Source organism: Hordeum vulgare, chromosome 3H, assembly GCF_904849725.1.
Source record: "Hordeum vulgare subsp. vulgare chromosome 3H, MorexV3_pseudomolecules_assembly, whole genome shotgun sequence".
NCBI classification, from domain to species: domain Eukaryota; kingdom Viridiplantae; phylum Streptophyta; class Magnoliopsida; order Poales; family Poaceae; genus Hordeum; species Hordeum vulgare.
The window spans coordinates 128,032,762-128,104,850 of record NC_058520.1 but is presented as its reverse complement, the minus strand read 5'-3'; the positions used below and the strand labels follow the sequence as shown (position 1 = coordinate 128,104,850).

At 46.2% G+C, this 72,089-nt stretch overlaps 3 protein-coding genes and 1 pseudogene across 3 annotated transcripts; 1 reads left to right on the top strand and 3 right to left on the bottom strand.

Annotated features, from left to right (window-relative positions):
- Positions 1 to 13,394: 13,394 nt before the first annotated feature.
- LOC123441564 lies at positions 13,395 to 14,456 on the bottom strand (annotated as a pseudogene).
- A 15,629-nt stretch (positions 14,457 to 30,085) lies between these two features.
- On the top strand, positions 30,086 to 32,896 carry LOC123443227 (3-methyl-2-oxobutanoate hydroxymethyltransferase 1, mitochondrial). Its single transcript, XM_045119544.1, has 5 exons — positions 30,086 to 30,560; positions 31,472 to 31,678; positions 31,779 to 31,925; positions 32,310 to 32,363; positions 32,458 to 32,896. Exons 1-5 carry the CDS (start codon positions 30,171 to 30,173, stop codon positions 32,707 to 32,709), a joined length of 1,050 nt encoding a protein of 349 aa, XP_044975479.1. The 5' UTR covers positions 30,086 to 30,170; the 3' UTR covers positions 32,710 to 32,896.
- A 268-nt stretch (positions 32,897 to 33,164) lies between these two features.
- On the bottom strand, positions 33,165 to 43,449 carry LOC123443226. Its single transcript, XM_045119543.1, has 9 exons — positions 43,171 to 43,449; positions 38,316 to 38,407; positions 37,544 to 37,623; positions 36,196 to 36,237; positions 36,000 to 36,127; positions 35,314 to 35,494; positions 35,050 to 35,228; positions 34,313 to 34,561; positions 33,165 to 34,048 (listed from the first exon to the last, which is right to left on the bottom strand). The coding sequence occupies exons 1-9, from the start codon at positions 43,341 to 43,343 to the stop codon at positions 33,805 to 33,807; spliced, it is 1,368 nt and encodes a 455-aa protein (XP_044975478.1). The 5' UTR covers positions 43,344 to 43,449; the 3' UTR covers positions 33,165 to 33,804.
- Positions 43,450 to 44,058: 609 nt separating this feature from the next.
- On the bottom strand, positions 44,059 to 51,797 carry LOC123443225 (GTPase Der). The gene is made up of 9 exons (XM_045119542.1): positions 51,632 to 51,797; positions 51,340 to 51,559; positions 50,280 to 50,504; positions 49,927 to 50,183; positions 49,254 to 49,477; positions 48,975 to 49,100; positions 47,772 to 47,951; positions 46,698 to 46,835; positions 44,059 to 44,997 (listed from the first exon to the last, which is right to left on the bottom strand). The coding sequence occupies exons 1-9, from the start codon at positions 51,750 to 51,752 to the stop codon at positions 44,683 to 44,685; spliced, it is 1,806 nt and encodes a 601-aa protein (XP_044975477.1). The 5' UTR covers positions 51,753 to 51,797; the 3' UTR covers positions 44,059 to 44,682.
- Between the last annotated feature and the right edge of the window lie 20,292 nt (positions 51,798 to 72,089).

The following is a 72,089-nucleotide window of genomic DNA, read 5'->3' as shown; positions in this document are numbered from 1 at the left end:
ACTTAAGACAATCCCGCTTGTGTGGCCGTTTGCAGTTTGGGGATTAGACACAGTCGGTCCATTCAAGACAGGCCAAGGAGGCTACACACATCTGTTGGTGGCAGTCGACAAGTTTACAAAGTGGATAGAAGCCAAGCCCATCAAGAAACTCGACGCCTCCACAGCCGTGAAGTTTGTCAGAGACATCATCTCCAGATTCGGAGTGCCTCACATCATAATCACGGACAATGGGACAAACTTCGACTCAGACAGATTCAAAGGTTTCTGCGCGAGTCAAGGTATCCGAGTGGATTTTGCTTCCGTAGCACATCCGCAATCCAATGGACAAGCTGAGCGTGCAAATGGACTTATCCTTCAAGGTTTGAAGCCTCGACTCTTGCGAGAGATAGGAAATGCTGCTGGTGCGTGGGTAACCGAGTTACCTTCAGTACTTTGGGGTCTCCGCACCACTCCGAACAGATCAACGGGGCGATCACTGTTCTTCCTCGTCTATGGAGCAGAAGCGGTCCTTCCGAGTGACCTGCTTCACAATGCCCCGCGAGTCGAATTCTTCTTCGAAGCCGAAGCAGAACAAGCAAGGCAAGATGGAGTCGATCTTCTAGAGGAGGAGCGCGAAATGGCACTTACTCGCTCAACAATTTATCAGCAAGATCTGCGACGTTTTCATGCACGACATGTCAGAAGCCGCACGTTCCAGGCTGGCGATTTGGTGCTCCGAGTGGATCAGCAGAGACCACACAAGTTGGCTCCGGCCTGGGAAGGTCCTTTCATCATTTCAAAGGTGCTGAACAACGGAGCATACAGACTCTACAACATTCAGAAGGAGACCGACGAACCCCGCGCGTGGAACGGAGACCTCCTCAAGCGTTTTTATACATGATCGCCGACTGAAGCAGTGTAACGAACAAGTTTTGGAGAAATAATATACAGCAGATTCAATTTCTTTTGCAGATTCAGAGTTCTTCCGTGGTTGCAGACTATGGTCACACAAAAAAAACTTAGCTGCGATCCTGCATCGCCTAAGTATTACCTTCCTCCGAGTGTGCACTTTGCGTCACACTCGGGGACTTAGCTGCGATCCTGCATCGCCTAAGTATTAACTTCCTCCGAGTGTGCACTTTTACGTCGCACTCGGGGAACTTAGCTGCCATCCCGAATCGCCTAAGTATTAACTTCTCCGAGTGTGCACTTTACGTCACACTCGGGGACTTAGCTGCAATCCCGAATCGCCTAAGTAACACCTTCCTCCGAGTGTGCACTTTGCGTCACACTCGGAGACTTAGCTGCGATCACGCATCGCCTAAGTATTAACTTCTCCGAGTGTGCACTTCACGTCCCACTCGGAGACTTAGCCGCGATCCCGAATCGCCTAAGTAACACCTTCCTCCGAGTGTGCACTTTGCGTCACACTCGGAGACTTAGCTGCGATCACGCATCGCCTAAGTATTAACTTCTCCGAGTGTGCACTTCACGTCGCACTCGGGGACTTAGCTGCGATCCCGAATCGCCTAAGTATTAACTTCTCCGAGTGTGCACTTCACGTCGCACTCGGGGACTTAGCCGCGATCACACATCGCCTAAGTATTACCTTCCTCCGAGTGTGTACTTTGCGTCACACTCGGGGACTTAGCTGCGACCCTGCATCGCCTAAGTATTAACTTCCTCTGAGTGTGCACTTTGCATCGCACTCGGGGACTTAGCTGCGATCCCGAATCGCCTAAGTATTAACTTCTCCGAGTGTGCACTTCACGTCGCACTCGGGGACTTAGCCGCGATCACGCATCGCCTAAGTATTACCTTCCTCCGAGTGTGTACTTTGCGTCACACTCGGGGACTTAGCTGCGATCCTGCATCGCCTAAGTATTAACTTCCTCCGAGTGTGCACTTTGCGTCCCACTCGGAGACTTAGCTGCGATCCCGAATCGCCTAAGTATTAACTTCTCCGGGTGTGCACTTCACGTCGCACTCGGGGACTTAGCCGCGATCACGCATCGCCTAAGTATTACCTTCCTCCGAGTGTGCACTTTGCGTCACACTCGGGGACTTAGCTGCGACCCTGCATCGCCTAAGTATTAACTTCCTCCGAGTGTGCATTTTGCGTCACACTCGGAGACTTAGCTGCGATCGCGCATCGCCTAAGTATTAACTTTCTCCGAGTGTGCACTTTGCGACACACTCAGGGACTTAGCTGCGACCCTGCATCGCCTAAGTATTACCTTCCTCCGAGTGTGCACTTTGCGTCACACTCGGGGACTTAGCTGCGATCACGCATCGCCTAAGTATTACCTTCCTCCGAGTGTGCACTTTGCGTCACACTCGGGGACTTAGCTGCGACCCTGCATCGCCTAAGTATTAACTACCTCCGAGTGTGCACTTTGCGTCACACTCGGGGACTTAGCTGCGATCACGCATCACCTAAGTCCTAATATATTACGAGTACACATTTAGTGTTCAACTCCAAACAGCATTCAAGCAAAAGAATAAGTCTACACACGATAACAGACTCGGTGCGGATCAAGCTTACCCGCACCAATCTAAAAGTATGACGGCCAACAGAAGTGGCCAGAATATCTTACAGGCAAACACTCGGCATACCGAGCATAACATCTGATTACGCGTCAGCTGGGCCGGAGTCAGGACTAGAGGACTCCACAAAAGTGTCCAAGTCAATTCCATCAGCAATGCGAGTGGCAGTCTCGAGGAACGTCTCCATGAAGTCTTCGAATTGAAGTTTCTTCGTGTTGGCGACCTTCAACGCTTTCAGCTTATCTTCCCGCACCTCCTTGCAATGGACTCGGACCAACGACAGCACAACGTCAGCACCGCACTGCGCTGCCGATTTCTTCCAAGATTGCACTTGGTTCGGCACCTCCTCCAGTCGGCTCGTTAGGGTCTCCATCTCCTCCCGCGACTCCTCTTCCGGCCAAAGTTCCTTGTTAATTCGGCCGACGACTTCTCTCAGTCGGCCGATGAAAGGACCTACTTTGCTAGCGCGGATTTGTGCTCGAAGCAGATCCTGATTGGCGTCCTCACCGAGTGGAACTTTGTCCTTAACAGCCCGTTCCACAGCCGATGTTTCAGCTTCAGGGTCTCCGCAAAAGTCTGCCAACAACAAGCAAGCAGACAATGAAAACCGAAAGTCGGGCACACGATAAAGCCACTCGACAAAGCATAAGACTTACGAGCCAGACAAGTCATCGTTTTCTTAGCCCAGTCGGTGACATACTTCTCTTGAGCTATGCACCTTCTGTTCAGGGCGCCCATCTGATTATGCAGATCGGTCCTATGTTTCCTCATCATCTGCGACTCCGCCGTCAATACCCTGTTTGCCTCCCGAGCTTCTTCCAAGGACTTTTCTCGCGCTTCCAGAGCATCTTTCATACCAGCCATGGCAAGCATTGCAGCTTCCAGTTCACCAGCATATTGATTCCTCTCCGCTCTGAGGGTTTCATAAGAAGTTCCCATATCACAAGTTCCCTACAAAACAAAACAAAGGGTTACCAGCAACTTTCTCAATACACACTACATTCTTTAGACCCCTGCCGACGCAAGCAGTTGACAGCGGTCTCGGGGACTACACCCAGTGGGTTCACTAAGAGTGACCCCACTGGCATGCACCTCAAGCAGGTCTGCCCTATTGAGGTGCACGTTTTCCCTACGCCTCCGAGGCTAAAGCTACTCCACCTGTGCGCAGTTTACTCTAGGGCACTCTTACCGCAAGAGTGCTCCGATTGCAGTAAGTACTTGCACTCAGAAATCTTGTCTACGGACACGACAACAATAAAGACCAAATGTATAAAGACAACTGTCGGTGCAAGCACTCGACAGAAGTCTCGGGGACTACACCCACTGGGTTCACTCGGAGTGAACCCATTGCAAACAACCGACTTCGACAACACCTAGTGGGTTACAGAAGAAAAGTAAGTACTTACTAGGGTACTTACTCGGATGTCATCGCGCAGCTCCAAGCTCCGCTGATATAAAGCTGCAGCGGAGTCATAAACCCTCTTGGCCTCTCCGGCCATCAGCTCCGCTCGAACCATGGTCTCCTTGACCGCTCCCACCTGCTCCGTCGGGACACACCGAATGTTGAATTCGGTGTTTGACGAACCGGGAATCGGGGGGAGATCCTGGTTCATCCCAGGGTTCACCCCAGTAGGTTCTTCACCCGTCAGCACTGGTTCAGTCGGCAGAGGCTCTTCCTTTGGTAGAGCGTCGGCGGCAGGGGCGGCGGCAGGAGGAGCAGCCTCGAGGACAGGCTCTTCGACGGGCTCCGCGGTCGGGTCAGCTCTCCCCCCTGACAAGCCGAATAACACGGTGCTTCAGAAGAAGAAAGAGATGGCGCAGTCTGCAGGAATAAAATACCCGACTCTCCCACAACGTACCTGGCTGCGATGAAACGACATTGTCCGCGTCCATGGGGTCGTCCCCTTGGCGAGCCGGCGAGGTCGCAGAAGTGGCAACCCTGTCGAGTGAAGACCATTCCACTTGTAAAACAAGAGTTCACTCGGTCAACAGAAAGGACCGAAAACTAGATTCGCTTACGTGGAGGTAACGGGGATGGCCATCCTCATCCGCGGCAGGGCCTTCCGAGGTTTGGACCCGCTCGATTTGGGCGCCTTGGAGGACTGGCCCGCAGGTTCAGTGGCTGCGTCCCTGGCTCTTTTGGTACCTCGAACACTCGGTGCAGCCGGGGAAGCAGGCGGGGCACTCGGCGACGCAGGGGGAACTGAAGAGACAGCGGACTCTTGCCGGCGCTTATTCCGATGCTCTGGCCACGGAGGCAGCGAGTCTGGCTCTTCATCTTTTTCCTCTTCCTCGCTGTTTTCCTCCTCAGACTCTTCGCTGTCGAAGATGTATTCGTCGCTCTCCACGCTTCCCTCCTGGCTGCCTTCTTCATCTTCCTCCTCCAGTTTCCCGCTCGAGACGAGGGAGAACCAGTTGGTCCACGCCTGCAGTCGGAAACGTCAAGCATCACGCGGAGATATAAATGAATTGCTGAAATTAAAGCAGTTAAACGCACTCGGATAATGCTACTCACCTGATTCGGTGGAGGATTGTCCGCACCATAAGGCGCCACTCGGCGGGCTCCCTTGGGATTCTCACAGGGACCCGTGATTTGGAGCACCTTAGAGGTCACCTTCTCCTCGAGAATGCCCTCCACGTTGGTCCGAGTGGAGTCTTCAGGTCCTGCATAGTGCCACATGGCATGGTGGCGGGCTTGCAGAGGCTGGATTCGCCGACCGATGAAGACTTCCAGCAAGTCCATCCCAGTGACCCCCCTCCTGACAACATCCGCGAGTGCCTCAACCAAAGGCTGGATGTCTTTCTTCTCCGCTTTCGAGAGAGCGAGTTGCTTGGGAGGAGCAGGGCGGTCTAGACTGAATGGAGGCAGCCCAGTCGACACGTTCGGACAGGCTATGTCCTGGCAGTAAAACCACGTCGACTGCCAGTTCCTAACCGACTCACTCAACTGCAGAGCAGGGTAAATACTCCGATTCTTCTTCTAAAACCCTAAACCCCCACACAGCTGGAGGAGATGCGTCTTGTCATCCGATTGACTAAGACGTTTTATGGTTTGGGAGCGGACGGAAAAAATGTGTTTGAATAAACCCCAATGGGGAGGACAACCAATAAAGCATTCGCACAAGACAATGAATGCTGAAAGGTGGGCAATGGCATCCGGAGGGAAGTGATGGAGTTGTGCACCAAAATGATTCATAATACCCTTGAAGAAAGGGTGGGGGCAGAGAGAAACCTCGGTGAACGTGGCTGAGGAGCAAGACGCGCTCCCCCTCCCGTGGCGCCGGCTCAACCTCGTCGTCCGCCGGCAACCTCCAAGATTTATGCACAAGCTGGTCGTGCTCTACCAGCTCCAGCAGGTCCCCCTCCGTCACTTTGGAGGGGAGGAAGTCTCCCTGGATCCATCCCGCTGGCAATGGCCGCTGCCGCCGCTGAGCAGCCGCCGCCTTGCCCTTCTTCTTCCTTGCCTCCATCTTGCTCGTCTGGCCCTTGGTCATGGCGGCGATGGCGAGCTTCCGAAAAGGATGGGAAGAGAAAGGTGTATGAGCGCAAGAGGTGGCGAGGAAGAAGGAGCAAGCAAGAGCAGAGGATTCGGCGAGCGTAACCAAAGGGTCTCGTCGGCCGGAGTTAAATAGAACACCGACTGGGTCGCTCGCGAGCGGGCCCGAAATCTTATCCGCCCAACCAGCCGCGGCGGTATCGGCAGAAGAGTTGAAGGCGCGAGGATCGAGGAGTCAGGCGCTACTCGAGCGCGCTGACGTCGCCCCCGCTAAGCGCGCGGAACCCGAAATTTGAGATCCCGGAAAATCCGCCGCTGTCAGTTGACCGATTGTGTCAAAAGATGCTGCGAAGGCACTCGGTTCCCGACAGTCCGTTCTGCAGACACATTCACTCGGATCATCTGCCAAGAGAGATAGAATGGATAGAGGCAAGCAACGCCTAAGCCGAACCTAGTTTGGTCGGATCTGAGCATCGAGCATTGCTTTGACGTTTCAACCCCAATCCATTCGGGGACTAATGATGGGGTCATAGTCCTAGGGTAGGGTCATAGGCCTGTCCTACAGGTCCTACCCAAGGACTACCCCACGCAAGGGACATGACCTTATGTATGCCCGACTGTATTAAGGTGCCCCCATCATCCAGTCGGTAACGGGCTCAGGATCATCCAGTCGGAGACTAAGACTCGGAGGACACCGGACCTACCGACTGGATACACTCGGTGCGTCGTAACCTCTCTGAGGGAAACTGCCATGCGTTTCCGGGTGCATTAACTAGCATTTATAGCATACGTTACCTGTAACGCATGCATTCAATCGCCACTAATCCACCCTTGAATCAGAACCGTTGTGGAGGGCAGCGCACTCTATATAAGCCGCCCTTCCCCACTGGTAAAAGGGTTAAAAAAACATTGTACTTCATATTACACTCGGTAACCAGCTCCAAGAGCACTGAGACGTAGGGCTATTACCTCCACCGTAGAGGGGCCTGAACTCATACAATCTCGCCGTAGCTAGGACTCTGTCCATCTCATTCGTACCCTACACATCTACTGTCAGGCTTATACCCACGACAGAGAGAGCGCTGCTCACGCCGCCTCCTCATGCACGTGACTGCTCCGTGTTCAAATGACACCATTGCCATTCGTTCGTTCGTCTACCACCCACATTAATGAGTTCGACGAGGCCGCCTACAAAGAGTTCGACGAGGCAACAGATGAGGTGTGGGGCAAGACAGGCGACGATGAGGACATCGCCGGCTCCGCAGAGGCCGCACCTCGCCGACACAACTATGAAGCCCACACGTCCGCACGTTCCGCTGACAGCGAGGAAGAGTAGTGCACAGTAGCTCGCCGCTGCTCAGGTCCCAATAAGGCCCTTGCTTCTCTCCTCTGTTGAAGCCAAGCTTGGTGGGCTGAACATTTTCATCTGATTAGCCGCTTGACGGTGATGTGGAGGCGTACAAATTCACTTCCCGTCCCATCGAAGACGGAGGTTTCGGAGGTGGGGCTGAAAAGGCAAAGTTTCAGTTCTTGAGGCTCATGACCGCACATTGGTAATCAACACAGGCGATCATTTAATTTAGATTTAGAACAGAAGTATGTTTGAAATTATACCTTGAAAGGTGGATGAGCCCCGTTTTTAGTCGAAGTATGTCTAAAATGTAATGAATTTCATCATGTTTATATGAATTCCGCGGTGTTTGCATGAATCTCTTTCGGTTTATATCAAAATCCGCCTGGTTTGCACGGATTTCGTCCGACTGGCACTAGTAGGAGAAAGCCTACTAGTAGTGCTGGTTTTACCCCTACCAGTAGCGCTGGTGGCAGCGCTACTGCTAATACGCCATAGCTAAGTTTATAACAGTAGTGCTTTTCCAGCCGGCGCTACTGGTAAGTACAGTTAGTAGTAGCGCTTTTCCAGCCAGCGCTACTATTATTAATTTCAAAAACAAAAACAAAATTATCGATCCCATGCGTGTTGTCCATGGCTGCAATGATTCGATCCCGCGATGGCAGTGGTTGCTGGCAGCGATAGACCAGATTTAACGACGACTGCTGGATAGGGCCCGGATCCAGGGCAGAACAACGCGGCGGTGTGGGGCTACTCTTCTCGACCAAGGTAAAGAGCTCCTAGTCATCCATGGCGACAACCTGCATGAGCATGGACATGGGAGGGTGAGTCAAACTGGAGGGAAAGATAGATAAGGAGAAACGAGCTAGGTAGAGAGGAAGGATATGGAGGGAGCATCGGGGCTGGTCGCCGGTGGTAAGGTGCTCCAGCGTGGTGGCATGGAGACGCGAGGAAGACCGGCGAGCTCCTGGACGCTGACGACGCGAGGCGGCGTCTCGACACCATGGAAGAGGAGGCGCGAATGGGCAGGAGCGCCGTGAGAGAGCCTATGAAGAGAGGGGAGAGTGACAGGAGAGGAGGAATTTGGGGGAGGAGATGACGATTTTATACCCCGTGCAATGAAGACCATTTAGGAGTTGCGTTTCTTTTATACCCCACGCTACTAGTAAGTACCAGTAGCAAGTGGTGAAAATCCACGCTACTACTATCGATTTAGCAGTAGCGCTTGTTTTATAACTCACGCTACTAGTATGACTTGTCCTGGGGACACAATGAACACCATTTAATAGTAGCGTGGGTTTATACCATGCGCTACTACTGTCAACTTAGCAGTATCGAGTGATAAAAAACCAGCGCTACCTAGTAAGTACGAGTAGTGTGTGGTAAAAATCAGCACTACTAGTAAGCGTCTATTTGTAAGGTTTTTTCCTACTAGCGTGGCTCAAAAAGTTATTGAAATGTATGCACGCAGCATTTAATAACAGCCTCCGACATCAGTATACATGATTGACTTCATGATGCCAAAGAAAATTTATGGATCAATGTTGGAGATGCCCTAACAAGAAGTCCGAAGGTTCCACAAAATAAACAGTTCGCTTTTCATTGCTACGAATCGTAATTTGCAGGTAGCACGATGAACATAGCCAGTACGCATGGCATATACAGCTAAATAAATCAAGCAAACTAAACAGCAGGATACTACTCCGTATATATTAGTACTTCCTACCTAGCTACATCCAAAACGCCACAGGAGAAAAACATGTGAGATGCTAAGACACTGGACAAGCCCTCAAGGATGCGCCGTCCAAGGGAGAGGAGGAGTCCTACTCCAATCCTAGTCCAACTAGGATTGGAAAGTGGAGTCCTTCTCTTCCTTCTCACCTCTCTTTTTTTTCTTTCTCTTTGGTTTTTCTTTCCTTCGTGCATAGGCCTTCTTGGGCTGGTCCGCCACCCCTAGGGCTTTTGGGCTTCCCCCGTGTGTTGCCCCCCTCCCGGTGAACATCCGGAACCCATTCGTCACTCCCGGTACAATCCCGATAATGTCCGAAAACCTTCCGGTAACCAAATGAAGTCATCCTATATATCAATCTTCGTCTCCTGACCATTCCAAAAACCCTCGCGACGTCCGTGATCTCATCCGGGACTCCGAACAACATTCGGTAACCACATATATAACTCAACTATACTAAAACATCGCCGAACCTTAAGTGTGCAGACCCTGCGGGTTCGAGAACTATGTAGACATGCCCCGAGGTACTCGTCGGTGAATATCCAATAGCGGGACCTGGATGCCCATATTGGATCCTACATATTCTCCAAAGATCTTATCGGTTGAACCTCAGTGTCAAGGATTCATATAATCCCGTATGTCATTCCCTTTGTCCTTCGGTATGTTACTTGCCCGAGATTCGATCGTCGGTATCCGCATACCTATTTCAATCTTGTTACCGGCAAGTCTCTTTACTCGTTTCGTAATACAAGATCACGTGACTTACACTTAGTCACATTGCTTGCAAGGCTTGTGTGTGATGTTGTATTACCGAGTGGGCCCCGAGATACCTCTCCGTCACACGGAGTGACAAATCTCAGTCTTGATCCATACTAACTCAACGGACACCTTTGGAGATACCTGTAGAGCACATTTATAGTCACCCAGTTACGTTGTGACGTTTGATGCACACAAGGTATTCCTCCGGTGCGAGTGAGTTATATGATCTCATGGTCATAGGAACAAACACTTGACACACAGAAAACAATAGCAATAAAATGACACAATCAATATGCTACGTTCATAGTTTGGGTCTAGTCCATCACATGATTCTTCTAATGATGTGATCCAGTTATCAAGTGACAACACTTGCACATAGTCAGAAAACCTTGACTATCATTGATCAACTGGCTAGCCAACTAGAGGCTTGCTAGGGACATTATTGTGTCTATGTATCCACACATGTATTTATGTTTTCATTCAATACAATTATAGCATGGATAATAAACGATTATCTTTAAACAGGAAATATAATAATAGCTATTTATTATTGCCTCTAGGGCATATTTTCAACAAGGTGCTCCAGCGTGGTGGCATGGAGACGTGGGGGAAGACCGGCGAGCACCTGGACGCTGACGACGCGAGGCGACGTCTCGACACCATGGAAGAGGAGGCGCGAATGGGAAGGAGCCCCGTGAGAGAGCCTATGGAGGGAGGGGAGAGTGACATGAGAGGAGGAATTTGGGGGAGGAGATGACGATTTTATACCCGTGCAATGAAGACCATTTAGGAGTAACGCTTTTTTTATACCCCACGCTACTAGTAAGTAACAGTAGCAAGTGATGAAAACCCACACTACTACTATCGATTTAGCAGTAACGCTTGTTTTATAACTCACGCTACTAGTATGGCTTGTCCTGGGGACATAGTGAACACCACTTAGTAGTAGCGTGGGTTTATACCATGCGCTACTACTATCAACTTAGCAGTATCGAGTGATAAAAAAACCAGCGCTACCTAGTAAGTACGAGTAGTGTGTGGTAAAAATCAGCACTACTAGTAAGCGTCTATTTGTAAGGTTTTTTCCTACTAGCGTGGCTCAAAAAGTTATTGAAATGTATGCACGCAGCATTTAATAACAGCCTCCGACATTAGTATACATGATTGAATTCGTGATGCCAAAGAAAATTTATGGATCAATGTTGGAGATGCCCTAACAAGAAGTCCGAAGGTTCCACAAAATAAACGGTTCGCTTTTCATTGCTACGAATCGTAATTTGCAGGTAGCACGATGAACATAGCCAGTACGCATGGCATATACAGCTAAATAAATCAAGCAAACTAAACAGCAGGATACTACTCCGTATATATTAGTACTTCCTACCTAGCTACATCCAAAACGCCACAGGAGAAAAACATGTGAGATGCTTAGACACTGGACAAGCCCTCAAGGATGCGCCGTCCAAGGGAGAGGAGGAGTCCTACTCCAATCCTAGTCCAACTAGGATTGGAAAGTGGAGTCCTTCTCTTCCTTCTCACCTCTCTTTTTTTTCTTTCTCTTTGGTTTTTCTTTCCTTCGTGCATAGGCCCTCTTGGGCTGGTCCGCCACCCCTAGGGCTTTTGGGCTTCCCCCGTGTGTTGCCCCCCTCCCGGTGAACATCCGGAACCCATTCGTCACTCCCGGTACAATCCCGATAATGTCCGAAAACCTTCCGGTAACCAAATGAAGTCATCCTATATATCAATCTTCGTCTCCTGACCATTCCAAAAACCCTCGCGACGTCCGTGATCTCATCCGGGACTCCGAACAACATTCGGTAACCACATATATAACTCAACTATACTAAAACATCGCCGAACCTTAAGTGTGCAGACCCTGCGGGTTCGAGAACTATGTAGACATGCCCCGAGGTACTCGTCGGTGAATATCCAATAGCGGGACCTGGATGCCCATATTGGATCCTACATATTCTCCAAAGATCTTATCGGTTGAACCTCAGTGTCAAGGATTCATATAATCCCGTATGTCATTCCCTTTGTCCTTCGGTATGTTACTTGCCCGAGATTCGATCGTCGGTATCCGCATACCTATTTCAATCTTGTTACCGGCAAGTCTCTTTACTCGTTTCGTAATACAAGATCACGTGACTTACACTTAGTCACATTGCTTGCAAGGCTTGTGTGTGATGTTGTATTACCGAGTGGGCCCCGAGATACCTCTCCGTCACACGGAGTGACAAATCTCAGTCTTGATCCATACTAACTCAACGGACACCTTGGGAGATACCTGTAGAGCACATTTATAGTCACCCAGTTACGTTGTGACGTTTGATGCACACAAGGTATTCCTCCGGTGCGAGTGAGTTATATGATCTCATGGTCATAGGAACAAACACTTGACACACAGAAAACAATAGCAATAAAATGACACAATCAATATGCTACGTTCATAGTTTGGGTCTAGTCCATCACATGATTCTTCTAATGATGTGATCCAGTTATCAAGTGACAACACTTGCACATAGTCAGAAAACCTTGACTATCATTGATCAACTGGCTAGCCAACTAGAGGCTTGCTAGGGACATTATTGTGTCTATGTATCCACACATGTATTTATGTTTTCATTCAATACAATTATAGCATGGATAATAAACGATTATCTTTAAACAGGAAATATAATAATAGCTATTTATTATTGCCTCTAGGGCATATTTTCAACAAGGTGCTGCACCGTGGTGGCATGGAGACGTGGGGGAAGACCGGCGAGCACCTGGACGCTGACGACGCGAGGCGACGTCTCGACACCATGGAAGAGGAGGCGCGAATGGGAAGGAGCCCCGTGAGAGAGCCTATGGAGGGAGGGGAGAGTGACATGAGAGGAGGAATTTGGGGGAGGAGATGACGATTTTATACCCGTGCAATGAAGACCATTTAGGAGTAACGCTTTTTTTATACCCCACGCTACTAGTAAGTAACAGTAGCAAGTGATGAAAACCCACACTACTACTATCGATTTAGCAGTAACGCTTGTTTTATAACTCACGCTACTAGTATGGCTTGTCCTGGGGACATAGTGAACACCACTTAGTAGTAGCGTGGGTTTATACCATGCGCTACTACTATCAACTTAGCAGTATCGAGTGATAAAAAAACCAGCGCTACTAGTAAGTACCAGTAGTGTGTGGTAAAAATCAACGCTACTAGTAAGCGTCTATTTGTAAGGTTTTTTCCTACTAGCGTGGCTCAAAAAGTTATTGAAATGTATGCATGCAGTATTTAATAATGGCCTCCGACATTAGTATACATGATTGAATTCGTGATGCCAAAGAAAATTTATGGATCAATGTTGGAGATGCCCTAACAAGAAGTCCGAAGGTTCCATAAAATAAACAGTTCGCTTTTCATTGCTACGAATCGTAATTTGCAGGTAGCACGATGAACATAGCGAGTACGCATGGCATATACAGCTAAATAAATCAAGCAAACTAAACAGCAGGATACTACTCCGTATATATTAGTACTTCCTACCTAGCTACATCCAAAACGCCACAGGAGAAAAACATGTGAGATGCTTAGACACTGGACATGAGCTAATGCTCCGGTCGATGATCCGCAGCCTCCCGTGACGATCGTAGCGGAGGCGGAAGGTGGTGATGTGGAGGACACAGCCGCCAGCGACACCAAACGCATCCTGAAACTTGACTCCATCGCCTGCCACGCAGTCTATCAGGCAGAACCTGGCGTTGCCCATGTACGTGAGAGTAGCCCCTTGCACTTTCGCCAGCTGATGCCATGGGATCCACATCCTCTGCTCGTCGGCCATCTTCCAGTCCGGCTGCTGCGCGGTGGCGCCGCTGCGGGAGGCGACCTGGCAGGAGCAGATGTAGCCGTCCTCGTGCAGCCCGACCCACGAGTCTAGCTCGGCGTCGAAGTAGCCTCGGCCTCTGAAAGGCAGCATCCACCCCCATGGCGCCTCCACTCGCAGCTCCTGGTGTCGACGGAGTAGGTGCCGCTGGTCGCCTTACTCCACGACGACACGAATATGGTGCGTCCGTCCGGGTGCAGCGCGTAGGAGAAGATCTCCTCCTCCTTGGTGAAGGGCGTCGGCATGCTTTTCCAGGACCAGTCGGTGGGCAGGTCGTCCTCGTCGTCTTTGGTCGGCGGCTTCGTCATCGCATCGAAGGACACAGGCTGCTCCATGAAATGGTAGGCGAACGCGAACAGCGCGTCGCCGTCGCCGGAGGTCAGGAAGGTGTTGGAGCCGCCGAGCAGTGCGTCCGGAACGGGACCGCCAACGGTGTCGGTGTCGTAGAAGAGGGTTCCGGCGTGTATGTTGCTCGTGGCTATGATGTTGCTGCCCAGGGCTGAGAACCTCATGGCACGGCCACGCTCAGGTGACACTAGCCGGAGGACCGGGGGGGGGGGGGGGGGGGGGGGCACTGAGGTCAGGACCGTCGGCATCGATCTTGCGGATGGTGAAGCCCTTATGCCAGTCGTCTAGAACCAGATAGAGGCTCTTCTCCTTGTTGCCGCTGCGGTCGTAGCAGTAGTTGGGCTCAGCCTCCTTGCCCTGCCTTCTTCTTCGCTTGGACATCCCTCCCCCGACTGACTGAATCATCAATGAATTACCACAAGAACGAGTACTAGATAATCTGAGCAATTCAGCTAGCAAACGCGTACACAACAGCCGTACGTGGCTTGCCGCCGGCTGGAACACAACGTACGCACGCGAGATACTCGAATCGATAGGGCGTATAGCTAAATAACCACTGTTTGATTGATCAATCTACTAGAAGCAACGCAGACGCGCGAAAGCAATTAATACCCACGCCTCGTGCCCGGTGATCTTTTTATTGATCTCACAACATAACCGACTCGGGACGGAACTACTGATCCTACTTGGTGATGGATCCCTGCACAAACCGGAAAAAGTCCATTTTAAACTCTGAATTTGTATAGGTTTGGCAAAATAAACCTCCAACTCGAAATCTCTGTCGATTGCACCCTAAACTATGCAATCTCGGTCTAAAAAGAACCCTGGGTTCGTTTGGCAAACCAGGATTGTTCATTTGACCGGGATTGAGCTGCGCTGCAAGGGGAACGCGCGAAAATGACTAGGCCAGCCCAGTCAAGCCCATCTTGCTCTCGGACTTCACAATATTTACGAAAATAAGAAAAGTGAGATTTTTTTTTAAATGTCACGTACTATTTTTATAATATTTAAATATATTTTGAAATGCCATGTACTATTTTTATAATATTTAAGTATATTTCAAAATGCCACGTACTATTTTTATAATATTTAAGTATATTTTAAAATGCCACATACTATTTTTATAATATCTAAATATATTAAAAATGCCACATACTATTTTTACAGTATTTAAATATATTTTGAAATGCCATGTACTATTTTATAATATTTAAATATATTTTGAGATGTAATGTACTATTTTTGTAATATTGAAATATATTTTAAAATGCCACGTACTATTTTTACAGTATTTAAATATATTTTGAAATGCCATGTACTATTTTTATAATATTTAAATATATTTTAAAATGCCATGTATTGATGCCATCTTTTAACCGGCCACCCATGTTCATTGGCCTGCGAGGAATAAGGAATGTGTGCTGAGAGATGAATAAGAGCAGGCATGGCTCATGAGTCATGACTGACAGAGGCCCCGTTACATGCATCACGCTAGAATGTTGGTAACAGTAGTGGAAATGTGCTCGGTCTCCCACGTACCAGTGCACCAGCAGTAACCCGTTGCTTCTGCCCATTTTCGTGCACATGGTCATGGCAGAAGAAACGATAATGTATTCTTGGCATTCATATGTGGTGATCGATCGACGGGGTCATTTTCTGTCGTGAAAACATGCATGTCGCCTATGGCGCATGGTAGGAGAGTTTGCCTTGCACATACGCACGGCGGGGCGACATCTGTTGCACATGTTCGAAGCTTCACTGTGTCGTGCGCAAGCTCAATCACCCGCCGTCCGTTGGATTAATTATACAGACTCTCTCCCTATACCTAAATAATTATAGTTCAAAAAATAAAAGTTGACATTTCTCACATGAGTATTTTTGTGTCTCAGGGTTCAATTTAGACCGGGATTATAAAGTTCAGGATGCAAACGACAAGGATTTGAACTTGAGGGTTTGATTCATCGAACCTCTATGAATTCAGGGTTTAAAATGGACTTTTTCGGCACAAACCGGTCATGAGACGTGCTTATTCCTAAGGCCATGATAAGCATCACATGTGTGACAGGAACACACAAACGTTTTTTATATGGTAAGTTCAGTAACATGAGGATGACAAGTTTAGTAAGATGAGAATGGCAATAGGTGGCAAGTTTCATGCTTTTCTTTTGGGATGACAATTTTAATTCGAAAAAGTTAGGCAAAATTGATTTGTGTCATACATGTGGTATTTACAAAAAAACGCTTAAAAACATCTAACTGGTTTTCTGACAAATCAGCCGCTTTGGACGAGCGCCACGCATCCTTCGGGACCCATGCACCACGACGCTTAAAAACATTCAATTGATTTTTTGACAAATCAGCCGCTTCCGACGAGCACCACGGGTCCTTCGGGACCCATGCGCCACATCTATCTTATCCCCACCGCAGTACTAGGTCGAGTGAGATCCTCAATCCTTTGTCTCCTACCCGTCTGTTCTTTTGTAGCTTATTTGAATTTGTGGGAATAAGTTGCCTCCTATTCAGGTTATTCTAGAAGTTTAAATTAAATTTTTATTTTAGAAACATATTAATTAAAGGTTAACTAGTAGGCTTCTAAACTAAAATTTAAGTTTAAATTTTTAGAATAAGGATAGGGGCAGCTTATTTTCACAACCCAAAATTAGTTACAAAAGAACTGCCCCAAATACCAGACGGCATCGAGATTCTCAATACCTTGTCATGGTCTTGCTCTCCATCGACACAGAGCACTCGTTTTCCTCGCATACCAGACCGAGCGAGATCCCCGATTCCAGCGGGGACTGCTTCCTACGACGCGGAGCGGGCACTACGGGTGTTGCTGAGCTTGTCGGTGCTGCGGGAGGGGAGAGTGTCTAGCGCACTGCTAGTGTTGTAGAGCTCATGGGTGCAAGGGAGGAGAGCCTGGAGCTGCAGGAAGCTTCTGTGTCTCCGGTGTCGCGGAGGTGCTGCTGCTGGTGGCGCGACAAGTCGAGGACTACGCTGCTGCCATGAAGAGGTAGTTGCTACCAGCAACGCTGCCATGAAGTAGTCGTTGTAGCCGACGACGCGACAAGTCGACTGAGGAAATGAGGCCGGAAGTGTATGCGTTCAGCAAGAACGCTGCGTGTTAAGCAAGAGATTACATGAAGGTTAGGAGTTGGATTGATCCTCAAGTTATACTAACAAACGGGATCTATCTAAACCTCCTAATAGAATTACAACAGAGGATAAACACCAACACGCACACAACTAATCTAATACGGTTTATACAATACCGTATATACATAGTTTAACACTCCCCCTCAATCACAACTATCCAAGTTGAGATTGCGTCGAAAAGCTTTCAACTGTCTCATAGGAAGCGGTTTAGCGAAACCATCTGCAACTTGATCTCCCGTGGGTATAAACCTGATATTTAACAATTTGCCGGCTACCCATTCTCGTAGGAAGTGATTATCAATCTCAATATGCTAGGTCCTAGCATGAAAAATAGGATTAGCTGATAAATATGTTGCACCAAGATTGTCACCCCAAAGAGAGGCTCACTTTGGATGATGTACACCCAACTCTCTCAGAAGGGTTTGAACCCAAATAATCTCGGCAGTAGCATTTGCAAGAGTTTTATACTCAGCTTTTGTGTTTGAGTGGGACACATTAGCTTGCTTACAAGCACTCCAGGAGATAAGATTACTCCCAAGAAAAACTGCAAAGCCCCATGTTGATCTTCTGTCATGAGGAAAGCCTGCCCAGTCTGCATCTCAAAAAAGCACTTGCTAGCATTGAGTGTGACTTGTCAAGTTTTAACCCATGATTATTAGTCCCTTGAAGATATCTAACTATTCTCTTAACTCATGTCCAGTGCACACTAGTGTGGGCATGCAAAAATTGACATACTTTATTGACTGAGAAACAAATATCTGATCTAGTCAATGTTGAGTATTGTAAAGCCCCTAATATACTCTTGTACCTCGTAGAGTCCTCTGCTCCAAAAAGCTCCCCATCATAAAGAGACCTTTTTAGAAGTAGGTAGAGGAGTAGGAGTTGGCTTACACACCTTCATGCCCACACGTTGAAGCACATCGTCCACATATTGTGCTTGGGACAAAACAATACCACTCTTCATACGATTTACCTCGATCCCGAGGAAAAATGAAGATCACCTAAGTCCTTGAGGGCGAAGTCCATACACAAGTGTGTGACCAGAGCATCAAATCTCGTGGAGGAAGAGCTTGTAACAATGATGTCATCAACATAAATAAGCATAAAGATGGTTATCCCATGTCGGTGATAAAAAGAACAAAGAGGTGGCTGCCTTTGAGGGAACAAACACTACAAGAAATATGCTAACTTGCGACCTGAAATATTTGTCACCGAATGGTCGTTGATTTCCATTTGCGACCTTTTTACGACCAAAAACAGACGGTCAAAAGCTGAGCGTCTCTAAAGAAAATTAACGACCTTTCTTCTGGATTGGTCGTAGAATTTTACGACCAAAAAAAGGTCGTAGGTTCTACGACCAATAATTTTGGTCGTTAGAAGTCCCTGTTGGGTAACGTAGCATAAATTCAAAAAAATTCCTACGCATGTTCAGATCTTCCTATGGAGAGACCAGCAACGAGAGAGGGGTAAGAGCATCTTCGTACCTTTGAAGATCGCTAAGCGGAAGCGTTGCTAGAACGCGGTTGATGGAGTCGTACTCGCAGCGATTCCGATCTAGTGCCGAACAACGGCACCTCCGCGTTCAACACACGTGCAGCCCGGTGACGTCTCCCGCACCTTGATCCAGCAAGGAGGAGGGAGAGGTTGGGGAAGAAGACCAGCAACACGACGGCGTGGTGTTGGTGGAGAGACGAGGTCTCCCGGCAGGGCTTCGCCAAGCGCCGGCAGAGAGGAGGAGGAAGAAGTGCAGGGCTGCGCCGAGAGAGGGATAAAACCGTGTCTCAAACAGCCCCGAACCTCATCTATATATAGGGGGAGAGGGAGGGGGCGCAGCCCTTAGGGTTCCCACCCCTAAGGGGTGTGGCAGCCCTTAGATGGGAGAGGGGTGGCGGCCAGGGCAAGGGGGAGGGGTGGCGCACCCCTCTGGTGGGCCTAAGGCCCACCTAAATTAGGGTTCCCCCCTCTCCCCTTTTTCCTGGTGCTCATGGGCTGGGTGGGGGGCGCACCAGCCCACTTAGGGGCTGGTTCCCTTCCCCACTTAGCCCATCTTACCTCTTGGGGTCGCAGCCCCCCTTCGGTGGTCCCCCGGGACCACCTCCGGTGGTCCCGGTGGTCCCGGTACGTTACCGGTGATGCCCGAAACACTTCCGGTGTCCGAAACCATCCGTCCTATATATCAATCTTTACCTCCGGACCATTCCGGAGCTCCTCGTGACGTCCGGGATCTCATCCGGGACTCCGAACAACTTTCGGTAATCTCGTATAACAATTCCCTATAACCCTAGCGTCATCGAACCTTAAGTGTGTAGACCCTACGGGTTCGGGAGACAGGCAGACATGACCGAGACAGCTCTCTGGCCAATAACCATCAGCGGGGTCTGGATACCCATGGTGGCTCCCACTAGCTCCACGATGATCTCATCGGATGAACCACGATGTCAAGGATTCAATCAATCCCGTATACGATTCCCTTTGTCTGTCGGTATAGAACTTGCCCGAGATTCGATCGTCGGTATACCTATACCTTGTTCAATCTCGTTATCGGTAAGTCTCTTTACTCGTTCCGTAGCACGTCATCGTGTGACTAACTCCTAAGTCACATTGAGCTCATGATGATGTTCTACCGAGTGGGCCCAGAGATACCTCTCCGTCACACGGAGTGACAAATCCCGATCTCGATTCGTGCCAACCCAACAGACACTTTCGGAGGTACCCGTAGTGCACCTTTATAGTCACCCAGTTACGTTGTGACGTTTGATACACCCAAAGCACTCCTACGGTATCCGGGAGTTGCACAATCTCACGGTCGAAGGAAAAGATACTTGACATTAGAAAAGCATTAGCATACGAACAATACGATCTAGTGCTAGGCTTAGGATTGGGTCTTGTCCACCACATCATTCTCCCAATGATGTGATCCCGTTATCAATGACATCCAATGTCCATGATCAGGAAACCATGATCATCTATTGACTAACGAGCTAGCTAACTAGAGGCTTGCTAGGGACACATTGTGATCTATTCATTCACACATGTATTACTGTTTCCTGTTAATACAATTATAGCATGAACGATAGACGATTATCATGAACAAGGAAATATGATAATAACCATTTTATTATTGCCTCTAGGGCATATTTCCAACAGTCTCCCACTTGCACTAGAGACAATAATCTAGTTACATTGTGATGTATCGAACACCCATAGCATTATGGTGCTGATCATGTTTTGCTCGTGGAAGAGGTTTAGTCAACGGGTCTGCAATATTCAGATCCGTGTGTACTTTACAAATATCTATCACTCCAGTTTGGACATGGTCCTGGATGGAGTTGTAGCGGCGCTTGATGTGCTTCGTCTTCCGGTGAAACCTGGGCTCCTTGGCTATGGCAATGGCTCCGGTGTTATCACAGAAGAGTGTCATAGGACCCGACGCGCTTGGAACCACTCCAAGGTCGGTGATGAGCTCCTTCATCCAAATTCCTTCATGAGCCGCTTCTGAAGCAGCTATGTACTCCGCTTCACATGTAGATGCTGCCACGACTTCTTGCTTGCTGCTGCACCAGCTCACTGCCCCATCATTCAACACATATACGTATCCGGTTTGTGTTAGAGTCATCCGGATCTGTGTCGAAGCTAGCGTCGACGTAACCCTTTACGACGAGCTCTTCGTCACCTCCATAAACGAGAAACATTTCCTTAATCCTTTTCAGGTACTTAAGGATATTCTTGACCGCTGTCTAGTGTTCTGCACCGGGATTACTTTGGTACCTCCCTACCAAGCTTATCGCAAGGTTTATATCAGGTCTGGTACACAGCATGGCATACATTAGAGAGCCCACGGCTGAAGCGTAGGGGACAGAACTCATCTTCTCTCTATCTGCTGCCGTGGTAGGCGACTGAGTCTTACTCAATCTCATACCTTGCAAAACTGGTAAGAACCCTTTCTTTGAGTTTTCCATATTGAACTTCTTCAGTATCTTGTCAAGGTATGTACTTTGCGAAAGACCTATGAGGCGTCTCGATCTATCTCTATAGATCTTGATGCCTAATATGTATGCAGCTTCTCCAAGGTCCTTCATTGAAAAACTCTTGTTCAAATAGGCCTTTATGCTCTCCAACATCTCTATATCATTCCCCATCAACAATATGTCATCCACATATAGTACGAGGAAAGCTACAGAGCTCCCACTCACTTTCTTGTACAGACAGGCTTCTCCGTAAACCTGTATGAACCCAAACGCCTTAATCACCTCATTAAAGCGAATGTTCCAACTCCGAGATGCTTGCACCAGCCCATAGATGGAGCGCTAGAGCTTGCATACTTTGTTAGCACCTTTAGGATCGACAAAACCTTCTGGTTGCATCATATACAACTCTTCCTTAAGATTCCCGTTAAGGAACGCTGTTTTGACGTCCATTTGCCAAATTTCATAATCATAAAAGGCGGCAATTGCTAACATGATTCAGGCTGATTTCAGCTTCGCTACGGGAGAGAAAGTCTCTTGTAGTCAACTCCTTGAATTTGTCGAAAACCCTTTGCGACAAGTCGAGCTTTGTAAACGGTTACATTACCGTTTGCATCAGTCTTCTTCTTGAAGATCCATTTATTTTCTATGGCTCGCCGGTCATCGGGCAAGTCCACCAAAGTCCATACTTTGTTCTCATACATGGATCCTATCTCGGATTTCATGGCCTCAAGCCATTTCTTGGAATCCGGGCCCGCCATCGCTTCTTCATAGTTCGAAGGTTCACCGTTGTCTAACAACATGATTTCCATCACTGGGTTACCGTACCACTCTGGTGCGGAGCGTACCCTTGTGGACCTTCGTGGTTCAGTAGTAACTTGATCCGAAGCTTCATGATCATCATCATTAACTTCCTCTTCAGTCGGTGTAGGCACCACAGGAACAACTTCTTGCGCTGCGCTACTTTCCTGTTCGAGAGGGGGTGTAATTACCTCATCAAGTTCTACCTTCCTCCCACTTACTTCTTTCGAGAGAAACTCTTTCTCTAGAAAGGATCCGTTCTTGGCAACAAAGGTTTTACCTTCGGATCTAAGATAGAAGGTATACCCAATAGTTTCCTTAGGGTATCCTATGAATACGCATTTCTCCGCTTTGGGTTCGAGCTTTTCTGGTTGAAGTTTCTTCACATAAGCATCGCAGCCCCAAACTTTAAGAAACGACAACTTAGGTTTCTTGCCAAACCATAGTTCATACGGTGTCGTCTCAACGGATTTAGACGGTGCCCTATTTAAAGTGAATGCTGCAGTTTCTAATGCGTATCCCCAAAATGATAGTGGTAAGTCGGTGAGAGACATCATAGATCGTACCATATCTAATAAAGTGCGATTACGACGTTCAGACACTCCGTTGCGCTGTGGTGTGCCAGGCGGCGTTAGTTGTGAAACGATTCCACACTTCCTTAGGTGTGTGCCAAATTCGTGACTCAAATATTCTCCTCCACGATCAGATCGTAGACATTTAATTTTTCTGTCACGTTGATTCTCAACCTCACTCTGAAATTCCTTGAACTTTTCAAACGTCTCAGATTTGTGCTTCATCAAGTAGATATACCCATACCTACTCAAATCATCGGTGAGAGTGAGAACATAACGATAACCACCGCGAGCCTCAACATTCATTGGACCACACACATCAGTATGTATTATTTCCAATAAGTCGGTGGCTCTTTCCATTATTCCTGAGAATGGAGTCTTAGTCATCTTTCCCATGAGGCACGGTTCGCATGTGTCAAATGATTCAAAGTCAAGAGACTCTAGTAGTCCATCAGTATGGAGCTTCTTCATGCGCTTAACGCCGATATGACCAAGGCGGCAGTGCCACAAGTATGTGGGACTATCGTTATCAACTTTGCATCTTTTGGTACTCACACTATGAATATGTGTAACATCACGATCGAGATTCATCAAGAATAAACCATTCACCAGCGGAGCATGACCATAAAACATATCACTCATATAAATAGAACAACCATTATTCTCTGACTTAAATGAGTAGCCGTCTCGCATTAAGCAAGACCCTGATACAATGTTCATGCTTAAAGCTGGTACTAAATAACAATTATTAAGGTTTAAAACTAATCCCGACGGTAGATGTAGAGGTAGCGTGCCGACGGCGATCACATCGACCTTTGAACCATTCCCGACGCGCATCGTCACCTCGTCCTTGGCCAGTCTCCGCTTATTCCGCAGTTCCTGCTTTGAGTTGCAAATGTGAGCAACAACACCGGTATCAAATACCCAGGAGCTACTACGAGCGCTGGTAAGGTACACATCAATAACATGTATATCACATATACCTTTAACGTTGCCGGCCTTCTTGTCTGCTAAGTATTTGGGGCAGTTCCGCTTCCAGTGACCTTTTCCCTTGCAGTAGAAGCACTCAGTCTCAGGCTTGGGTCCGTTCTTTTTCTTCTTCCCGGCATCTGGCTTACCGGGCGCGGCAACAGCTTTGTCGTCTTTCTTGAAATTCTTCTTACCCCTGCCTTTCTTGAAACTAGTGGTCTTGTTGACCATCAACACTTGATGCTCCTTCTTGATTTCTACTTCTGCAGACTTGAGCATCGAGTACAACTCGGGAATGGTTTTCTCCATCCCTTGCATGTTGTAGTTAAGCACAAAGCCTTTGTAGCTTGGTGGGAGAGACTGGAGGATTCTGTCAATGATAGCATCATCCGGAAGTTCGACTCCAAGTGAAGTCAGACGACCGTGTAACCCAGACATTTTGAGTATGTGCTCACTGACAGAACTGTTCTCCTCCATCTTACAGCTGAAGAACTTGTCGGAGACTTCATATCTCTCGACACGGGCATGAGCTTGAAAAACTAGCTTCAGCTCTTGGAACATCTCATATGCCCCGTGTTGCTCAAAACGTCTTTGGAGCCCCGTTTCTAAACTGTATAACATGCCACACCTGACCAGAGAGTAGTCATCACTCCGTGCTTGCCAGACGTTTAGAACGTCCTGGGCTGCTGCGGGAGCGGGAGGGTCACCTAGCGACGCATTAAGGACATAAGCCTTTTTAGCTGCTTCAAGGATGAGCTTCAGGTTGCGAACCCAGTCCGCATAGTTGCTACCATCATCTTTCAGCTTGTTTTTCTCTAGGAATGCGTTGAAGTTGAGGTTGACGTTGGACATCTACAATATTTATAAAGACAACTTTTAGACTAAGTTCATGACAATTAAGTTCATTTAATCAAATTAAGTATGAACTCCCACTTAAATCGACATCCCTCTAGTCATCTAAGTGATACATGATCCATGTTGACTAACCCGTGTCCGATCATCACGTGAGACGGACTAGTCACCATGGTGAGCAACTTCATGCTGATCGTATTCAACCATACGACTCATGTTCGACCTTTCGGTCTCTTGTATTCGAGGTCATGTCTGTACATGCTAAGCTCGTCGAGTCAACCTAAGTGTTTCGCGTGTGTAAATCTGGCTTACACCCGTTGTATGCGAACGTTAGAATCTATCACACCCGATCATCACGTGGTGCTTCGAGACAACGAACCTTCGCAACGGTGCACACTTAGGGGAATACGTTCTCGAAATTTTAAGAGGGATCATCTTATTATGCTACCGTCGTTTTAAGCAATAAGATGTAAAACATGATAAACATCACAATGCAATCATATAGTGACATGATATGGCCATTATCATCTTTGCTCATTCGATCTCCATCTTCAGGCATCGCATGATCATCATCGTCACCGGCGTGACACCATGATCTCCATCATCATGATCTCCATCATCGTGTCTCCGTGAAGTCGTCACGCCAACTACTACTATCACTACTACTATGGCTAACCGTTAGCAATGAAGTAAAAGTAGCAAGCACAAGGCGTTGCATCTCATACAATAAATTAAGACAACTCCTATGGCTCCTGCCGGTTGTCATACTCATCGACATGCAAGTCGTGAAACCTATTACAATAACATGATCATCTCATACATCATACATGCAACATCACAACTTTGGCCATATCACATCACATGTCAAACCCTGCAAAAACAAGTTAGACGTCCTCTAATTGTTGTTGCAAGTTTTACGTGGCTGATTTGGGTTTCTAGCAAGAACGCCTTCTTACCTACGTGACAGCCACAACGATGATATGCCAAAGCTATTTACCCTTCATAAGGACCCTTTTCATCAAATCCAATCCGACTAGAGTAGGAGAGACAGACACCCGCTAGCCACCTTTATGCACGATGTGCATGTCTGTCGGTGGAACCAGTCTCACGTAAGCGTACGTGTAAGGTCGGTCCGGGCCGCTTCATCCCACAATACCGCCGGAAAAGAATAAGACTAGTAACGGCAAGCAAATTGACAAACCACCGCCCACAAATTTTGTGTTCTACTCGTGCATAGAATCTACGCATAGGAAACCTGGCTCTGATACCACTGTTGGGTAACGTAGCATAAATTCAAAAAATTTCCTACGCATGTTCAGATCTTCCTATGGAGAGACCAGCAACGAGAGAGGGGTAAGAGCATCTTCGTACCTTTGAAGATCGCTAAGCGGAAGCGTTGCTAGAACGCGGTTGATGGAGTCGTACTCGCAGCGATTCCGATCTAGTGCCGAACAACGGCACCTCCGCGTTCAACACACGTGCAGCCCGGTGACGTCTCCCGCACCTTGATCCAGCAAGGAGGAGGGAGAGGTTGGGGAAGAAGACCAGCAACACGACGGCGTGGTGTTGGTGGAGAGACGAGGTCTCCCGGCAGGGCTTCGCCAAGCGCCGGCAGAGAGGAGGAGGAAGAAGTGCAGGGCTGCGCCGAGAGAGGGATAAAACCGTGTCTCAAACAGCCCCGAACCTCATCTATATATAGGGGGAGAGGGAGGGGGCGCAGCCCTTAGGGTTCCCACCCCTAAGGGGTGTGGCAGCCCTTAGATGGGAGAGGGGTGGCGGCCAGGGCAAGGGGGAGGGGTGGCGCACCCCTCTGGTGGGCCTAAGGCCCACCTAAATTAGGGTTCCCCCCTCTCCCCTTTTTCCTGGTGCTCATGGGCTGGGTGGGGGGCGCACCAGCCCACTTAGGGGCTGGTTCCCTTCCCCACTTAGCCCATCTTACCTCTTGGGGTCGCAGCCCCCCTTCGGTGGTCCCCCGGGACCACCTCCGGTGGTCCCGGTGGTCCCGGTACGTTACCGGTGATGCCCGAAACACTTCCGGTGTCCGAAACCATCCGTCCTATATATCAATCTTTACCTCCGGACCATTCCGGAGCTCCTCGTGACGTCCGGGATCTCATCCGGGACTCCGAACAACTTTCGGTAATCTCGTATAACAATTCCCTATAACCCTAGCATCATCGAACCTTAAGTGTGTAGACCCTACGGGTTCGGGAGACAGGCAGACATGACCGAGACAGCTCTCTGGCCAATAACCATCAGCGGGGTCTGGATACCCATGGTGGCTCCCACTAGCTCCATGATGATCTCATCGGATGAACCACGATGTCAAGGATTCAATCAATCCCGTATACGATTCCCTTTGTCTGTCGGTATAGAACTTGCCCGAGATTCGATCGTCGGTATACCTATACCTTGTTCAATCTCGTTATCGGTAAGTCTCTTTACTCGTTCCGTAGCACGTCATCGTGTGACTAACTCCTAAGTCACATTGAGCTCATGATGATGTTCTACCGAGTGGGCCCGGAGATACCTCTCCGTCACACGGAGTGACAAATCCCGATCTCGATTCGTGCCAACCCAACAGACACTTTCGGAGGTACCCGTAGTGCACCTTTATAGTCACCCAGTTACGTTGTGACGTTTGATACACCCAAAGCACTCCTACGGTATCCGGGAGTTGCACAATCTCACGGTCGAAGGAAAAGATACTTGACATTAGAAAAGCATTAGCATACGAACAATACGATCTAGTGCTAGGCTTAGGATTGGGTCTTGTCCACCACATCATTCTCCCAATGATGTGATCCCGTTATCAATGACATCCAATGTCCATGATCAGGAAACCATGATCATCTATTGACTAACGAGCTAGCTAACTAGAGGCTTGCTAGGGACACATTGTGATCTATTCATTCACACATGTATTACTGTTTCCTGTTAATACAATTATAGCATGAACGATAGACGATTATCATGAACAAGGAAATATGATAATAACCATTTTATTATTGCCTCTAGGGCATATTTCCAACAGTCCCCACGCCACGTCAGATCCACCGTGCAAGCTGACGTGGCAAAATTATGACCAAATAAAAAGGTCGTAAATTAGAATCAGCCTCGTCCATTTCGGCCGTTTACATGAGCCAAGCCCAATAATTCAGCCAATTTAATGTTTTTTATCTTTATTTTGCTTAGTTGCATGGGCCAAACCCAATAATTCGACCTTTTGGTTTTCTAAGCTTTTTTACGGTCCATTTCTTTTTTGGGTCTCATCTATTTTTCTTTTGGGCCTCAGCCTTTTTTAGTCAATTTCCTTGATTTTCAGCCTTTCTATGAATATTATTTGGTAAATGGCCTTTTGGATACCAAATACTATTAGGTTCCACTTGTCAAGTTCTAATTAACGACAACGAAACAATTATTTCAATGAGAGCAACAAACAGATGAAAATTATCAAAACACATACCAAGTTTGGCTAATAGCATAATCTTTACATCGTTCATTTCACCAAGATAAAAAAATATAACTATTGCTACAAATATACTTCTGACTTCTTCACTTTCGGGCTAGAGCTCTTGTAAATGTTCGTAGAGGTTGAACGAAGCAACATCACCTTGTTGAGCAGCAGATCATCGGCAGAGCATCCCCAGTCGTCGCCATGACTTGAGCAGCAACATCTCAGGTTGATAATCAGATCCTGCAGCAAGCAGCAGCAGCAGATCCAACATTCCTGCAATAGCAACAACAAATCATATCAGCAACAATACAACGTATCATATCAGCAACATTAACTACTCCAAATCAACAACAACTATAGCATATCAGATCAACAACAACTACAACAGATGAGATCAACAACTACTACTACAGCAAGATCAACAACAACTACTACATCAGATTAGATCAGCACATTTGTTTGAATGGATTAACTTGGAGATCAGTACAACACATCAGTAACTTGGAGTGCTCCAAAATGGATTTTGATTTGAATTGTACTCCAGCTGAAGAAAATGATGTGCCTAGAGGAAGTCATGATGACCCAGATGTTGATTCAACATGGAACAAGATCCCATTCAAATAGAGATCATGAGCATGTTCATTGTGATATTGTACTCCAGTTACAATCTTATGAGCATGCATTCAAATAGAGATCATGCAATCAAATGGAGTAGTTACAGTCATAACTAAGAAGATCATGAGCATGTGCATGAGTAAAATGAGCATGGGCATGTGTTAACAGGATCATAAGCATGTGTATGCATAAAATGAGAGGATAATAAGATATGTTTAGTTACAGTCTTACAATTGATGCTTTGTAACTACAGATAACTGAAAAATCAGTACAGTAGGTGTACAGAATTCGTAGACTCCATTTGGAACTACAATACTCCTTTCATTTGTTTGAAATTTTCAATCGATGTGAGAGTAGCATGATAAAATTTCAGGACTTAATTACTTACTCTACTACTAACAGCAAGCAACAAGTCGACGATGACGAGGTTGTAATGACGTAGGCGCCGCTACCAGCGCCATTACTGTTGGCGATGACTGACGCGGCCGTCGTAATGTTGCGAGGAGGGATGGCTGCAAGATCGTAGGTGTTGTGATGCAACACTCATCAACTTTTCCAATGATGCATCGCAACATGTCAGATCTGGAAGCCGGCCTTGCTGTAAGGGTTCTCGGCGATGGCTAGGCGGTAGTTACAACTGCTACAAGCGGAGACCGGGCGTCGCGGTAGCCGGGTTTCCGTATTGCAGGAGCAGTGCAGCACGGGCTACAACATTGGTGGGAGGTGTGCCATCACGGATCCATGGGACAGGACCTACGGTTATGATGGGCCGCATCCAATAATGATGGAGACGGTTTATGTTTTAGCCGGATGATTCGTAGCAATCGTCTGTATTTATCATTTGAGAAAAAAATTGTTGGCAGTCTTTATATATACGAAAACTAAATTGCCAAGTCTAGGATTTATCACGATTTGGGTCCCACGACTAAATTCACGGGGAAAGAAACAAGGGAATCGTTTCCCACCCGCGCGCGTGTCGAACGGACGTGCCGGTCGCCCCCTCGCGCGCACGGGCCCATGCAACATTTTTCCCACCCGCGCGCTTTTTTGATTAGTGGATGCAACATTTTTCGTCTAAATTTGTTGCAACCAGCGTCATTTTTGTTGTAAACATTTTTTTACTACATTTTGTCCCAATAAAAAAGCTGCATATGCGTTTGGTTGCAACTCCAATTCGTCGAATTTTTCGTTTACAATCGATGTTTTTTACTTTTGCTACAACCGTTTTAATTTTTGCTACAACCGGCATCATGTTTTGCTGTAACCGTTCACTAAAAAAGTTGCATACACGTCACGTAAATATTTGTTACAACCGGCGTTTGACTTTTGCTACCACGTAGATATTTTTTTTGCTACAAATTTTATTTTGCTACGATCACGTAGATATTTTTTTTGCTACAAATTTTATTTTTTGTTGTAACCGTTGAAAAAATTGCTGCATAGCATCGAAATTTTGCTGCATAGAAAAAAAATATTGCATGCGAATCCAAGGATACGGATGACACGGGGTTGATGGATCCTCCCGCTCACGCGCGGCCAAACCTGGCCGGCGCGCCGATCAGTCACCAAGAAACAATGATTCCCGTAAGTCTGACATTTTTGCACGCACTCACAACCTACCAACCCCCCAAAACCCTCACTATCCAAAGACGCCCGTCGCTCTCGTGTCGCACCAACCAACCACACTCGAACGCCGCCGCTTCGCACGATGGCGACGCGGCACGCCTTCCGGCGCCTGGCGCGGCGGATGCTGAGCAACGTGCCGGAGTCGACCGTCTATGGGGGCCCGCGGCCGCAGGAGGCGGCGGCGGCGCGGCGCGTGACGGTGACGACCCTCCGCGGGAAGCACCGCCGGGGGGAGCCCATCACCGTCGTGACCGCCTACGACTACCCCTCCGCCGTCCACGTCGACTCCGCGGGGATCGACGTCTGCCTCGTCGGCGACTCCGCCGCCATGGTCGTCCACGGCCACGACACCACCCTCCCCATCTCCCTCGACGTCATGCTCGAGCACTGCCGCGCCGTGGCGCGAGGTGCGTCTCGGCCGCTCCTCGTCGGCGACCTCTCCTTCGGTTGCTACGAGTCCTCTTCCACGCAGGTAGTAACTCCTCACGGGCGTCCCTCCCATTCTCGTCCTCTCCGATTCGACCGGTGGGGACTGAAATTAAATTGCAGTAATGCCACCCGTTAGCAATTGCTTCTTTGCCACTGCTGGCGTGGTAGGTGTGCCATGCTTTACAATCCCCCTATTTAGCTCTCCAGTTGCCTGTTGCTATCATCAGTAAGGAATTGCTTATGCTTGTTCGTGTAACAACAGTATTTTTTGCATGTCCTGTAGAGTAGCTTTAGCTGTCCCCTGCTCTAAGGAGATTGCCATTTTTGTTGGTTGATTCCTTTCTGGTTTGTCACAAAGCCTTACCCTTGAGTTCAGAAAACTGATCGTGCAACCTTTGTGTGCTAACAAAGTTCAATTGATCGTTGATATTGTTGCCGCAAAGATTTATTTGTAATTGTGGTCTTTCTAAGCTAAAAAAAGAATCAGACTCGATTTTATTTCTTAGTTGTAAATGCAGCTACATTACTACTCCCTCCGTCCCAAAATAAGTGTCTCAAGCTTAATACAATTTTGTACTAGAGTTAGTATAAAGTTGAGACACTTATTTTAGGACAGAGGGAGTACATCTCAAAATATAAAAAAAGATAACCGAACACATGAGCATGCTGAATACAATACTCCCTCCGTTCCTAAATATAAGACCTTCTATAGATTTCATTACAGACTAGATACGGAGCAAAATGAGTGAATTTACATCCTAAAATATGACTACATACATCCGTATGTAGTTCATAGTGAAATTTCTAAAAGGTCTTATATTTAGGAACGGAGGGAGTAGACATGAACTTATGGTGATACAGTATCTAGATGTCTCAAATGGTATCTACAACTTCAGTGTATTAGAGCTAGGCATTTTCGGCTTAAGCTTTCGTGTAATATACCTTTTCTTACAGGCTGTTGACTCTGCGGTGAGGGTGTTAAAAGAAGGTGGAATGGATGCAATCAAGTTGGAAGGAGGAGCTCCATCTAGGATCAGTGCAGCTAAGGCTATTGTGGAGGCTGGAATTGCTGTCATGGGTCATGTTGGGCTTACGCCGCAGGCTATTAGTGTGCTTGGCGGGTTTCGACCGCAGGGGAAGACAGTTGATAGTGCTATAAAGGTGCCTAATTTGTTTTTGCTGGCAATTTGGCTGTTAGCATGTATCATGACCTGTGTCTTCACATACATTTTGCTCCATGTTATTCTGCTTGGGTGTGTAGGTTGTAGAGACAGCACTTGCGTTGCAAGAGGCTGGCTGCTTTGCAGTTGTGTTGGAGTGTGTGCCAGCTCCGGTGGCAGCAGCTGCAACATCAGCATTGAAAATCCCAACCATCGGCATTGGTGCTGGGCCATTCTGTAGTGGTCAGGTACAATTATTCATCATGCTCTATTGATACATTGATTTTATTCTTGTTTTTCAAGAATCATAATTCTGTCAGTTGTATTTATTCTATTTATGTAAGCATTTCCTCAGGCATGCACAATCTAGGCTTGAATTTTCCGTTGCGAAAAAACAGCAATATATGCTTGACCTTAGCAGAGTAAGCACTTTTTCCTGACAACTTAAGTCAATTGTGCCGAAAGAAACCTAGTCAAATATGCCACTTGAATGCTATGCATCCTCTTGCTCTTACAAATTTTGTGTTCACCAGGCCATTTTTTTTCTTTGTGTTTCCATGGTATTTCAAAACTGGAAACTTGGCTTGTTTGTTCATTCATGAAACCCTGATGTCAACACATTTGTCATGCAGGTCTTGGTGTACCATGACTTGTTAGGGATGATGCAGCATCCACACCATGCCAAGGTTAACAAAACCGTCCATTTCAGCGTTGCCCAGAAATTTTACCATGCCATGTGATTTGCGCCGAGCTCAAGTCTACAATTTGCTCTGCCTGCAGGTGACACCAAAATTCTGCAAGCAATTCGGCAATGTCGGCAGCGTCATTAACAAGGCGCTATCGGACTACAAGCAAGAAGTGGAGACACGGTCTTTCCCTGGCCCCAGTCACACCCCGTATAAAATCACCGCCACGGATGTCGATGGCTTTGCGAATGCGCTGCAGAAGATGGGTTTGGGTGAGGCTGCGGACGCTGCCGCTGCCGCTGCCGACAACTCAGAAAATGATGGAAAACCAAGCGAAAACAGTTGATTTCAGTTAAATCTGTTAATCTTAGAGTACAAGACTGCAGGGGTAAACTAAAAGCTGCACGGCAAGTGTTCGCTAAATGCTTCTGATGTCAGGCGATTGCACGTATCGTCTACCTTTGAATAAATAAACAGCTGCTGTTGTACGTAGAGAAAACTCGATGTTTTTCAACCTGGCAGCTGCTACTCCATCCGTCTGGAAATACTTGTCATAGAAATGAATGTACCTAGACGTGTTTTAGTTCTAGGTACATTCATTTTTTTCAATTTATGCGACAAGTAATTCCGGAAGTATTTAACTAGTACGAGACTTGAGCTTTAGTTTGATGGTGAAAGGGACTGGTGTTGTGAGCACCTGGCCCTACACAAGGACTCAAGGAGTGAACTCTGCCAAACAAAATTTAAATTAGCTGTCCAAAAGGGAGCCTTCCGCAATTCTCTAGTCAAGTAAGAACAATATAAATCAGTATGAGCTGTTTTGATCTATATATATGTTCTTCCAGTTATCCGATTCATTGACCATTTTCAAATACTCCCTCCGTTCGGAAACAAGTGACACTGAACTAGAACAGATTCATTGTTCATTTTCAAATACTCCCTCAATGACACTGAACTAGAACAGCGTTGCTTATTTCCGAATGGAGGGAATAAAATACAAATATGTCGTCTAATTCATGACAAACTCGGACCAACAAACTTCCTTACAGTAATTTGTTGTACATACAATGGCAGCAAATGCCAATTATACATGTACACAGCATCCTTTGGCAGACTGTCTGTCTTCTGTCGAATTCTGAAAAAGGAAACAGGAACGTCTTGCAGAACCCCGGCATGCCTGTATGTCTCCTCAATCCTCATGTACTGACAAAACCATGGGCAATTTTTTTTTACAAACATACATACTAGCCCTCACGCCGTTTGCAACGCCATATGACGCTGAAGTTAAAATATTGACTTGTCCAGCTGATTTTGTTAAGACATCAATTATGCGCCGGGTCGACTGGATGAGTAGATGAATCAGAAGCTCTTCATGAGAAGCACAGGAAGGTGCTCATACTTGTGCTTTGCGAGAATGAATCTCGTGTACCAAAAATGAATCTCATGTCGAACTAAACTTTGTAATCCTGGAGTAATCACCAACATTGGCAACAAACAGCGGATCTTTCTCACCGCTGAAGACCGTTTTTTCGCCTGCTTGCTCCAACTCTTTGGTCAAGTCGTCCATTGTTTTCTTTAGGTTGGCCTTGCTCATTTGTCCCCCTTCGCTCATGGAGATGCCAACCATGGTGATTTTGGGGAGAAGAGGGTTTGCTTGCAAATCATCTTTCATGCTTGAATCATATCTGTGTATCAAACCAAGAGGACTCAAAAATAGGTGGATAGACACTCCAAATAAACCCTAACCAAACAATAGTGGGATAAATTATGATTATAGAACATTTTTTGCTCTATAGAATTTAAGCCATGTTTGGTCCAGTATCAAGTGACTTCATGTGAGATCAGAAGGAATTCATTACTTCACCAAAACTGCATGCACCACACAACGTGTGCTTTTGTGCATGTCAATGAACGAGAAAGGAGAAAGAGGGTGCGATTAAAGAACAAACCTTCTGGATCTGGAGTCATTTTCTTGCTTTTTGAACGTTCTATCATGCCCTGGCCAAATATTAGAAAGTAGATTGCTAAATGGGAAGTGAGACTGGCCATGATCTCGGCTATTGTGTTTTCTGTCGTTGCCGCTATCAACGTTTGGCTCCAAAGTTTGAGATTGCTGATCAACTGGGCAGCAGTCAGCATCCTTAGAGGCAGTTGAAGTATTACAGGAGGTAGCAATCCTGTCAACTGAAATTGCTGTCCTGAAAGGTTGAACAAAATATAGATGTTAGTAGTTCAAAATGAAGGCAATGCAAAGGCTATAATGGACACTAATCAAATAGCTTATGCTATTACTGATACAACAAAGAGATGGATGTTGCTTGTTCAATAGTTTCAAAAGTTCCGATTTGTAGCTCTCCAAAAGATAAGTTCGACTTCCACCCTTGAGGTCAGGTAATAGAACATCTTATATTACAATAACAGTCTATGAATGAACCTAAAGGCTTGGCATTTTAACAAATTATTATACTACGTATGCGTATGCCCATCAAGCTATCAAGTTACGATACTGTACTTATTTAAATATGCAAAAATAGGTCATGCACACTTAAATGTAACGGAAAACCTCTAAAAGTACAATTTAACAACTTGGGTAGTTAGCCTCCCTCCATAAGTCACTACAGAAGGAACAGTTCTACAGAAATACAGAGAAGAAATAGGCTAATATAGCGTGGTATTGAATTGGTACCTTTCTTCAAATGAGTCAACAACATAAGGAAAATGTGGTTGTATGCCAGTAGCTCTTCTGAGCCACTTATTTCCTAGAAGTAGTTTATCAACAACATCAAGACACTGGATCTCAGCGGCTTTTGTTACAACACTTAATGGTATTCCAGCTGGACCAATCTCATTCATTAATTCTTGCATCTGCATAATAGTTACTCAAAATATGAGGCCAACAGTCTACAAATAGGAATTTAAATATTTTCTATGCATTGAATGATCATAGTACCTCTGGGGGCTCAAGCAAGCTGTCTGCACTTTCTTCAAGTATTTCTGATGTTAAACTATCATCAACAATATCTCTTCTACGTTGTATATGGCGGTTTTGAATCATTGAATGAAAATGCTGATCCATTGAAGCTTCAAGAATATTGTCCAACAAGTTTTTATCAAAAAAGTATGGTGAATACCTGAAATCATGAGCGGCAAATTCATGTTATGCTTTCATGAAATATTTAAGACACAACGATCTCCTATTTTCTCCTGGCATAGGCAGAAGCATCTAGTATGCACAAGAATCAATATAAATACACATGAAACGTCATGGCAGAGTCTAAGAGCACGCGTAAATGGACCATATGCAGATAATCCAACCTAATTGACATTTGACAGGAACCAAGGATATCATGCAGAAAAGGGAAATTGTTAAACAGAAGCATACTTGACAAAAATACGAATTAACTAAGGAAAGGAAGCAAATGTAAATCTGAAAAGTGGATCTCCAGAGTAACATTTCTGGAGAAATTAATTAAAAGGGCAACATTGTTTGGTTGTCATAATGTCTGCTCACATAAAAAGATGCACATCAAACGTAACACAAACTGAACACGGTGGTAGCATGCCGGCAGAGTATGAGTATGACCTGACCAAATAGTGGGGAAATGATCAATGGAGAATAAAGAATTTAATCCATACCATCTAATTCCATCATTCGTTGCCACTGCAATATTCAAATTTTGAGCACTAAAAACAGGTACACCAGCAAGTTTTTTCCTTCTGCCCCTTTGTGGGATTGACTTTAAGAGCTTATTAGCAGCTTTGACCTAAAAGGAGAAGAAAATTAGTTTCTGTTCACATGTTATCTGCAAAACTGAAGTATTTAAGCACAAACCTGCTTCTCGTTTGGAACAAACTGGAACATGTGAGGCTTTTCCTGCAAAACAACAATTTTCCTGAATACGTTGAACGCAACATGCCATATATACAATGCTTAAAGGTAAAAAAAAGGTACATCGAAGGAGATCCTCTTTAACTTTTCACACCTTGTGTATATGTATTGGGCCATAACAATACACCAAGCATAGTGCATAACATTTACAAATATGATGCAGAAAAATATAAGAGCCCGACTGTTATGGATCTTGGTCTAACGAGTAATTTGGATAGGATAATGGTCCGAAGACTGGGGATAGGGCACTTGCCCACTACCATCTGGCCTCTGGCACTCTGGCCTCGCTCCCAACAAAGAAGAGAGGCTCTGAGACTTATTGGAACTTTGTTAATTGTTGGCCCTAAAAGCTGAGTGCATGCTTGTCCTTTATATAGAACAGCTAACTTGATTCACAAATCGGATCACAACAGAAACTCTTGACTATATTCCTAAATCCTAATTTAATTGGACTCTACTTAGTTTCAACTTTTAAAGGAGAATGCATATCCAACATGGACACTTAAGCTCTTTCTACTTTATCCTACACCTTCCCAAATATGCACTTACAAGCCTATTACTGCTACCAGCTTGCTGCACGGCAACTGCAACCAAGACGCGTGCAGATCATGCTGTTTTTCAATGCCAATAATATCAAGGCAGGCTATAAACTTAATGTTGAATAAAGAAAAAGTTGAGCTTGACATGAACTATTGAAACATTTAACTGTAGAGTACAAATATTGTTATGTTGCGCAACAAATGAATAGACATTCTCAAAGAGCAAACTGGAATTAAATAGCCAAATAGCATCTGGAAATGCAAAAACACTTTTTCAAATGGTGATCTGCAGTCTGGATAGTGTCAATGTGGTATATTTCAAACCACGGCCAGTTGGTGTCAATACTCTTAAAAAACTTATCGTATGCATCCATGTTGAGAAGTAAGGAAAGAATCTGGTGTCGAAACATAGAAGTTAGGAGTTGAAATTTATATGTACATAAGCACCTACACTTATAAAGTTATAATGACTTCAAAGATCCATGGAAGCTAATTTTAAAGTGTTTTACCAAGACATTATGGAATAACAGCATATTTTATTACTGACCAAGCACATCTCAATATTGTGTAGCAAATGAAAATTTAACCCTACTGGGTTATGCTATCCAGATAGAGTAGCATACTATGAACAAGTACTAGATTTGAAGTGCTCAGCAACCAAACTTTTTGAAAACAAATTCATGCATAATATAATATCAGTGTGATACCGAATCGCATAGATATCACAAGAACAATTTCTTGTTGCCATATACCTTGAAATGTTCATAAGCTACATCAAGTCGACAAGCCCCCACCATACCACTTGGGACATTTAGCCGCTTAACATAGGACACTGAAGAGGTTGAAGCGGGTTAGCTTAAAGTATTTCTCTGAAATAACTGAATATTTGAAGAACTTAATTGTGTAAAATCCAGAATTCACTAATCAGTCATAATATGTATCATTAATGGAAGGAAATATTGCTAAGCAACAGTGTTATTTGTATTTTGTAGACATAAGAAATCCAAACTTGCAATGAGCATAGAGCTCAATACATGATACTGACAATAAGAGACAAAGAAATGCATGATAATAAGGCTCCGAGAAATGCTTTTACCATGCCCAACAGGCAATCCTAAACCTTCTATTTTGTGAGCCAGCAACTGTCCACTTCACCATCTGGTGTACAAGTTCTGGTGTATCTATTTGAGTGTGGGCGGGTGTGAGGGGTTACCCTCAGGTTCGGGTTCAGGAAAAAATAGAAATGCAGAACTACTCATCAGCTCAGCATACTTCTTAGTTTTCTTGGGCCTGACTAAAGGAAGCTGGCAAGACGGGGAGCACTGTGACTCGCTCTCATCTAAATGCCAGGTTGCCAAAATATTCTGAGGTTTTGTACAGAAGAATGCTCTGTGGCTATAATGTAGCCAAAAGAATTAATAATATAAAGAAAAATATAAGAACTTGGTGCACCACTTAAATAATTATTAAATTCACAATGCATCCGGCAAATAAAGAAAACAAAACATTTCATAATGAGAATACCTGAATCATTCAGATCCATAAAAAACCTAAACACTGGATCATTGTCACTCTTCTTCAGTGGTGACAATATCCTTTTAAACCATGTAGGAGTCCTGAAACATATTATTTCGAGAACAGAAAATGAGCAACCAAAATATTATCACAACTATTACATAATTATATGCCGCAGACAACAGTAAAACTCGTGTCCTTTGAAGTAGCAGATGAGCAATCTAGCCCATCAAAGTATTTAAATTACAAAAGCTTCAAATACAGTACACTTATTTACTCCCCCCAAGTACAGACAAACTCCTTTAAAATCTATTATTATTGATAGACACCACTTACAAAAAAATGGATATACTTCCTCAAGCACACATTAAGGAGGTGTTTGTTTTGAGGAGTGGTAATATAAACGTAAAGGGGAATCAAGTTACAGGTGCAATAGCTCCGTAATGGAAATATCAAAACGTGTTTGGTTGCGGCGTGGTAATGCAGGCCGTTTCCGGTGGCTGGAGTGGTCAAGGGGAGGCGGCTGCGCTGGACCAGGAGGACAGGATCTAGGGGAGGCGGTTGCGTTGGACCAGGAGGAGAGGATTGAGGGGAGGCAGGGGCGCTGGACTCGAAGGGGATCGAGGGGAGGCGGCAGCGCTGGACAGACCGAGGAGAAGAGGGAGTCGTGGGGGAAGAAGGAGGGCTCGTGGGTGGAACCGGTCGGGTGTGGGCGGTATCCATCGATAGCTGGGGTGGATCTGTTTACGGAGGAATGTGATTATGGAGGCAAGTCAACAAACACGTGTAACGTTTTCTGTTTGGTAAACAGGTGACGTCCAAAAATTGATGAAACAAACACCTCCTAAGAAATTGTGTGCAGCCAACAGTGGTGCTTTATGTACTTAAAACAATTACTATGCTGCACGAATCATTTTGTTTTATATGAACGCACAACAGAGTATGTCATGTATACCAACCAACTTGTAAAGCAAAAGACCCGTGAATGAATAGTAACAAAAAGAGCCATGAATATGATCCCTAGAGAAAGCAAAACTACTCAAGATCGGGTGACAGCTTTGATAAATTTAAAAAGGGCAATTTAGTTCTTTCTTTACAATGGCAATTTAGTACTTCTATGGCAATTTAGTACTTCTATGTGGGAAAACGTACAATAATGTTGTGGGCTTTAAAGAAACACAAAGTCCCAACAAAGTGCAATACCCTCATCAAGGACATGTATGATAATGTTGTGGCAAGTGTTCGAACAAGTGATGGCGACACTGATGACTTTTCAATTAAAATAGGACTGCGCCAAGGGTCAGCTTTGAGCCCTTATCTTTTTTGCTTTGGTGATGCATGAGGTCACAAGGGATATACAAGGAGATATCTCATGGTGTATGCTCTTTGCGGATAATGTGGTGCTAGTCGACAATAGTCGGACGGGGATTAATAGAAAGCTAGAGCTGTGGAGACTGGAGACAGACTTTAGAATCGAAAGATTTTAGGCTTAGTAGAACTAAGACTGAGTACATGAAGCGCAGTTTCAGTACTACTAGGCACGAGGAGTAGGAAGTTAGCATCGATGGGCAGGTGGTAACTCAGAAGGACACATGTCGATATTTGGGGTCAATGTTGCAGAAAGGATGGTGATATCGATGAAGATGTGAGTCATCAAATCAAAGCGATGGATGAAATGGTGTCAAGCTTCTGGCGTTCTCTATGACAAGAGAGTTCCACAAAAGCTAAAGGCAGATTCTATAGGACGGCGATTTGACCAGCGATGTTGTATGGCACTGAATGTTGGCCAACTAAAAGGCGACATGTCCAACAACTAGGTGTAGCAGAGATGCGCATGTTGAGATGGATATGTGACCACACAAGAAAGAGTCAGGTCCGGAATGATGATATGCATGATATAGTTGGGGTGGCGCCGATTGAAGAGAAGCTTGTCCAAACATCGTCTGAAATGGTTTGGGCATGTTCAGCACATGCCTCCAGAAGCGTCAGTGCATAGCAGACAGTTAAGGCATGCTGATAACGTCAAGACAGGTCAGGGAAGGCCAAACTTGACATGGAAGGAGTCCGTAAAGAGAGACCTGAAGGACTCGAATATCACCAAAGATCTAGCCATGGACTGGGGTGATGGAAGCTAGCTATCCACGTGCCACAATCATGACTTGGTTTCGATATCTTATGGGTTCCAACTCTAGCCTACCCCAACTTGTTTAGGACTGAAAGGCGTTGTTGTATGTGGGAACACATCCACGATCTGAATAGAAAATCCACTGCACTAAACTGCTCCAGCGATAATGCCGGAATGATCCAAGCAGTGGGCGCACAGTTATTTTACTGGGAGATGGACCAAATTAATCCATATAACTACTGGAACATTGCTACCACACATACAAATCAATCCATGGATGACAAGAGAGTTCCACAAAAGCTAAAGGCAGATTCTATAGGACGGCGATTTGACCAGCGATGTTGTATGGCGCTGAATGTTGGCCAACTAAAAGGCGACATGTCCAACAACTAGGTGTAGCAGAGATGCGCATGTTGAGATGGATATGTGACCACACAAGAAAGAGTCAGGTCCGGAATGATGATATGCATGATATAGTTGGGGTGGCGCCGATTGAAGAGAAGCTTGTTCAAACATCGTCTGAAATGGTTTGGGCATGTTCAGCACATGCCTCCAGAAGCGTCAGTGCATAGCAGACAGTTAAGGCATGCTGATAACGTCAAGACAGGTCAGGGAAGGCCAAACTTGACATGGAAGGAGTCCGTAAAGAGAGACCTGAAGGACTCGAATATCACCAAAGATCTAGCCATGGACTGGGGTGATGGAAGCTAGCTATCCACGTGCCACAATCATGACTTGGTTTCGATATCTTATGGGTTCCAACTCTAGCCTACCCCAACTTGTTTAGGACTGAAAGGCGTTGTTGTATGTGGGAACACATCCACGATCTGAATAGAAAATCCACTGCACTAAACTGCTCCAGCGATAATGCCGGAATGATCCAAGCAGTGGGCGCACAGTTATTTTACTGGGAGATGGACCAAATTAATCCATATAACTACTGGAACATTGCTACCACACATACAAATCAATCCATGGATGACAAGAGAGTTCCACAAAAGCTAAAGGCAGATTCTATAGGACGGCGATTTGACCAGCGATGTTGTATGGCGCTGAATGTTGGCCAACTAAAAGGCGACATGTCCAACAACTAGGTGTAGCAGAGATGCGCATGTTGAGATGGATATGTGACCACACAAGAAAGAGTCAGGTCCGGAATGATGATATGCATGATATAGTTGGGGTGGCGCCGATTGAAGAGAAGCTTGTTCAAACATCGTCTGAAATGGTTTGGGCATGTTCAGCACATGCCTCCAGAAGCGTCAGTGCATAGCAGACAGTTAAGGCATGCTGATAACGTCAAGACAGGTCAGGGAAGGCCAAACTTGACATGGAAGGAGTCCGTAAAGAGAGACCTGAAGGACTCGAATATCACCAAAGATCTAGCCATGGACTGGGGTGATGGAAGCTAGCTATCCACGTGCCAGAATCATGACTTGGTTTCGATATCTTATGGGTTCCAACTCTAGCCTACCCCAACTTGTTTAGGACTGAAAGGCGTTGTTGTATGTGGGAACACATCCACGATCTGAATAGAAAATCCACTGCACTAAACTGCTCCAGCGATAATGCCGGAATGATCCAAGCAGTGGGCGCACAGTTATTTTACTGGGAGATGGACCAAATTAATCCATATAACTACTGGAACATTGCTACCACACATACAAATCAATCCATGGATGACAGTGGGTTTGATTTATTGGTCAGCACTAAAACGAGGCCGCATGATTGGTTCAATTAGAACGGAGGATGATCACTGATCATGTGTGCTATCAGTCGGGAGTCATTGCCAGCAGCGATGAAGTACAATACAACGAGCTTGTGTCGATCCGGTCATGCATGCATGATCACTAGAGTGGGTGTGCATGGACCACTTGCTGGAGGGTGTGACTGCCCTCCCGACGATTGTCCTAACCGGCACACAGCCTCCTCTCCTTACTTGCATGGCAGTGCACTTTCTTCGGATACCATCCTCAGAGAAGTCGGTTTCTCATGCCCATCGCTATATATGGATGGCCTGGCCTCGCGCTAGAGGAAGAAGTTGTGGATTCCATGGGCGCTACTGCTCCACATCACACCACATTGACCATATTACACTTATAATTTAAGTGACTGGTTTTAACCCCCGCCATCGATTTGCATCGAAATTTGTACTTTTCTAAGGGGGTGTACTGAAGCAAACCTCTTTGATTAATGATTATCGATGCAAGATAAAAAAAAAACATCATAGAAGGGAATCAAAAGATTCACATAGACATCTATGGTTACAATATTAGTGAAACTGTGTCGGGTTATGATGTAGGGTAGCATTTCTGGTTCAATCTTGTGGCCTGACAGGGAACACTAGGTAGTCTAGTAGAATGTTGACTTGTCATGTGTTTCAAAGACAGCAACACTCCCTGGTTGCTATAGGTAGATTCGCAAATTATATCAAAATGATGAAATATTCGATGATCCAGATGTTTATCTCAAATTGTATAGCTCAGTTGGCTGCATATTTCCGAGAGTATTGTCCAGCACAGCTACGCTAAAGGTGTAATTTCCAGCACACGACCGAAAAGGCAGCTAAAGCCCGACACATTTCCCCCCTCAATCCCCCAAAAGCGAAATCTCGCGGTATTTGCTACTGTAGTACCGAAAGTCCCAAGCGCGTGGCACGCCATATTGCCATCACGAACTAAGTGCCAAAGCAGAGCTGCATGGAAAGCAGCAGCTGGAAAGGGGACTAGGGAAGGGTACCTGTCGGCGATGAAGTGCGGGAGGTCGAAGCGTCTGGTGACGGCCATGAGGCCGTTCCCGGAGGGGTCGAGCATGGTGAAGACCTGCCCCACGAACGCGGGCCCCCCGCTCCCGCCGACCTTAATCCCTCCCGCTGCCCCCTTCCCACCGCCGGTCGCCGCCGGGCCGGCCATCAGCCGCTGCGGCTGCGTCCTGAGATTGGGCGCGGACGAGGAGGAGAAAGAGGAGCGGGGCGGTGGAGGCCGGAGGGGGACGGAGAGGAGGAGGTGGGAGCGGGGTTGGAAGCCTTGGAGGTGAGGGAGCAGTGGAAGGGGTTGGAGGAGGAGGAGGAGCTTGGCATATGGTGATGGTGGTGGCGCGGTGAATTTTTTTTTTATTTCTCTTTTTTTGAGGGGGGCTGGGTGGGGGAGGTGCAGCCCGTCGTTCAACTATGGGCTTGGAATCTGGCCGGATGCGTTGCGTCTCGCCTTCGCCTCCGCGTGCGTGCGGCGTGCCGGGTTGCGTTGCGTTGGGCACCGGCACCGCGTGCTTTTTATCTTATCTCGTGCAACCGACTCGAGGTGTCGCGTTATTCTCCCCCGCCAACCGTCTCGCAGCAAAGCGATCTCGTAAAGAGCTCGGTAGCGGAATTCCAGGCCGCTGATGACAGGTTCAAGGCATCACACATTGACACATATCAAACCACAATCACCATTTTATTTGGTCATATACAGAAATAAAATGCAGGTGAATACAAATGGCCGTGAAACTGTACTGTGGTCAAAGTGCCACTCGAAACACCAGAATTTTGGAACCGGCGCTACTTCACGGAATTGAGTTTCACAATCACAAAGGAAACAACAGACGAGCTTCACAAAGATTAGTCCATCTCAAAAACAAACGAGATTGTTAAGCGGGCAATTCTCTTCTTCTTTATAATGTTCAGATGAAGAAAAGTTTTTACCTCCGTTTCAAAAAAAGAAAATTGTCGAGTCAGGTTGGGAACGTCTACAGCAAGACTACATTAACCATTATATATGCAAACACATCTAACTCGTAGTTTGGCCGTCATCAACAACATTTCATACTTGTCAGAGCATTCTCTTATTTATAATATAGGGACATGTGTTTTTCCCCGATAAATTTACAAGAACTTGGACGCTCCAAGATACCAACCACCTGTCTCTCTGGCATGATATTGAAAAGTTTTGCCTTCAACCGTAACCACGTGTCTTTCCAATGCTCGGAGAAAATGCATAACCCTTTGCAAACCGAAAACGCTAAGCTTGCTTCTAGTCATGCTCACTTTTAAATGCTGATCACTTCAGCCCCCCTTTCTTCTGCCCATATGCTCTGCTTGAAAGGCTGCAGTTTTGTGTTTCCTCTGCTAGTCTGCATAATGATAGGGATCTCCTCTGCATCTTTAACTCCAACGGAAGTATGCAGGCCATGACTAATGACTTCCATTATGAATGGTACACAAACACCAGGTCCTCTGTGAGAATCGGCAGGTGCTTCGGTGACATTGTAAAATCATGACTGGGTGGGATCAGACACTTCTGTTCTTTTGTCTGTTTTCATCCTTTTTATACTAGATCCTCTTTTCTTGATATTACTCTTGAAAGACGACGCTTTTCTCGGAATAGAACGCTGTAGGATCCGGATTGGTATTCCCCCGATGTTGAAATCTTCCTTGAGAGATCTTGTCAAGAACCTGATATCTGTATCAGATAGCTCAGTCTTCCCACTCATAAAGGCGACAAATGTTGGTGGCCGCGCTTTCACCTGAGTGAAATACTTCACTTTTGGCTGTGTCGCTGAATCTTTCCATGAATGTCTACTCATAACCTGTCAGAGGGAATTGGAGGTAACAGTCAAAGTAGTGTAAGTGTCTGACATGAATGAACTCAGTGGTCACAAATACAAACATGATAAAGTTGCAGGTTCAATGCAGATGAAAGATAAATAACCAAACATTTCAAACAATAACTATTCGTAAAACAATGAACTGAGACATAGTATCATAGATGGCCCATTACAGACGGCTTAGATAAAGCACTAAAAAACGCTAATATTTGCCAAAACACCCTACAATCATTCTACTCTGTACTCGTACAAATCCACCTACTTATCTGTATCATTCTAGATCGAATATAATGTTTACGATCTTACTGTTCTACTTAAATGGCTGTTCCTACTAAGCACACACCCTAATATCTCTATCTCTACTACTCCCTCCGTCCGGAAATACTTGTCCTAGAAATGTATAAAATGGATGTATCTATAACTAAAATAAGTCTAGATACATCTATTTCTAGGACAAGTATTTCCGGACGGAGGGAGTAGGGTGTGTTTGGTAGCTGTTCCCATTCTAGCATAGTTGTTCCCCTTTGAGACATGCTAAGTCGAGACATGTTGTATGCATGCATGTGTGGTTGTTTGGTAGTGATGTATGACTTATAACATGCTGAGTTCAGACTGTGTTTGGTAGCCACGAGGCGTCTCCTGCTCACACAGTAAACATCACCGTTTCAACATAATCCGAGCAATAAACATCACCGTTTCAACATAATCCGAACAATAAACATCATCATTTCACATACAATTTTTCCAGCATGACAAGCAATCAACAAAACTAAATCTGAGCAGAGATCTACAAGGCAGGAAGGATTGAGGGAGGGAGCTAGGGGTAGATCGGCGGCGACCAGGGTAGGGGGGATGGACTGGCGGCGGTGGGATAGACCAGCGGTGGCGAGCTAGCCCGGGGACGGCGGCGGGGTAGATCGGCGGCGATGGCGATGAGTTGACCAGGCAATATGGGCAGAGCAGGGGCGGGGCGGGGACCGGGGGCGGCGCGGGGGGGGGGGGGGGGGGGGGGGGGGTAGACCGGCGGCGGCGAGGTAGACCGGGTGCAGCGCGGCGAGTAGATCGGGGGCAGCGGCAGGGTCGTTCGAGGGGAGAGGTGGGGGGGGGGGGTCGTGAGAGAAAATGGGCTGGGAGGGAGAGGTGGGGTTGGATGGGGGAGGTCGTTCGAGGGGAGAGGTGGGTCGAAGCCAGCATAGCTGACCCCAGCTCGGCCCGATGGGGGTGCTGGGTTGAGCATAGCTGAGGGGTGTTTTTTGCATCAGTTGAGCATAGTCCAGTAGAGCTCATGCACTCTACCAAACAGCAAAAAAGTGGGTTCGATTGGGAACTTTTGGCCTCATGCACCCTCCATGCAGGCTACCAAACACGCCCAAAAAGAATGTAAGGTTCCATGTTTCACTTTTTCTTCCCACCGTTCCTTCGTCCAACCTTCCGCCTATGATAATCAATCACCTTAATTTATTTACCTTCTGAAACAATTCTAGTTTAATTTACTTACCAAACTTCTCATCAAAATATAAGGTAAATCACCGGCAGAATTTGATAAACATTTGTTTACACAATCGCATTAATATGGGCAGGTAAATCACAAGCTAACGTACTAGAATATTTATATCCCCTTGCAATGCACGGACATTGTCCTAGTGCAAATTAAGTAACAGTAACGTAAGCAGGATGTTTACCTTACGTAACCAACGGTTCAGGCGCGAAGTTGACAATCTAAAACACCATTTCTCATAAGTTTCTATAACATGGTGCATAACAGCAACCCGCCCCCTGCCCTCCATTGCTGACACGAACACAACTGGTATTCCTGTAACCTGTCAACACAAAGAAGATCAAAGATTTTCGGATGTACTGTTGCCATCAGAAAATGTGAAGCAAATTAAAAGATTACATACAGAACTCTTAGTGCTACTGAACATGGACCTAAAACAGTCTGACTAAGGCTCGGTTTTTCGACATACTCTGAATCCCTCCTGGTCTCTTCCACCAACTCTAGACTCAGACTGATGTAACCCTACTAGAACTTGGCAGCGTGACTTCCTGCCAGAACAAGCTCTTGCGTCTCCGCATACAAGTCCAACTGGACTTGGGTACCAGCTGTTGGCCCCAATAAGCATTGACATCAGATATTACTACTAAAAGACATTCCACACATTATTGAAACACAAAAGGTAAGGAGTGGAATTTAAACTCTTCATTTGCAGTAGTGGAGCACTGTCAAAAGATAAGCAGTTTCGTGACTATGACCTCAGTCTCTGTACTCCCATTAACAAACAAAGTAAGGCATCTACATGTGTGACAACCAACCAAATATCAATTTCATCGGAAAGAAAGCAGCTCATCATAAATTTTAATTTTCTGACTGAGTTAGTGAATAAAGGGTTAGAAAGCTATCCAGAACAACTGTGATGTGTTCAAATAACAAGAATTGGGAAAAGAAAAGGTTAAGTTAATCAGAAATGAAAGGCTCCAAATATCTTGTTTTTTCTGGATCAACGAGGAATACCGCCTATAGACTATAGTTACCAATTACTAAATCTTTGAAGGGAATCTTCTGTGGACTTATTTTTATCAACAAACACCTCCTATAGGCTAGTTACCGTTTACTACCAGTATTCATGTTACGAGTATCATATTTTGTTATATAGAAATAATAGTATAGGCACCATAGTGATGGATGATCATAAGTATTTCTTCAATGTCGAAGACAAGTATGTTACAAACTAATAACAAAACTATTAGAAACAAACCTGAGGAATAACTGTCTGGATTTCTTTAGGAACAGCATCCATCACTTTCTCCAATAATCGTTGATTTTCTCTAAGGAGATCCATTTTGTTGACAACCACAACAAGTCCACGACCTTCTTCGATTGCTTGCCGTGCTATCATAACTTCCTGGTGATCCACGCTGTTTTTGGAGATTGCGATCTACATATCCATACAGCTTTCTCATGGTGTTGTACACACATTACAATTAAAATTGCATTTAACATGCATGACGGCGTACGAGATTTGAGGTGGACACATGAAATGCTGCATCTTGTGCAAACTAATTTGTGCACGGAACTGACTATAGAGCACTGACCTTGTTAACCATAGCAAGGAATTGGTTAAGTACTCCACAAGAAAAGTACTATATAATTCTCCCTCTGATCCAAAATAAGTGTAGCAGTTTTGAACTAAGGTCAGTTCAACCTTAGTTCAAAACTGCGACACTTGTTATGGATCGGAGGGAGTATATCATACGGGGACTAGTACTAGATGATCAAATTTACACATAGTTAAATCAAGAGATACTTGTGTACTCTTGCTAAAAGTGGAAACGACAAACTGTAAAGCACACAGATTATCTGATTTAAAGCAACCATTATTCTGTTAATATCAGTGCTGACTCAAGATTTGTGAAATCCATAGCAGAGCATAAGTGTAAAATGGTTAATGGCAAATGCAGTGCAATGTGGTTTGTACTCTTTAGACTTAGAATAAATTATGCAAACAAAATTGCAAGAAAAATCAGTGCAATTGTCTAAACCTAGTTCAGAGAGCAGACAAATCATGTGAAGTCAAGCTAAAAAGCATATGATAAAGAGGAAGAGTTCAACGAGCTACTTCCAATCATGTAAGTGGCACTTCAAGAAATCCCGTAGTAAACATCATGGGTTAGAACTTCTGTATTATAGAGAATTCGGAAGATCAACCTCACGGTCAGTCAGCCATCATGCCATCGAGAAATTGGTGGTTGACCCCCCCCCCCCTACATAATACTTAGTTACTGGCAATAATGCAGGCATAATCAGTAGAATCAACTCGTTGTAAACTTGCAATCGGAAAGACCTCAGAAAGAACAAAAAAGAATAGCACTGAAAATGTTTCCCTTAACCAGATAAAAGGGAGCATAGTAGCCAGAACTTTAGGTCGCAGACTAGTGTACATCTGAATGAGTGTAAGTACCTTCTCTGCATCAAGCACAAGAGCTACAATATGAGCTCTCATCAGGTTCTTTCTTGATTGTACCACACTTAGTGATGATGGCCCTTTCTCCTTTCCCGCTCTTTCCATCCAACCAGCAGTATCCACCTGCATCGCCAACAAGAAAGAAAAGGTCAATTCATGAAAATGGAGACAGCCTGAATGAACATTATGTCGTAAGCTCTAACACGGCAGCTATGGCCATATAGGAAAAAGCATCCAAAAGATACTATTAAACTGTCATATAGCAAGTTAACTTACCAAATATACAGTTCTGTTGTCAAATTGAAACTTAGCCCGGATGGAGTCCCTTGTTAAGCCTGACTCTGGACCAACCAGAACTCTTTGTTCTTGCAACAAGGCATTAAGTAGGGTCGACTTCCCAACATTAGGGCGTCCCACGATTGCTAACTGCAGAGGTAACTTGCTTTCATCACCTTCGTTGGCCTCAGCCTCGGAGGTAGGGTCATCTTGATTTAGTCCATCTATCACGTGACAAAACCAAGAATGATATTTACATACATTGGCATCATGGTTTTCCCTCCAGAAATTAACGGTACAGGATCATAAATTTCTCTTATTGCTTGAGAAAACGGAATATGCTGTTTCCAAAGTTCAATAGGTGGTGGTTTGTTGTCACTGATTTATAAACTATAATGCCCAAACCTCTCCATTTCTACTTGAACAGATCCATTATGGAGAGAGGATTAGTGGATGAAGATATGGCAAAAAAAATAGGCAATTCTGATACCTAGCTGAAATCTTCTATTTATGCAAATTCGTCACACTTATGAATAGTGTATCAGTTTTATCAATCGGTATGGTACTGGAAGAAAGCAAAGATAAGAGGAACTACAAGTAAGTCACTACATATCAAAACAAATATCTTATACTAGCAGAACCAAAGTCACTGAAGATACAGCTACAAACTTACTATTTGGAAGCTGAAACATATATTCCTCAAACAATGGCCTGAGTGTCTCATAAAGCTCTGCCATCCCGAGGCCTGTCTCTGCAGATATTGCAACTGGGTCACCAAAACCCAACCTGTGGGCTTCTCCAGCAGCCGAGGTCAAAACTCCATGTTCATCAAGTGACTCGGACTTGTTCATTGCAACAATGGTATGTATACCAGATGCATGTTTTCGCAGCCATTGCCCAACCTCAAGATCCAGCGGTTGTAGGCCATCCCTGAGAAAGCCATTACACTTTTATTATGCAACAAGTATCAACTTATCGACCTGACTCCAATGATAATAGGTTGATAACAAACGAAAGCACACTCACCTCACATCAATCAAGAAAATAGCAAATTGAGATCTGACCAACACATTCCCTGTCATGTCAACCGTCCGAGCAAGAATGCTCCCAGATGTTGCTGCAGTCTCAAGTCCAGCTGAGTCAAGCACACGAAAACGGAGATCTCCAAGCTTGGCAACTCCTTCTCGGATGTCGCGGGTGACATGGTCTCCAGGTGTATTATACACCAATGCCTCCCTCCTCCGTATTAATCTAAATACATTCATCAAAAAAGTCAGTACAGAGTAAAAAAAAAGGTGAATGGAATAAGAGTGGAAAACGATGTAGCCCGTAATTCCTTCGCATAAAACCATTAACTTAAAATAGGATGTTAATAACATCTGACATTTGTCAAAAGGAGTACTATGTCATAGTGCTGACTAAGGAAACCAAATGGTGTCAAGGTGTATGTAGTACGGAAGAGATAGAAGCTATAATTGAGTATCAAAGAACACTATGTTGGAGACATATAGGTGCATGTGCAAGCTTACAGAGGGCTGCCTGAGGAAATATGCCATATGCAGCTACAACAACCACGATGATATCAACCATTTTGTGCAGATGTCATACTCCCTCCGTCCCAAAATTCTTGTCTTAACTTTGTCTAGAAATGGATGTATCTAAATACTAAAACTTGACTAGATACGTTCATATTTAAACAAATCTAAGACAAGAATTTTGGGACGGAGGGAGTACAACATAACAACATCACCTGTTAAATAGCCAAATGCAATCCAGTAGAAGGTGTAACCACAACAATATGTACATGCAAACTGAAAGGTTTACATGGAAAATAGCCAAATTGGCGTGTATTATCATCGAGCTGGTCGCAGCCGTCAAGTACTGTGGCATCACGGGTTTTCCAGTGATGCAGATAGTTGTCAGCAATGCAATAGCATGGTTGCTAGCCAGAATGAGCACTTCGGAATTACTCCGGATAGTGCGTGTTGAATGGAATATGTAAGAAGACGCCGTGCCTTAAAGGTGTTTGTGGAAATGGCTACCCCATGGAGCTACGCAGGAACTAAGCGCGTGTATCGCCTCTCACCTGTTGAAGAGAGCGGACTTGCCGACGTTGGGGCGGCCGACGAGGATGATGGTGGGGAGAAGCGCCGCGTCCACCTTGGTGAAGTCGACGCGGGACTGCTTCATTGGGCTCTTCCTTGGCTTGCCCTTGGGCTTCGCAGGGGCCTCCGATATCTCTGCAACGGTGGTGTACGAGAAGCCGGCGGAGAATGGAAGGCGCGGGAGTAGAGGTAAAGCACGGGCTGCATCCGGGAGCTGGACGGTGAGACGAGTAGGGTTGAAGGGTTTAGTTTGGGATGGGAGAAGAATCTTACCGAGAGGAGGGGGAGGCAGCGGAACTGGCGGGGAAGGAAGGGTGCGGGGGAGGAGGAGAGCTGCCGCGGCGGGGCGGCTCCGGCGGAGGGCGGCGCGAAGGAGGACAGCGGCGGCGCCCATTTTTTCGAAGGAAGTGTGGAACAGGTAGGCGACGAGGTTTTCAAAGCTGGGCCGGACAGGGAATGGTTATTCGCAGCGGGTCTCCCTGCCAATTTGGCCTGCTAACTCTGAAAGTAAAGATGTTTGCGAATTTCATATAAAAATAGTTTTTCTTTTTTTATATATGAAAAAAAAAGTTCAGGAAACACTTTTTCAAATGTTTACAACAACCGAAAAGATAACGCCCACACGCATGGATTGCGTCCGTTTGTGATTGCACGAATCTTGAAAATCTTGGTGAGATTTTCTATGCCATGTAGGACTAGGTTGGTGTGGGGGCTTTTATCGCTTCGCCCACACGTCTGTTTCACTCACACAGAGCTTGCGGTTGCCGACGTGACGTGTGGTGGAAATGACGTCGCACCCACAAGCCCGCATGCCTGTCAGTTGTCATTTCTTTCCAATGTTACATGACAACTGAGTGGAACTGCCGTCGCGCGCCCACACGCGTGTCAGTTGCCATGTATTTTCCAGTATTACATGGCAACCGAGTGGCTATCGTCGCGCGCCCACACACCCGCACGCCTGTCCGTTGTCATGTCTTTCTAGTGTTACATGGCAATGAAGTTGTTCAGACATGGTGATTGTAGTTGAGCAACCATGGCAATTGTAGTTGTCGAGACATGACAACTGCGGTTAAACAAACAGTTGCCATGGTTCAGCAACCATGACAACTGTCACCCGAGGACACGCGGGACCGTGAGGTGGCAGGACGGATGTGCGGGTCACGAGGGCAGGAGGTTGGACGTGTGGGCGTTAGTTGTTTTGCCCACACGTAGGCGCGTGAGTTGTTTTCCTTACACACCACACGGAACTGTTGGGTAACGTAGCATAAATTCAAAAAAAATCCTACGCATATTCAGATCTTCCTATGGAGAGACCAGCAACGAGAGAGGGGTGAGAGCATCTTCATACCTTTGAAGATCGCTAAGCGGAAGCGTTACTAGAACGCGGTTGATGGAGTCGTACTCGCGGCGATTTAGATCGCGGTGTGATTCCGATCTAGTGCCGAACTACGGCACCTCCGCGTTCAACACACGTGCAGGCCGGTGACGTCTGCCGCACCTTGATCCAGCAAGGAGGAGGGAGAGGTTGGGGAAGATCTCTGGCAGCACGACGGCGTGGTGTCGATGGAGAGACGAGGTCTCTCGGCAGGGCTTCGCCAAGCACCGGCAGAGAGGAGGAGAAAGAAGGGCAGGGCTGTGCCAAGGGAGAGGGAAAAGTCTATCTCCAACAGCCCCAAAACCCCCACTATTTATAGGAGGAGAGGAGGGGGGGTGCGCCACCCCTAGGGTTCCCCCCTAGGTGGTGCGGCAGCCACCAGATGGGAGAGGGGGCGGCGGCCAGGGCAGGGAAAGGGGGGGCGCGCCCTAGGTGGGCCTTGGGCCTCCCCTACGCCTAGGGTTCCCCCTCCCTCCCTCTATGGTGCGCATGGGCTGGGTGGGGGGCGCACCAGCCCACCTAGGTGCTGGTTCCCTTCCCCACTTGGCCCATCTAGCCTCTCGGGGTCATTGCCCCTTTCGGTGGACCCCCGGGGCCACCTTTGGTGGTCCCGGTGGTCCCCGTACGTTACCGGTGACGCCCGAAACACTTTCGGTGTCCGAAACCATCCGTCCTATATATCAATCTTTACCTCTAGACCATTCCGGAGCTCCTCGTGACGCCCGGGATCTCATCCGGGACTCCGAACAACTTTCGGTAACCTCGTATAACAATTCCCTATAACCCTAGCGTCATCGAACCTTAAGTGTGTAGACCCTACGGGTTCGGGAGACAGGCAAACATGACCGAGACACCTCTCCGGCCAATAACCATCAGCGCGGTCTGGATACCCATGGTGGCTCCCACTTTCTCCACGATGATCTCATCGAATGAACCACGATGTCAAGGATTCAATCAATCCCGTATACAATTCCCTTTGTTTGTCGGTATAGAACTTGCCCGAGATTCGATCGTCGGTATACCTATACCTTGTTAAATCTCATTACTGGTAAGTCTCTTTACTCGTTCCGTAGCACGTCATCGTGTGACTAACTCCTTAGTCACATTGAGCTCATGATGATGTTCTACCGAGTGGGCCCAGAGATACCTCTCCGTCACACGGAGTGACAAATCCCGATCTTGATTCGTACCAACCCAACAGACACTTTCAGAGGTACCCGTAGTGCACCTTTATAGTCACCCAGTTACGTTGTGATGTTTGATACACCCAAAGCACTCCTACGGTATCCGAGAGTTGCACAATCTCACGGTCGAAGGAAAAGACACTTGACATTAGAAAAGCTTTAGCATACGAACAATACGATCTAGTGCTATGCTTAGGATTGGGTCTTGTCCATCACATCATTCTCCCAATGATGTGATCCCGTTATCAATGACATCTAATGCCCATGATCAGGAAACCATGATCATCTATTGACTAACGAGCTAGCCAACTAGAGGCTTGCTAGGGACACATTGTGATCTATTTATTCACACATGTATTACTGTTTTCTGTTAATACAATTATAGCATGAACAATAGACGATTATCATGAACAAGGAAATATGATAATAACCATTTTATTATTGCCTCTAGGGCATATTTCCAACAGTCTCCCACTTGCACTAGAGTCAATAATCTAGTTACATTGTGATGTATCGAACACCCATAGCATTATGGTGTTGATCATGTTTTGCTCGTGGAAGAGGTTTAGTCAACGAGTCTGCAATATTCAGATCCGTGTGTACTTTACAAATATCGGTTACTCCACTCTGGACATGGTCCTGGATGGAGTTGTAGCGGCGTTTGATGTGCTTGGTCTTCCGGTGAAACCTGGGCTCCTTGGCAATGGCAATGGCCCTAGTGTTATCACAGAAGAGTGTCATTGGACCCGACGCGCTTGGAACCACTCCAAGGTCGGTGATGAGCTCCTTCATCCAAATTCCTTCATGAGCCGCTTCTGAAGCAGCTATGTACTCCGCTTCACATGTAGATGCTGCCACGACTTCTTGCTTGCTGTTGCACCAGCTCACTGCCCCACCATTCAAAACATATACGTATCCGGTCTGTGACTTAGAGTCATCCGGATCTGTGTCGAAGCTAGCGTCGACGTAACCCATTACGACGAGCTCTTCGTCACCTCCATAAACGAGAAACATTTCCTTAGTCCTTTTTAGGTACTTAAGGATATTCTTGACCGCTGTCCAGTGTTCCATACCAGGATCACTTTGGTACCTCCCTACCAAACTTATGGCCAGGTTTATATCAGGTCTGGTACACAGCATGACATACATAAGAGAGCCTACGGCTGAAGCGTAGGGGACATAACTCATCTTCTCTCTATCTGCTGCCGTGGTCGGCGACTGAGTCTTACTCAATCTCATACCTTGCAAAACTGGCACGAACCCTTTCTTTGAGTTCTCCATATTGAACTTCTTCAATATCTTGTCAAGGTACGTACTTTGCGAAAGACCTATGAGGCGTCTCGATCTATCTCTATAGATCTTGATGCCTAATATGTATGCAGCTTCTCCAAGGTCCTTCATTGAAAAACTCTTGTTCAAATAGGCCTTTATGCTCTCCAACATTTCTGTATTGTTCCCCATCAATAATATGTCATCCACATACAGTATGAGGAAAGCTATAGAGCTCCCACTCACTTTCTTGTACAGACAGACTTCTCCATAAACCTGTATGAACCCAAACGCTTTAATCACCTCATTAAAGCGAATGTTCCAACTCCGAGATGCTTGCACCAGCCCATAGATGGAGCGCTGGAGCTTGCACACTTTGTTAGCACCCTTAGGGTCGACAAAACCTTCTGGTTGCATCATATACAACTCTTCCTTAAGGTTCCCGTTAAGGAACGCTGTTTTGACGTCCATTTGCCAAATTTCATAATCATAAAAGGCGGCAATTGCTAACATGATTTAGACTGATTTCAGCTTCGCTACGGGAGAGAAAGTCTCTTCGTAGTCAACTCCTTGAATTTGTCGAAAACCCTTCGCGACAAGTCGAGCTTTATAAACGGTTACATTACCGTTTGCATCAGTCTTCTTCTTGAAGATCCATTTATTTTCTATGGCTCGCCGGTCATCGGGCAAGTCCACCAGAGTCCATAACTTGTTCTCATACATGGATCCTATCTCGGATTTCATAGCTTCAAGCCATTTGTTGGAATCCGGGCCCGCCATCGCTTCTTCATAGTTTGAAAGTTCACCGTTGTCTAACAACATGATTTCCATCACAGGGTTGCCGTACCACTCTGGTGCGGAGCATGCCCTCGTGGACCTTCGCGGTTCAGTAGTAACTTGATCCGAAGCTTCATGATCATTATCATTAACTTCCTCTTCAGTTGGTGTAGGCACCACAGGAACAATTTCCCGCGTTGCGCTACTATCCTGTTTGAGAGGGGGTGTAATTACCTCATCAAGTTCTACCTTCCTCCCACTTACTTCTTTCGAGAGAAACTCTTTCTCTAGAAAGGATCCGTTCTTGGCAACAAAGGTTTTACCTTCGGATCTAAGATAGAAGGTATACCCAATAGTTTCCTTAGGGTATCCTATGAATACGCATTTCTCCGCTTTGGGTTCGAGCTTTTCTAGTTGAAGTTTCTTCACATAAGCATCGCAGCCCCAAACTTTAAGAAACGGCAACTTAGGTTTCTTGCCAAACCATAGTTCATACGGTGTCGTCTCAACGGATTTAGACGGTGCCCTATTTAAAGTGAATGCTGCAGTTTCTAATGCGTATCCCCAAAATGATAGCGGTAAGTCGGTAAGAGACATCATAGATCGTACCATATCTAGTAAAGTGCGATTACAACGTTCATACACCCCGTTGCGTTGCGGTGTGCCAGGCGGCATCAGTTGTGAAACGATTCCACACTTCCTTAGGTGTGTGCCAAACTCATGACTCAAATATTCTCCTCCACGATCAGATCGTAGACACTTAATTTTTTTGTCACGTTGATTCTCGACCTCACTCTGAAATTCCTTGAACTTTTCAAATGTCTCAGATTTGTGTTCATCAAGTAGATATACCCATACCTACTCAAATCATCGGTGAGAGTGAGAACATAACGATAGCCACCGCGAGCTTCAACGTTCATTGGACCACACACATCAGTATGTATTATTTCCAATAAGTTAGTTGCTCTCTCCAGTATTCCTGAGAATGGAGTCTTAGTCATCTTGCCCATGAGGCATGGTTCGCATGTGTCAAATGATTCAAAGTCAAGAGACTCTAATAGTCCATCAGTATGGAGCTTCTTCATGCGCTTAACGCCGATACGACCAAGGCGGCAGTGCCACAAGTATGTGGGACTATCATTATCAACTTTACATCTTTTGGTACTTACACTATGAATATGCGTAACATCACGATCGAGATTCATCAAGAATAAACCATTTACCAGCGGAGCATGACCATAAAACATATCACTCATATAAATAGAACAACCATTATTCTCTGACTTAAATGAGTAGCCGTCTCGCATTAAGCAAGACCCTGATAGTTCATGCTTAAAGCTGGTACTAAATAACAATTATTAAGGTTTAAAACTAATCCCGACGGTAGATGTAGAGGTAGCATGCCGACGGCGATCACATCGACCTTGGAGCCATTCCCGACGCGCATCGTCACCTCATCCTTTGCCAGTCTCCGCTTATTCCGTAGTTCCTGCTTTGAGTTGCAAATGTGAGAAACAACACCGGTATCAAATACCCAGGAGCTACTATGAGCGTTGGTAAGGTACACATCAATAACATGTATATCACATATACCTTTAACGTTGCCGACCTTCTTGTCCGCTAAGTATTTGGGGCAGTTCCGCTTCCAGTGACCCTTTCCTTTGCAATAGAAGCACTCAGTCTCAGGCTTGGGTCCATTCTTTTTCTTCTTCCCGGCATCTGGCTTACCGAGCGCGGCAACGGTTTTGCCGTCTTTCTTGAAGTTCTTCTTACCCTTGCCCTTCTTGAAACTAGTGGTCTTGTTGACCATCAACACTTGATGCTCTTTCTTGATTTCTACTTCTGCAAACTTGAGCATCGAGTACAACTCGGGAATGGTCTTCTCCATCCCTTGCATGTTGTAGTTAAGCACAAAGCCTTTGTAGCTTGGTGGGAGAGACTGGAGGATTATGTCAATTATAGCATCATCCGGAAGTTCGACTCCAAGTGAAGTCAGACGACCGTGTAACCCAGACATTTTGAGTATGTGCTCACTGACAGAACTATTCTCCTCCATCTTACAGCTAAAGAACTTGTCGGAGACTTCATATCTCTCGACACGGGCATGAGCTTGAAAAACTAGCTTCAGCTCTTGGAACATCTCATATGCACCGTGTTGCTCAAAACGCCTTTGGAGCCCCGTTTCTAAACTGTATAACATGCCACACCTAACCAAAGAGTAGTCATCACTCCGCGTTTGCCAGACGTTCAGAATGTCCTGGGCTATTGCGGGAGCGGGAGGGTCACCTAGCGGTGCATCAAGGACATAATCCTTTTTAGCTGCTTCAAGGATGAGCTTCAAGTTGCGAACCCAGTCCGCATAGTTGCTACCATCATCTTTCAGCTTGTTTTTCTCTAGGAATGCGTTGAAATTGAGGTTGACGTTGGCCATCTACAATATTTATAAAGACAACTTTTAGACTAAGTTCATGAAAATTAAGTTCATTTAATCAAATTAAGTATGAACTCCCACTTAAATCGACATCCCTCTAGTCATCTAAGTGATACATGATCCATGTTGACTAACCCGTGTCCGATCATCACGTGAGACAGACTAGTCACCATGGTGAGCAACTTCATGCTGATCGTATTCAACCATATGACTCATGTTTGACCTTTCGGTCTCTTGTATTCGAGGTCATGTCTGTACATGCTAAGCTCGTCGAGTCAACCTAGGTGTTTCGCGTGTGTAAATCTGGCTTACACCCGTTGTATGCGAACGTTAGAATCTATCACACCCGATCATCACGTGGTGCTTCGAGACAACGATCCTTCGCAATGGTGCACACTTAGGGGAATACGTTCTCGAAATTTTAAGAGGGATCATGTCACGCCCAAGATGCGACCCTATCCTCAATTTGGCATGAAGGACTCGTCAGGGATAGAAGCGCATCTCGTCTTGTCGCAAGAATGGATATCGTTACAAGTACATGTACTGAAAAGAAGAGGTATACATAGAGTTGGCTTACACTCGCCACAAGCTACATCAGAGTCACATCAGTACATTACATAATCATCAAGAGTAAGAGCAGGGTCCGACTACGGACGAAAACAAACGACAAAAGAATAATGACGTCCATCCTTGCCATCCCAGGCTGCCGCCCTGGAACCCATCCTAGATCGATGAAGAAGAAGAAGAAGAAGCAACTCCAAATGAACAATCAACGCGCTCGCGTCAAGTAACCTTCACCTGTACCTGCAACTGGTGTTGAAGTAATCTGTGAGCCACAGGGGACTCAACAATCTCATTTCCAAAGGTATCAAGACTAGCAAAGCTTAATGGGTGAGGTATGGTTAAGTGGTGAGGTTGCAGCAGCGGCTAAGCATATATTTGGTGGCTAAACTTACGAATACAAGAAATAAGAGGGGGGATGATCTACGCATAGCGGACGTGACTACTGATGATCAAATGAATGATCCTGAACACCTACCTACATCAGACATAACCCCACCGTGTCCTCGATCGGAGTAAGAACTCACGAAAGAGACAATCACAGTTACGCACACCGTTGGCATATTTTAATTAAGTTAACTTCAAGTTATCTAGAACCAGTGTTAAACAAAGTTTCCGCGTTGCCACATAACCGCGGGCACGGCTTTCCAAAAGATTTAACCCTGCAGGGGTGCTCCAACTAGTCCATCACAAATTACCACAAGCCGCATAGAAATCCTCAATCACGAAACTCGCGATCTCGTCAGATTCCCTAGTGGAAAACCTCAACTCTGAGATTACCCAAAGCATCACCGGAATCCTGATGCACAAGATATCTCGTCAAAGGTAAAACTAATCCAGCAAGGCCGCCCGACGTGTCGACGAACCCGATAGGAGCCGCGTATCTCGTTCTCAGGACACGACGGATGGAAAAGCCTACAGGTGCCAAACCTCGAGTTGCCCCGTGGTGGCCCCGCAGTCTGTCCAGTTTGGACCAACACTCATGAGGAGTACTGGCCCGGGGGATTGATTAAATTAGTCCGCGGGTGCCGGCGGGTCCCTATGCAATTTTATTAGGTGATTAGGCAAATGTAGAACCAAAGTTGGGCCTTGCCAGACCAGTCTTAATCTAAAACGAATTATCAAGGGGGTCCCCATAACAACCCCGATCGTGTTAGGAGCGCTCATTTATGGAACATAACACCGGTAGCCGAAACTAAGGGGGCAAAGGTGGAACAAAACACCAGGCTAGAAAAGGCCGAGCCTTCCACCTTTTACCAAGTATATAGGTGCATTAAGTTTAAATAGCAATTAATATGGTGGTATAACAAGGAACCCATGCTTTCACATGGAAGCAACTTCACCTGCAACTAGCAACGCTAACACAAGGTTAAGCAAGCGGTAACATAGCCAATCAGTGGTTTGCTCGGTTGAACAGGTTGAAGGTTTCATGGCATTGTTGAGAGGCTGATATTTAACATGTGGTAGGCAACGAGACATAACGATAGAGACGGTAAAACTAGCATGGCGATGATAGTAATGGTATCTGGGGGAATGATCATCTTGCCTGAGATCCCGCTTGGAAGAAGAATGACTCCGTGAAGCAGACGAACCGACGTAGTCGAACGGGTCCTCACACCCGACATGCTTGCGGAACTCTATCGAGACGGGGAAAACCGGAACAAGCATCAACACACGATATTCACCACAGGATGCACAACACATATGATGCATGGACAGGCTGAATGCAAACAAGTCACGGCAAGACAATTCACGACAAACAAACACTACACATTAAGTGAAGTTTAATATGCAACGAGTTGCATATTGACGAAACTCCACGTTTATTATTCAGTTATATCCCGATTAGATAGTCGGCAATATTAAATGTGATTAAACATGGCAAGAGGTGAAGCGTAATTAAACTACTTATCTAGGCATTTTAAACGAGGTCGGAAATGACATATAGCACCTCCGAGACGACCTCACATGTTAATTTACAATTTTGTCCAGATCTGAACTAACACATTTAATTGGTTGTTAAACAGCAAAACAAATAGGTTCACGTGATTCTACGCGTCATTCAAGCAATCTACACATAAAGAACATCTCCAACGGAGCTACAGATCAAAAGATACAAGCACCGCAAGATACGATGGCATGAATGCAAAATGTGCGCAACGGCGGCTACGAGCACTTCAAACATACAACCAGCAAAAGAAAATGAAACTACACGAGATTCTAAGCAAGTTTCATGTAGGACACGACCCAATCGGAACTACGGATCAACAACTATGAGCAAAACAAGAAATCACTACAATCTGCCAAAAACAGCCACAAAGCATTTCCTACGCCCCACAACTACGAGCTACACAACTCTGATAAACTCAAGCAAGGCATGGCACAAAAGAGGGCAAGACGCACTACTACAAACAACTAACAACAACTAGCATGGCAGCAAGGAGCACTAGGAAAATAAGACACAAAATAGCATCTCACACACTATTTCAGACTTAGTGAAAATTCACCTCCTCAAAGTGCAGTTTTCGATCTGAAGCTATATTGACAGCAGCAAAACCTATAGCTACAGGACTCCAAATGGCATGAAAATTTACAGCATGCTAGAGAAACACAAGGGGTACAACTAACTTCATTGGACCAACCTCAAAAGAGCTACAGATCACAAGGTAGAAGCAAGACAAGACAGCAACAAAATAGTAACAGATTCCAGACTTAGAAATATTTCAGCTCCTCTAAAACAGCACTCTTTCTAGCAACTTGAGAGCAAGCAAATGTTGGAATTATGCCCTAGAGGCAATAATAAATGTAGTTATTATTATAATTCCTGTATCAAGATAATCGTTTATTATCCATGCTATAATTGTATTGAATGAAGACTCATTTACATGTGTGGATACATAGACAAAACACCGTCCCTAGCAAGCCTCTAGTTGGCTAGCCAGTTGATCAAAGATAGTCAGTGTCTTCTGATTATGGACAAGGTGTTGTTGCTTGATAACTGGATCACGTCATTAGGAGAATCACGTGATGGACTAGACCCAAACTAATAGACGTAGCATGTTGATCGTGTCATTTTGTTGCTACTGTTTTCTGCGTGTCAAGTATTTATTCCTATGACCATGAGATCATATAACTCACTGACACCGGAGGAATGCTTTGTGTGTATCAAACGTCGCAACGTAACTGGGTGACTATAAAGATGCTCTACAGGTATCTCCGAAGGTGTTAGTTGAGTTAGTATGGATCGAGACTGGGATTTGTCACTCCGTGTGACGGAGAGGTATCTCGGGGCCCACTCGGTAATGCAACATCACACACAAGCCTTGCAAGCAATGTAACTTAGTGTAAGTTGCGGGATCTTGTATTACGGAACGAGTAAAGAGACTTGCCGGTAAACGAGATTGAAATAGGTATACGGATACTGACGATCGAATCTCGGGCAAGTAACATACCGAAGGACAAAGGGAATGACATACGGGATTATATGAATCCTTGGCACTGAGGTTCAAATGATAAGATCTTCGTAGAATATGTAGGATCCAATATGGGCATCCAGGTCCCGCTGTTGGATATTGACCGAGGAGTCTCTCGGGTCACGTCTACATAGTTCTCGAACCCGCAGGGTCTGCACACTTAAGGTTCGACGTTGTTTTATGCGTATTTGAGTTATATGGTTGGTTACCGAATGTTGTTCGGAGTCCCGGATGATATCACGGACGTCACGAGGGTTTCCGGAATGGTCCGGAAACGAAGATTGATATATAGGATGACCTCATTTGATTACCGGAAGGTTTTCGGAGTTACCGGGAATGTACCGGGAATGACGAATGGGTTCCGGGAGTTCACCGGGGGGGGGGGGGGGGCAGCCCACCCCGGGGAAGCCCATAGGCCTTGAGGGTGGCACACCAGCCCTTAGTGGGCTGGTGGGAAAGCCCAAAAGGGCCCTATGCGCCAAGAAGAGAAAATCAAGAGAAAAGAAAAAAAAGGAGGAGGTGGGAAGGAAGGGGGACTCCCTCCCACCAAACCAAGTCCAACTCGGTTTGGGGGGGGGGAGTCCTCCCCCCTTGGACTCGGCCGACCCCCTTGGGGCTCCTTGAGCCCCAAGGCAAGGTCCCCTCCCTCCCACCTATATATACGGAGGTTTTAGGGCTGATTTGAGACGACTTTTCCACGGCAGCCCGACCACATACCTCCACGGTTTTTCCTCTAGATCGCGTTTCTGCGGAGCTCGGGCGGAGCCCTGCTGAGACAAGGTCATCACCAACCTTCGGAGCGCCGTCACTCTGCCGGAGAACTCTTCTACCTCTCCGTCTCTCTTGCTGGATCAAGAAGGCCGAGATCATCGTCGAGCTGTACGTGTGCTGAACGCGGAGGTGCCGTCCGTTCGATACTAGATCGTGGGACGGATCGCGGGACTGTTCGCGGGGCGGATCGAGGGATGTGAGGACGTTCCACTACATCAACCGCGTTCACTAACGCTTCTGCTGTACGATCTACAAGGGTACGTAGATCACTCATTCCCTCTCGTAGATGGACATCACCATGATAGGTCTTCGTGCGCGTAGGAAATTTTTTGTTTCCCATGCGACGTTCCCCAACAATGGCATCATGAGCTAGGTTCATGCGTAGATGTCTTCTCGAGTAGAACACAAAAGTTTTTGTGGGCGGTGATGTGCCTTTTGCTGCCGTCCTTAATCTTTTCTTGATTCCGCGGTATTGTTGGATTGAAGCGGCTTGGACCGACATTACTCGTACGCTTACGAGAGACTGGTTTCATCGTTACGAGTAACTCCGTTGCTCAAAGATGACTGGCCAGTGTCGGTTTCTCCAACTTTAGTTGAATCGGATTTGACCGAGGAGGTCCTTGGATGAGGTTAAATAGCAACTCATATATCTCCGTTGTGGTGTTTGCGTAAGTAAGATGCGATCCTACTAGATACCCATGGTCACCACGTAAAACATGCAACAACAAAATTAGAGGACGTCTAACTTGTTTTTGCAGGGTATGCTTGTGATGTGATATGGCCAATGATGTGATGTGATATATTGGATGTATGAGATGATCATGTTGTAATAGAAATATCGACTTGCACGTCGATGGTACGGCAACCGGCAGGAGCCATAGGGTTGTCTTTATACTAACGTGTGTGCTTGCAGATGCGTTTACTATTTTGCTAGGATGTAGCTTTAGTAGTAATAGCATGAGTAGCACGACAACCTCGATGGCAACACGTTGATGGAGAACATGGTGTGGCACCGGTGACAAGAAGATCGTGCCGGTGCTTTGGTGATGGAGATCAAGAAGCACGTGATGATGGCCATATCATGTCACTTATGAATTGCATGTGATGTTAATCCTCTTATGCACCTTATTTTGCTTAGAACGACGGTAGCATTATGAGGTGATCTCTCACTAGAATTTCAAGACGAAATTGTGTTCTCCCCGACTGTGCACCGTTGCTACAGTTCGTCGTTTTGAGACACCACGTGATGATCGGGTGTGATAGACTCAACGTTCACATACAACGGGTGCAAAACAATTGCGCACGCGGAACACTCGGGTTAAGCTTGACGAGCCTAGCATGTGCAGACATGGCCTCGGAACACATGAGACCGAAAGGTCGATCATGAATCATATAGATGATATGATTAGCATAGGGATGCTTACCACTGAAACTATACTCAACTCACGTGATGATCGGACTTGAGCTAGTGTAAGTGGATCATGAACCACTCAAATGACTAGAGAGATGTACTTTTTGAGTGGGAGTTTAGCGAATAATTTGATTAAGTTAAACTCTAATTATCTTGAACATAGCGACAGTCATCCTGAATTTTAATACGTTCCTAGAGAAAGCTAAGTTGAAAGATGATGGAAGCAACTTTGTAGACTGGGCTCGTAATCTTAAGCTAATCTTACAAGCTGGGAAGAAGGATTATGTCCTTAATGCTGCGTTAGGAGATGAACCACCCGCTACGGCTGATCAGGATGTTAAGAACGCTTGGTTAGCACGTAAGGAGGACTACTCAATAGTTCAATGTGCAATCTTGTATGGCTTAGAACCGGGACTTCAACGTCGCTTTGAGCGTCATGGAGCATTTGAGATGTTCCAGGAGTTGGAGTTTATCTTTCAGAAGAATGCCCGGATCGAGAGGTATGAGACCTCCGATAAATTCTATGCTTGCAAGATGGAGGAAAACTCATCTGTCAGTGAACATGTGCTCAAAATGTCTGGGTACTCAAACCGTCTAGCTGAGCTGGGGATTGAACTCCCGCAAGAAGCTATCACTGACAGAATCCTTCAATCACTGCCACCAAGCTATAAAGACTTTGTGTTGAACTACAACATGCAAGGGATGAACAAGTCTCCCGGCGAGTTGTTTGCGATGCTGAAAGTCGCAGAGTCTGAACTCCGTAAAGAGCATCAAGTGTTGATGGTGAATAAGACCACTAGTTTCAAGAGAAACGGCAAAGGCAAGAAGGGCAATTCGAAGAAGAGCGGCAAGCCTGTTGCCAATCCGACGAAGAAACCCAAAGCTGGACCTAAGCCAGAAACGGAGTGTTACTATTGCAAGGGTATGGGTCACTGGAAGCGCAATTGCCCCAAGTATCTGGCAGATAAGAAGGCGGGCAAAGAAAAATCAGGTATATTTGATATACATGTTATTGATGTGTACTTAACCGGCTCTCGTAGTAGTGCCTGGGTATTCGATACCGGTTCTGTTGCTCATATTTGCAACTCGAAACAGGAACTGCGGAATAGGCGAAGGCTGGCGAAAGATGAAGTGACGATGCACGTAGGAAATGGTTCCAAGGTTGATGCAATCGCCGTCGGCACAGTGTCACTTCAGTTACCGTCAGGATTAGTGATGAACTTAAATCATTGTTATTTAGTGCCTGCGTTGAGCATGAACATTATATCTGGATCTTGTTTATTGCGAGACGGTTACTCTTTTAAGTCAGAGAATAATGGTTGTTCTATTTCTATGAGTAACATCTTTTATGGTCATGCACCGAATGTGAGAGGATTGTTCATATTGAATCTTGATAGCGATACGCATATACATAACATTGAGACCAAAAGAGTTAGAGTTAACAATGATAGCGCCATATTTTTGTGGCACTGCCGCTTAGGTCATATTGGTGTAAAGCGCATGAAGAAACTCCATGCTGATGGACTTTTGGAGTCACTTGACTTTGATTCACTTGACACATGCGAACCATGCCTCATGGGCAAGATGACTAAGACTCCGTTCTCAGGAACAATGGAGCGTGCTAGTGACTTGTTGGAAATCATACATACCGATGTGTGTGGTCCGATGAGCGTGGAGGCACGCGGCGGATATCGTTATTTTCTCACCTTCACTGACGATTTGAGTAGATATGGTTATGTCTACTTGATGAAGCACAAGTCTGAAACATTTGAAAAGTTCAAGCAATTTCAGAGTGAAGAGGAAAATCATCGTAACAAGAAGATCAAGTTCCCGCGGTCTGATCGTGGGGGTGAATATCTGAGTTTCGAGTTTGGTGCTCACTTAAGACAATGTGGAATTGTTTCACAGTTAACACCGCCTGGAACACCACAGCGTAATGGTGTGTCCGAACGTCGTAATCGTACTCTATTAGAGATGGTGCGATCTATGATGTCTCTTACTGATTTTCTGTTATCTTTTTGGGGCTATGCATTAGAAACAGGTGCATTCACTTTAAATAGGGCACCATCAAAATCCGTTGAGACGGCACCATACGAACTGTGGTATGGCAAAAGGCCAAAGTTGTCGTTTCTTAAAGTTTGGGGATGTGATGCTTATGTCAAAAAGCTTCAGCCTGAAAAGCTGGAACCCAAAGCGGAAAGGTGCGTCTTCATAGGTTACCCAAAAGAGACAGTTGGGTACACCTTCTATCTCAAATCCGAGGGCAAAGTGTTTGTTGCGAAAAACGGAGCTTTTCTCGAGAAGGAGTTTCTCTCGAGAGAATTGAGTGGGAGGAAGATAGAACTTGGCGAGGTTGTCGAACCTCTCATCCCTCTGGATGGTGGCGCAGGGCAAGGGGAAACCTCTGTCATTGCAACGCCGGTTGAGGAGGAAGTTAATGATGGTAATCATGAAACTCCAGTTCAAGTTTCTGTCGAACCACGCAGGTCGACGAGACCACGTACTGCTCCAGAATGGTACGGTAATCCCGTCTTATCAATCATGTTGTTAGACAACAATGAACCTACGAATTATGAAGAAGCAATGGTGGGCCCAGATTCCAACAAATGGCTGGAAGCCATGAAGTCCGAGATAGGATCCATGTATGAGAACAAAGTGTGGACTTTGGAGGTACTGCCCGAGGGCCGCAAGGCCATTCAGAACAAATGGATCTTTAAGAGGAAGACGGACGCTGACGGTAATGTGACCGTTTATAAAGCTCGACTTGTGGCAAAGGGTTTTTCACAAGTTCAAGGAGTTGACTATGATGAGACTTTCTCACCCGTAGCGATGCTTAAGTCCGTCAGAATCATGTTAGCAATAGCTGCATTTTTCGATTATGAAATCTGGCAGATGGATGTCAAAACGGCGTTCCTTAACGGTTTCCTTAAGGAAGAGTTGTATATGATACAACCCGAAGGTTTTGTCGATCCTAAGAATGCTAACAAGGTGTGCAAGCTCCAGCGATCCATTTATGGACTGGTGCAAGCATCTCGGAGTTGGAACAAACGCTTTGATGAGGTGATCAAAGCATTTGGGTTTATACAAGTGGTTGGAGAATCTTGTATTTACAAGAAAGTGAGTGGGAGCTCTGTGGCGTTTCTAATATTATATCTGGATGACATATTACTGATTGGAAACAACGTAGAGTTTTTAGAGAGCATAAAGGATTAGTTGAATAAAAGTTTCTCTATGAAGGACCTAGGAGAAGCTGCTTACATTCTAGGCATTAAGATCTATAGGGATAGATCAAAACGCCTGATAGGACTTTCACAAAGCACATACCTTGATAAAGTTTTGAAGAGGTTCAAAATGGAATAGTCCAAGAAAGGGTTCTTGCCAGTTCTACAAGGTACGAGATTGAGTAAGACTCAGTGCCCAGCAACTGATGAAGATAGAGATCATATGCGCTCCGTCCCCTATGCTTCAGCCATAGGTTCTATCATGTATGCGATGCTGTGCACTAGACCGGATGTTAGCCTGGCCATAAGTATGGCAGGTAGGTTCCAGAGTAATCCAGGAGTGGATCACTGGACAGCGGTCAAGAATATCCTGAAGTACCTGAAAAGGACTAAGGAGATGTTTCTCGTGTATGGAGGTGACGAAGAGCTCGCCGTAAAAGGTTACGTCGATGCAAGCTTTGACACAGATCCGGACGACTCTAAATCGCAAACCGGATACGTATTTATTCTTAATGGGGGTGCAGTAAGCTGGTGCAGTTCCAAGCAAAGCGTCGTAGCAGATTCTACATGAGAAGCGGAGTACATGGCTGCCTCGGAGGCGGCTAAGGAGGGTGTTTGGATGAAGCAGTTCATGACGGATCTTGGAGTGGTGCCAAGCGCACTGAATCCAATAACCTTGTTCTGTGACAACACTGGTGCCATTGCCTTAGCAAAGGAACCACGGTTTCACAAGAAGACCAGACACATCAAACGACGCTTCAACCTCATCCGCGACTACGTCGAGGGAGAGGACGTAAATATATGCAAAGTGCACACGGATCTGAATGTAGCGGACCCGCTGACTAAACCTCTTCCACGGCCAAAACATGATCAACACCAGAACTGTATGGGTGTTAGATTTATTACAATGTAATTCACATGATGATGTGAGGGCTAGATTATTGACTCTAGTGCAAGTGGGAGACTGTTGGAATTATGCCCTAGAGGCAATAATAAATATAGTTATTATTATAATTCCTGTATCAAGATAATCGTTTATTATCCATGCTATAATTGTATTGAATGAAGACTCATTTACATGTGTGGATACATAGACAAAACACCGTCCCTAGCAAGCCTCTAGTTGGCTAGCCAGTTGATCAAAGATAGTCAGTGTCTTCTGATTATGGACAAGGTGTTGTTGCTTGATAACTGGATCACGTCATTAGGAGAATCACATGATGGACTAGACCCAAACTAATAGACGTAGCATGTTGATCGTGTCATTTTGTTGCTACTGTTTTCTGCGTGTCAAGTATTTATTCCTATGACCATGAGATCATATAACTCACTGACACCGGAGGAATGCTTTGTGTGTATCAAACGTCGCAACGTAACTGGGTGACTATAAAGATGCTCTACAGGTATCTCCGAAGGTGTTAGTTGAGTTAGTATGGATCGAGACTGGGATTTGTCACTCCGTGTGACGGAGAGGTATCTCGGGGCCCACTCGGTAATGCAACATCACACACAAGCCTTGCAAGCAATGTAACTTGGTGTAAGTTGCGGGATCTTGTATTACGGAACGAGTAAAGAGACTTGCCGGTAAACGAGATTGAAATAGGTATACGGATACTGACGATCGAATCTCGGGCAAGTAACATACCGAAGGACAAAGGGAATGACATACGGGATTATATGAATCCTTGGCACTGAGGTTCAAACGATAAGATCTTCGTAGAATATGTAGGATCCAATATGGGCATCCAGGTCCCGCTGTTGGATATTGACCGAGGAGTCTCTCGGGTCACGTCTACATAGTTCTCGAACCCGCAGGGTCTGCACACTTAAGGTTCGACGTTGTTTTATGCGTATTTGAGTTATATGGTTGGTTACCGAATGTTGTTCGGAGTCCCGGATGAGATCACGGACGTCACGAGGGTTTCCGGAATGGTCCGGAAACGAAGATTGATATATAGGATGACCTCATTTGATTACCGGAAGGTTTTCGGAGTTACCGGGAATGTACCGGGAATGACGAATGGGTTCCGGGAGTTCACCGGGGGGGGGGCAGCCCACCCCGGGGAAGCCCATAGGCCTTGAGGGTGGCACACCAGCCCTTAGTTGGCTGGTGGGAAAGCCCAAAAGGGCCCTATGCGCCAAGAAGAGAAAATCAAGAGAAAAGAAAAAAAAGGAGGAGGTGGGAAGGAAGGGGGACTCCCTCCCACCAAACCAAGTCCAACTCGGTTTGGGGGGGGGGAGTCCTCCCCCCTTGGACTCGGCCGACCCCCTTGGGGCTCCTTGAGCCCCAAGGCAAGGTCCCCTCCCTCCCACCTATATATACGGAGGTTTTAGGGCTGATTTGAGACGACTTTTCCACGGCAGCCCGACCACATACCTCCACGGTTTTTCCTCTAGATCGCGTTTCTGCGGAGCTCGGGCGGAGCCCTGCTGAGACAAGGTCATCACCAACCTCCGGAGCGCCGTCACGCTGCCGGAGAACTCTTCTACCTCTCCGTCTCTCTTGCTGGATCAAGAAGGCCGAGATCATCGTCGAGCTGTACGTGTGCTGAACGCGGAGGTGCCGTCCGTTCGGTACTAGATCGTGGGACTGATCGCGGGATTGTTCGCGGGCCGGATCGAGGGACGTGAGGACGTTCCACTACATCAACCGTGTTCACTAACGCTTCTGCTGTACGATCTACAAGGGTACGTAGATCACTCATCCCCTCTCGTAGATGGACATCACCATCATAGGTCTTCGTGCGGGTAGGAAATTTTTTGTTTCCCATGCGACGTTCCCCAACAGCAAACCACACCTAAACATGCATTTCTATTGCAACTAAAAATACCAGAGGCTAGTCTAAACACCCAAGATCAATTCCCTAGTTGACAACTTAAGCAAACGGGGAACGGAATAAATCCTACGAATTAAACGAAAGGGCAACACGGCAAAATATCACGCGAACTAACTTACTCAAAAGCTAAAACTAATTGCACAGAAAAATCACATGGATTTTTCTACCCCGGAACATATATAAATATGTGGGGTTGCACAACAAAATAAAGCCACACATAACCGCGGGAAAATAACCTATATACGGGAAAATAAACTAGAGGCAATTCCCTACACGCAAAAATACAAATGATCGCTCTAAAATGCATGGGAATATGGTCCCTAAAACATGGGTATTTTACCTAAGGCACTCGAGCAATCCGGACCGCAAGAAAAATAAATACGGGACGTGTCCTATTGAAACAGCACACAAAACTAGGCATTTGGCATGTTAAACTACCTCAAATAATTATGCAAGTTTGATAATTGTATTCTATGCGAAATTCTACGCCAAAACCATATACAACTCATCGCGATCCGACTTACGGAATAGAAACTACGGTCGTCTAAATATACGTTTATTTACTGGAATATCTAAAACGAAATAAAAAACCTAAAATACTACATGGGCCGACAGGGGCGCAAGATAAATAGAGGATATGCAAGGCGGGGGATGGCCAGCCTCACCTTGGGCCGGTTGGAGACTTGGGCCAAAGGGAGGAGGAGGCTTGGGCTGCGCCTGGCCGAGGTGGGCCGACCCACAGCGGGGGAAGGCCTGGGGCGCTCGGCCTCGGCCTGCTGGGCGAAGCAAGCCCACGCGTGCGCCACGCGAGGCGAGCGGCTCGTCTCCTCCCGCACGAGGAACTCGCGGCAGCCATGGCGGCGGCTTGCTGCGAGGCGGGGCGACGGCTTGGGGCGCGGGGAGCCCGACGAGACGGATGGGGCCGACCGGACCTGGTGCTGCGGGGCCATTCCCGGCGACGGCCGACGGGATCTGATGCGGGAGGCTCCGGGCCGGCCGGCGAGCTTTGGGCAGGCGGCGGCCGACGTGGAGGAGCAGGGAGTCGGCGAACGACGCGAGTACTCCGGTGGCGGCCGCTGGAGGCGGGACCGACGAGGCGGATCCGGGTGGCAGGAGGAGCTGCGGGGCCCTGCTGCTCCGGCGAGGCAGCTCCAGGAGGAGCTCGGCCATGGGAGGAAAACGGGGCGGCGCGCCGGACGGGCTCGGCCGGGCCCGATCTGGGCTCGGCGGGCCGCGGCGGCTGAGGGAGGAGGAGGCTGCGCGAGGATTAGGGTTAGGGTAGGTGGGGTGCAGAAAACGAGGCAGAGGAGGGGTCTGTCTAAAAAAATAGGAAGGGGGTCTATTTATAGGCAAATGGGGGGCTAGGTTAGCCGGAATTTCGTTCCGGATCCACCCGTGCGGTCGGATTCGGACGATTCCGA

Coding starts and splice junctions, on each gene's coding strand:
- LOC123443227 (XM_045119544.1), top strand. CDS start 30,171: ATGGCGACGCGGCACGCCTTCCGGCGCCTGGCGCGGCGGATGCTGAGC. Junction 31,926..32,309: donor GGCCATTCTGTAGTGGTCAG/GTACAATTATTC, acceptor TTTGTCATGCAG/GTCTTGGTGTACCATGACTT. Junction 32,364..32,457: donor AGCATCCACACCATGCCAAG/GTTAACAAAACC, acceptor CTCTGCCTGCAG/GTGACACCAAAATTCTGCAA.
- LOC123443226 (XM_045119543.1), bottom strand. CDS start 43,343: ATGGCCGGCCCGGCGGCGACCGGCGGTGGGAAGGGGGCAGCGGGAGGG. Junction 38,408..43,170: donor CCGCACTTCATCGCCGACAG/GTACCCTTCCCT, acceptor AATATGTTTCAG/GACTCCTACATGGTTTAAAA. Junction 37,624..38,315: donor TATGGATCTGAATGATTCAG/GTATTCTCATTA, acceptor CAACCTCTTCAG/TGTCCTATGTTAAGCGGCTA.
- LOC123443225 (XM_045119542.1), bottom strand. CDS start 51,752: ATGGGCGCCGCCGCTGTCCTCCTTCGCGCCGCCCTCCGCCGGAGCCGC. Junction 49,101..49,253: donor ACAACAGAACTGTATATTTG/GTAAGTTAACTT, acceptor TTGGCGATGCAG/GTGGATACTGCTGGTTGGAT. Junction 47,952..48,974: donor TTGTGCTTGATGCAGAGAAG/GTACTTACACTC, acceptor ATGGATATGTAG/ATCGCAATCTCCAAAAACAG.